This window comes from Dermacentor silvarum, chromosome 1 (assembly GCF_013339745.2).
Source record: "Dermacentor silvarum isolate Dsil-2018 chromosome 1, BIME_Dsil_1.4, whole genome shotgun sequence".
NCBI classification, from domain to species: Eukaryota; Metazoa; Arthropoda; class Arachnida; order Ixodida; family Ixodidae; genus Dermacentor; species Dermacentor silvarum.
Genome location: NC_051154.1, coordinates 248683766 through 248746965, shown reverse-complemented (window position 1 = coordinate 248746965; position 63200 = coordinate 248683766). Strand labels below are relative to the sequence as shown.

The 63200-nt window shown below is 47.2% G+C and overlaps 1 protein-coding gene across 2 annotated transcripts; it reads right to left on the bottom strand.

The window, feature by feature from the left end:
* Nucleotides 1–4662: 4662 nt before the first annotated feature.
* LOC119437025 (protein spaetzle 4-like) lies at nt 4663–56097 on the bottom strand. 2 transcript variants are annotated; one of them, XM_037704084.2, is made up of 8 exons: nt 55372–56097; nt 33282–33430; nt 26333–26788; nt 16152–16208; nt 12458–12614; nt 10947–11272; nt 8069–8191; nt 4663–4976 (listed from the first exon to the last, which is right to left on the bottom strand). In XM_037704084.2, the coding sequence occupies exons 1-8, from the start codon at nt 55465–55467 to the stop codon at nt 4772–4774; spliced, it is 1569 nt and encodes a 522-aa protein (XP_037560012.1). In that variant the 5' UTR covers nt 55468–56097; the 3' UTR covers nt 4663–4771. The 2 variants fall into 2 exon arrangements, with proteins under 2 accessions (XP_037560012.1, XP_037560013.1); XM_037704085.2 differs by lacking the exon at nt 16152–16208 and having other exon boundaries at nt 55372–56096.
* Nucleotides 56098–63200: the final 7103 nt, after the last annotated feature.

Below are 63200 nucleotides of genomic sequence, written 5' to 3'. Positions count from 1 at the left end.
CTGGTATATGGTATTATGTACGTGCGTCCAGCACTTGGCAAGAGAGGAGTTCTGTGCTGATAAATAGACGAAGGACGAGAAGCGGGCGCGCCACTTGTCCAGCACTGACAAAATAGTTGGAACTTTCGCTGCCTTGTGAGGCTTAATTGCTACGCTCCTAACCATGTTATATCCAAGTGCAATTTCACGTCCAGGAAAATTGGAACAAATTACTGACATTTATGTCTGGCCATGGAGAGTTCACTTGTTGAAAAAAAAAATTTTTTTTCAGGTATAACTATTTTCTGTAGTCATTAATTAGTAATTGTTTTACTGAACTATACACCGCTGAAACTTTACTCCAGATATGAATAACGCAACCATGGCCTTTGCATTAAATTTCCCGCGCTTCAATCAGCATTTTGACGCATCAAACTCAGCAAGCATATATGATACATTAGGCATTACAGGGTTAAGATATCGAAAGGAGATGTTGATTTTTGCAATAGAGTAGGTCTACTGAAAAAAAAAAAAAACATCAAGTGTAGGAACTCTTATAGAAAGGGTTCCTACACTTGAGCCTTTCGGTTCCTGCGCTTTTGCAGCAGGAGTTCCTTCAAGCTCATGTGCGCTTTGTTGCCAGAGGGTCATCCGCTTGCTCCAAGCAGCGGTCCTGTGGTGCGGAGCTTTCTCCCGACCAGTGGCGCACCGACGGCGGGGGGGTTCGGGGGTTGTAACCCCCCCCCCCCCTGAGGCCGACTTAACCCCCCCCCCCTGAGGCCGACTAACCCCCCCCCCCTTTGTTTAACCCCTTTTCTTTCCTTGCGCATTTGAGTACTGCAACTAAGATGTAAGACGCGCAATCGTCTGCACACTCTGCACAATCGTCTGCACAAAAGTGCATTTTTTGACAATGTCCCGTGAAGAAATTGAAATTAGTGCTGTTTAGATGGTATTGGCAAACTGTGACCCCCCCCCCCCCCCCCCCCCCTCCGGCAGAGATCCTGGGTGCGCTACTGCTCCCGACGAATTATCAAAGCCCTCTATGCCTACGGAGCCACCGTGGAAACTTCTTTCGTGGTGAATTTTCACTTCAGTTCCTTGGTTCAAGAGCAAGTGAAATACTCGCGGGCCAGCGCTGACATATTTTGCTCTTGAGCATATTAACACCAGCTACACGCTCACCGCCATATTTACATTCACGGCTCCGTTACACTATCACCTGCCATTTGTGTGTGCATTCCGTTCGCAATTGCTACCATCTCTGCCACTTTCAGTCACCACACTTCAGCTACAGCCACTGAACTAGCTGCACTGCGGGCAGCTTTTGTTTACATCATAGACCCGAGAGCTGACACTTGGGACATGTTCTCTGACTCACGAGCTGCCCTGCAGTCGCCACGCACGCAGGAACAACTCGCCATGAACATCAGGCGCCTCTATATCAAAGCCTGCGAACTGCATCACAACACTGTGTTGCAGTGGTTACCCGCCCACTGCGGTATACAAGTCAACGTCCAGGCTGACTGTGCTGGCGGAGCTGTACATGACACTTCGACAGAAATGATCCAGATTATCAGCATACGCTTGGCGTTTGCACTGGTCCCTCTGGAGTGATGCAAGCCATCAGTACGGACCCCTCTATAAAATCGATCCGTCTTGTGACTTTTATATTCCTCCGAGACCTCGATAGAGCAGACCAAACATGCCTTCTCCGCATTAGACTTAACGTGCCCTACATACTTTAAGTGTAAAATTCAACTGACGGACTCGCCAACGTGCTCTGTGTGTGCTGTGTGACTGCTGCCGCTACTTGTCAGAGAGACTTTCTTTGAAGGCAGCACTACACTTGCAGCGTGACTCAGCACATTCTCGACTCGTGTAACTATGTGAGGTTTGTGTGTTTATGTGACCCACTGTGTATATCAGAATTATCACCTAGCACCTGGAGTAGCATGCTAGGCGATCAGCCAGGATAACATCTCCGGCATATCATTAAAGCTCGTATCTCTTTCTGTATAAAAACTGTCAGCCCTTCCACTGGGGTGGAGATGGAAGACCATCGAAGCTGTACTATGGTGGGAATTATGTATTTCCAATTATGACGATTAAGATGTGATTGTGTAATTGGTTATTTGAACTATTAAAGAATGAGAAATATATATGATCCGGTGGTTTTCGTTTATTTAGTGACCACAGGGACCATGGCCTTATGGTGGCTACGGTACTCCGCCATAGGGTGTACGGCAAAGGTTGGAACGTTCTTCATAATCACGTCACCAACGCCGCGCGCGTTCGGTGCGAACGCGGGCAAAACGCCGCCGCCGTCGACAACAGTTCTGCGCGTTGCGAAGCATCAATTGCGATAGCAAATTAGTAGCGAGCTATACGGGGTAAGGATAGTAGTTTTATCGGCTGTATAAACTTGGACACATTCGCTTACTAACTGAATTAACAAGGTTGGTGTCAGCGCACGCACGCAAACATGGATAGATCACACTCGATGACCGCGCACAACCGCTGTCAAAACGCTGGCGTGAGCAAGCACGCCAGCAGCAGCGAGCGAAGGTTCATGCGGTCTATCGCTTGAACGGAAACTGAGCGGCGAAAGCACAGCGCATACAAAGGTAGGAGCCGTGTTGCAGACCGCTTTCAAGATACGGTGCGCGCGACCGCGCATCGCGGCGCAAAGTACAAGTACGCAGTTAACTGCTCGCAGAGCAAAAGCCGCACTCCCTCCCTCCCGCGCTGCCTTCCCGGTTTCCTCCTTTCGCGTGGGTGATGGAGTCGCCAGTTCCCCTTGCGCCCGGTCGCAAGATATGCATTTGGTGCCGCAGCTAAACGTCGCCTCCCCTCCCTCCCTCCCGTTCCCCCACGGGTTTTTTGCGCGACGGAAGAAGTCGCGTTTGCTCTCCGCCGTGCGTTCGCTCCCCGTGAATGCGCGCGTCCCTCGCGCGCTTTCACTCGCACATACAGCATAAGGCCAATGAGAGTTTTTTTCTACACGCGGTCACGACCATCGAAGACTGAGCCTTTGACAGCTTCGCTGGGTTCTTTAAAGTAACTATGGTGTCACATTTCTGATGGCAAAAAACAACGGTAGCGAGGCCGCAAATGAAGACAATAATTGTTGCCCCAAGTAAGTCGGCTATGTCGGCTTGAGAAGAAAAGAAAAGCTAGGAGACAAGAAACTTCAGTAGCATATACAATAACTGTAGTTGCACGTAGAGTTACTGTACGGGGTGATCATCTTTACGTTTTATGGAGTTTTTAAAAATGGCCTGTTACAGATACCATAACTCTAGTCCTTGAGCTGGATTGTTCAGAGGTAGACATTACTTGCACGAGAAATCGAAGCACATATTCAACTGATTAAGGAAAATTCTGTAATTAACTTCCAAGGCACATATTGCGACAACTCACCGGCTGCAGCCGGTGAGTTGTCAGGCGTATCCACCTTGAAGGAATTTCCAGAATAACACCAGTTTGGAGATATGCGCCATCAAACTCGTCGTAAATATGCACTGTTGGCCCACTTACTTTTTTTTAACGAAATGCACTTTTATCTATTGAAGCTCAAAAGTAACTGGGACGCCAATGTATTTTGTCGCCAACTTCGAGAATTAATATTAAGACAGAAGCCTTGCTGCAGAAGCTCAAACGTTGCAATAATGCCAAGGTGGGCGAGGGAGGTGAGCAGGATTCCCGAAGAAAACCACAGGTGGTCTTATTTCTACAAGGTGAGCCACAACCTCAAGAAGGTGGCGAACAGATACGGGGTACCTGTTGTGTCTTCCACCCCAAACAAACTGGCTCGGCTATGCCCCCGAATCACGTGATGTGCTGTGCAAACGTGCAAAGTCAAGCACGCGAGACGCTAATTATACCTGGTGTTCCGCTGCAGTGGTCTACCAGGTACTGCTAAGTTGCGGCAAAACCTACGTCGGGCAGACCGGCCGTTTGTGAACAACCGAATAAAGGAAACGCCAGCAATTTAAAAAAAAGAATACGAGAACGCATATTTCTGAGCATTGCTGATCGTGCTGCCGTGAGCCACGTTTATCTGAGTTGAGAATCATGGGTAGGAGTAGAGATTAAACCGCGCGGGAACTGCTAGATGCATTTCATATTCGTATCAGTGGTTAAGCTTGTTTTAGTCAAACATCTGTTTCGTTATATGATGCGGAAATAAAATTGCTAGGTTTGTCGCAAACAAGATGAATTGTTTTCTCTTTGTCGCCCCTTGGTGTTGAGAGTGTGTGCGCGATTAACAGGTTGTCCCAACTATCATGCACCCAGATTTAAAAATATGCAGATGCCACGTACCGGGACCAGCACCAAGGTAATGTTGTTTGCCGTTGCTTGGTGATACTCAGGTTCTTTTTTGCATTCCGCCTAATTACATAATTAGTCTTAATTAATTAATCAACTTCTCAAATATTAGATTAAAAGTGTGAATGAGAAAATTCTAGAGCAACATGAAAAATCCCGATACAGCTTTTTGTTGCTCAATACGTGCTACATAAAAGTGTTTTTAGAGCGTGAAAGAAGCCCGCGAATACACGCAAAGTGCCTCTAGCGGTCAGTCGCGCGGCAATCTCGTGCGCATGCCTAATCAGGCATGCGCACCGCGAAATTATGTGCTTGCCAATGCGTGGTAATTTGGTCTTATAACAACCATTGTTTTTTTAATGTCTTTATTAAATCTTTTTATTTTTTTACATGGGCCTGTGGGAGGGACGCACGCATAAGTTAGCTTTGGCACTGAAGTCGACGTAGGGGTCACAGTATGTCAGGTATCTCGGCCGGAAGACATCCACCGGGAAGCCGGAGAACCGAGATCGTAGCAGATGCAGACGCAGCAAGAGGGAAAGCGAAACCAGTCGGCGAAAATGCCCCGACACTCGTTGCGAGGGTCGAAGGCCAGTAGCCGGTGCAGCCGGAACTGCTGCTCGCACCGGCAGCCGTCCCGGCAGAACATCTGCTGGTTCTCGAACCTGCGTCGCAGCATGATGTGCATTCGGTACACGTGCAAATCGGTCACTGCACAAAGGTTAACGAAAGCAGAATGGCGCGAATGACATGAGGGAGAGAAACTGCGCTGCGTTTTAGAGCGCAGCTCTTGGGCGCCCGTTCCTGCGGCGAGCGTCGGAGTAACCGAGCGAACGATGAAAGAGTGCAGCGGGAGATGAAAGACGATGATAGCGAAGACAGCGCGAGGAGGAGGAGGGTATGGCGAAAGCGTGAAAAGAAAAGCGTAGTGCCGCGCAGGACGGGCTGTGCGGCGACGGTGGCTACGAGATGGCGCCAGAGTGGCTTGCGTCGTCTGTTCACCGATGACGCCACCGATACCATATATGGAAACAAAGGGCTGCATGAGCGGAGGTCTGTCTGTGGGGGCTGCTGTGAATCGCGCCCACGCGTCACCCACGCGCTGCCTCTCGCGATCTCCCGATTAGCGAGGCAGTTATGCCACACTTCGATCCGTTTGCAACTGGCCACACGAGTCAGATTGTCCGCACCAGTCAATTTATCGCGAAATGAAAACACGTATAGAGCTGCGCTCAAATTTCGCATTAGGGGGTATCGTAATCGTCGGTGAATTTTTCTCGCGCTTAGCTTCCGTTTCATCGTTTGCGCAGTCGTTTCACCTTTACGTAATGTGCCAATCGCAGGCAGTTCAGCAGTGTTGCCGATTTGCTCTCTCTTTGAAATGCATAACATTCATTACATTATGTGGCTCTGAGACGAGGCACACGTCGACGCGCGAAAAATCGTCCTAGTGCCTGTTTCATGAGAACGATTTGAGCATACGTTGCGTCATCGAAGATACCACACCACTTTTATCTGAAGTCCAACAACTACTTTAAGTTCCACAGACTGCTGAGAATTAAATTGTTAAGAGAGAGAGAGAAATGATGTATAGAAAGGCAAGGAGGTTAGCCAGAGGCAGTTCCGGTTGGCTACCCTGGACGGGAGGAAGGAGTAAGGCGATGAAAAGAGAAAGAGAGCGCAAGGGGAGAGAGAGATAGAGACGATCGAGCACAAAGTAACCCCGCGTACACTATATAGATCTGCAGTGAGATAGATATAATAGAGCGGTGGCACTCTTAAAATATATCATGAAGGCGCGTAGCTAGACCTCAGGAACCTGAGCTATCTTCGTCTTCTTCTTGCTGGGGTTTTACGTGCCAAAACCAGTTCTGATTATGAGGCACGCCGTGGTGCAGAGCTCCGGATTAATTTTGACCACCTGGGGTTCTTTAACGTGCATTACAACGCAAGCACACGGGCGTTTTTGCATTTCGCCTCCATCGAAATGCGGCCGCCGCGGCCGGGATTCGACCCCGCGATCTCGTGCTCAGCAGCGCAACGCCTTAGCTGACTGAGCCACCCCGGCGGGTAACCTGAGCTATACAGGGTGTTTCAGCGAACTCTTTCAAATTTTCTTAAAGGTTGCCCGTGGCAGACAGCACAATTCTAGTTCATGAGTTGATCTGCTCGAAGAGGCGGACATTACTTGCACAAGAAATTGAAATGCATAATCGACTAATTACAGAAATCACTAATTATGTTTGAACTAATTACCTTATGACCCATAATGCAATTTACAAATTCTAGCCGTGGAGTTCGCCAGGCGGATCCACTTGGAACGAATTCTCAGGATGACACCAATTTCGAGATATTAATTCCCGAACTTCGCGGAGAAATTCATTGGCATTCCAGTTACTTTCTTAATGAAACGTCGTTTTATGCATTGAAGCACAGAAGTAACTGGAACGCCAATGCAAAATATAATAAAACAGTGGGGCATCTTTATGCATAGAAAGGAAGTGACTCAATCTATGCGAATATTGTTTTCTGCGATCAATATCACTGCAGCACATTTTTTTCTTTTTTGTGCATTCAAACAAATGTTTTTAGAAAAAATGATAGCTGGCCTGTTATGCGCGGTGCGGTTTGCACAACTTTCTTGTTTCTATATATACGCTGTCTGTTTCGAATAAACTTTTATTGCAAGTTGTGTCCTGCGTCTGTGGTGAGTACTTTTGTCAAACTTGCAAGGCTATTCAACACGCTTTACTTTTGCTACTACTGTACGGTCTACCATAGAAACTACGGCTATGGGACGTGAGTGCGAAAGCTAGCGCTTACAGAGATATTTACTCATAGGTTGTTCTGCGGGGCACTGCCTCGCTTGACCTACATCATAGAGTAAAGCCGAATGATAAGCGGAAACACTCGCCGGCTTGACCGCAGCTCGAGTAGTCTCACTTGACCTACAATGTAGCTCAAGTTAAAGCATGTTTGTTTTATGTACTATTTAAAAATATTACAGGAAAACAACGACACACATTCAGTTTTGCCTTTATAAACGCACAAAACACATGCCTTTTAATATAAAGTTGCAAGAAAGTAAACATTATTATTCTAAACAGCTGAGTTGTACAGCATCTTGTTCCACCGTGTGCACTCCCGTGCGTTTCCAATTTTTTGCTCCAGGCGCCGGCATCGGGCCACTGTGTGTAGGGAGCCTTCATGCTATACAGTGTACTAGTACACTGTAGCTAAATTTACTTGTTTTATGTTCAGTAGTCCTGCTTAGGTTTTTTTCCTGAACAGTTTTGCACGGTGCTGTTGCCGTAGGTCATAAACTTGTAAGCGCGTGCGCTCTGTGCTTTACATGGTCGGAACAGTGCACAAGTGCAAGCGTTCAAACGTGACCGTCTGCTTTTTTATGAAGATTGAGGGGAAGCTTGTGCCGCGAAGCTGAGCAACGGACGAATGCGGACGAGAAATGCAGCGACGCCTTCTCGCGTAGAAAGTTTAGAGTTTTAGATTAGGGGACGCTAAGCGGCTTGCGTACTCAAGAACTCAAAGTCTGCTTGCGTCGTCGAGTAATTTAGATCAAGGGTTAGAATTGTGCTATCTGCCACAGGCGTAATTTTAAAGATTTGGTGCAGCTAAAATTAAAAAAAAACCCTCTAGGTGAAATAAATTATTCGCAAGTATGAACGAGTGGCTATAAAAGAACATTTGTAGCTCTCGATGGCCGTCTTGCAGGGCGTGATGCAGGGTATGTACTCACGCGCACTTCTCGGCGTGCACATACTGCTCGAAGGGGTAGACGTTGAGGAGCGCCAGCACCTTGCCACGCGTGTTGTTGGCCCAATAAGGAGCGAGCACTTCCTGCTTCACCGGGCATGCGTTCCTGCAGCGGAGAAGAACATGCGGCGCATGTAACCCGTCAGAAGAATAATCGTGGCTGGGGCAAGCAGTCCCCACTTTCAGTGCAATGAGGCGTGGAAATGAGGGACACGAGTCTTGCGACAACCTAAGCACATATATACACCATGCGCAGCATAAGGGGTCGTGGGGTGTGCGAACATGCCGTATATAGAGCGAGAAGCATGATGAGCGACGGCTAGCCCATCTGGAAACGGATGTGTAAATAGGTTGTCTCGAAACAGTGACACAAAGTACAGAACATCAAAGTACGATATCCGTCTAGTTGGTGCACAGCTGTCAAGGTGTGTGTGGCGCAGAACTAGTTCATATTTGACAAGACTGTTCGTGCACACGCCTTTATTAGTCCTCGTCTAATTTAGCGCTCTTTTGTTCACCAAGCATAGTCACCAACGTTCACCAACTAGCCCAAGTTTCCCTGATAGGGCAGAAGGAGTCCGTATGTCCTAAGTTCGTACATTCGTTGTTCTTTCTTCTTACCTTTTACGCCGCACATCTTGACAGCACTTTTAGAAGAGCACATTACCGCTGCTAGGCAAGTCCGCTGAGGGTTGTATATGACCATTCACCTTATTTGAACGAAGGTTAGTCTTTCATGAATACATATGTGCGCTATGGGCGCAAGATAGACCATCTATTTCTCAGAAAGTAAAGGAAATGTTAAAGTTATTTCGTACTGAACACGAGTGAGGTGCTTCCCTTAAATAGTTGACGGGGGCCCATTGGGCAAATGCGACAGAATTTCGTTTGAGAAAGTAAAATGTAGATCCTGCGGGAATCGATGTTCTGCGAAGAATCTTGCGCTTAGCTATACTATCCAATATTGTTTCGGGTTTTGCAAAGGGCGTTCCAAAATGGACCACCATGTCTTTGTAAGGCGAACAATTGTGTATGTGATGACAGCGTGTGTGCGATGACAGTAACAAGACGACGACGATGGCGATCGCAGGACGACTGATTTATTGCACTCTGGCGAAGGAACGTTACAACCTGTTCCGTCACGACCTCGTGTCGATCCCGAAGGTGGCACAATGCCACATGGCGTCTCAAAACGCTAGCTTCCGTGTGGAAAGCAACTCGTTCCAATGCAACGTCACGCACAGAAAGGACAGATGCAAGACTGACGCGTTCAATTCCCAAGTATGTGGCCTAACGGCATAGAGTTTCCTACAAACGTTGCTAGAAGGAACTTTGACTCTGCAGTCGTTCAGCTGTGCGAATGGTGGTGGGTAGCACACGGATTTGTCAAAATGGCCGCGCAGGCCGAAATAACGGGCGTTAAATTATTCGTTCAACTTCCCTGATATAACGCGCGCGGCTCTCCGTCCAACCTCTCTGCGACGTAAAAGTGTGGCGTAAAATAAAAATGGCGTCGCACTTCCCTCTTCTCAGAAACAGATTCCGATCGACGGTTTGCGTAACTCGCGACTGTACGCATACATAGGCACTTCAGCAGCACGGGTGAGACAGACCGCTTCATCCTGTGGTATTGCGAAGCTTCATTATACGCCACCCTAGCACGTCACAGGGGCACCGCGACCCGCGCTTCTCGGTGCCGGGTGCGTAATCAAGTAAATCGAACAAATAATTTAACGTCCGTTATTTTGGGCCGAATGGTCATTTTGAAGCGTAGAAACAGGGAACTAGACTGTTATGGTAGTTCCTCGGAACTTTTCAATGTAAAGATGCGCCGTAAGGTTTGTAACTAAGAAGTTAAATAATGCATTTAGTTTAATAAGGTAATGAACGACTTTGCTTTTTCTTGCAAATGTTTTTCTTTTGCCTGGGCTGATAATTAAGCTGTAGTGATGTGACGTAAGTTGTGTAGGCTTTAAAAAAATGTGTTGGAAGTAAAGAAAGGAAATAAAAAAAAAGACACTGCATCTCTTCCGGTAACGTAACGCCCCTGACAGCTGTAAGCACGGTCATGTGGGCAGCTTTCAGAACAGTGAAATGTTGTTATGTGCGTTGTGGGGAGCGAGGGGGGGGGGGGGGCGAGTGTGCAAATGACCGTGAAAGCTTATAGAAGGAGTTTAAGTAGAGGAGGAGGAAGGACAGGCAAGGTCGGATGGATCAGGTTTGCTGCCATCCACGTAAAGCCTAGGCAAGCTTAAAGAGTTATTTTCTTAAAAAAAAAAAATAAAAGCCATGTTAGTTGAAATTATCCGGACACTAGACAAACCTATCTTGAAATCGGAGATATGGTGGGCTGATGCGAAATGGTAGGGCTGAGTTGCCTAGGGGCTCTTTCTTTCCAATATTTAATGTAAATGCAGCTAGCGCGCAGTACCTATTGACTCTTTGTATTGTTTTTATACTTGATTACTGCTGCTACCTCTTCGCTTTGCACGGCCGGTGGAGCGATTCTGCTGCAGGACGGCGTAGTGTTCCTCTCTATATAACTTTGCAGTCTATAGTATTACACTAACTCTAGGATGAGCCTGCCGGCTCCACCGTGCCGTCCTTTGGCCCGAAAGCGGCAGAGGCAGACATGCCACTTCGTTATCATCGCACTTGCGTGCGAACGAATTTGAGGACGAAAAGCTCAATAAGCCTCCATGAGCTATTTCTACCGCTACGAACTCGACACTTCGAGCTGAGAGGATTGCGAGAAAGAAGGGTGATTTACAAGTTTAACCTTAGTGAATGCCTTGGATCTCCCTTCAATGTAAAGGAAAGCACGACGCCCTCCTGCTAAGGCACTGCGCATGCGTACTCACACGCCCCTCCTGAGAGGCTCGGCCGGCGGAGGCGGCGGCTGCTCGGTCGAGGCATCCTCCTCGGCGTCTTCGTCCGGGTGGTTCACCGAGGCGGCTGCCGTCGCCGGCCGGCCATGGTTGTGCGGTGCGTCGTCCCTGTCGGGCGCCTCGATGCTGTTGCTGTCGAGCAGGCTGAACAGAGGCTGGGACGCCGCCGTGCTCGCCTGGCTGGTGGCGTACGCGTGCAGCGGCTCCGGTTCGTGCGTGAACGGCTCGCCGGCCGCGTACGACGGCTCGAAGTCGGCAGCCTCTGTCGTTGTCGTCGCCAACGTGTCGGTAGACAGGTGCTGCGCCGCGGGAGAAGAGGCACGCCGCCGTCGGGGGAAACGGGACGGAGTGAGGCATCACGTTAGCGCGAGTGATACTGATACTTTCATCAGTTCGCGGGCCGCATTCGCGTAGCTTTCGAGCCTTAACACTGTACTACTTATTAGTCAGCACCACCTTCGGCGTTATCCCGTTCGTTATCGCGATGGGCCGGCGCTCATCCTTACGACCTGAACATGAGTACGAACGGCTGCGTGAAACTGGGAGCTGACTGGGACGCGGAAAGACGGCTGGGGAGGCAGAGCAGGAGGCCGAATGTAGCCTTTCACTGCGCCTATATAAGCTGAATGAGCCTTGTATTGTCATAAAGGCTTTTCACAACTGTAAATCTAAAAGAATTCATTTTTACTGTATCGCGATTTCCACTGTTTGCGAACGCCTTAATGATAAAACGGTCCCATTAGTCACAAAATCTATCCATCGTACGTGCCGTTCGTGATTGGCCACCGCCTTAGCGGTCGTCGCGTTAGCAGCGAGATTGCTATCACGATGAGTAGCGGGTGCCCAAAGTACCGCCGTTGAAGAAACTCTTCTACTTAAAGACAAGCTTTATGTGAAGGGGCCTAGTACAGCTAGGCCCCTTTTTATTTGAAGGCGGATTCAGCTTATCAGCCTTTAAAAAAAAAAAAAAAAAAAGAGGGGTCTAGCCGCTTATCGCCATGGTGCAGGCTGGGATATATTTACCACGGTTGTTAGTTTTCGGTATGCATGCGACATTCCAAGGGGCTTGTGCTTTGACTCTGCATGTAGCTCCAATTTCCACTGCGGAACATCGCATAGTTGAGAGCCGGGGCCGAATTCACAAAGCTTTTCCTCCGTAAGCAATGTTAGCAATTGGCGGGCCACCTTCGGTAATAATCCAGCGCGTCGATTGGTTGACATTCGTTCCTACGAAAACTTCTACGTAAATGTATTTTTTTACTTTTTTATTTTATTTTAGGAATAAGGGCTTTCGAAGAGCGCAAGCTTATAATATGTTTACTAGGAACATGAACAAGTTTGGACGGACCGCGCGCTTTTGATCGCGCTCGCTTGGGACCGGTTTACTTTCGTTCCTCCTGATAGCCGCTAGCTCGTGAGCATATTCCTATCTTATTTCCGGTCATTTTTAAGTGCATTGATTTCACGAGCACAGGCTTGCCCACCTCCCTGGTGGTCGCGGCGGCCGCCGGTGTGTGAGTGGGCGCTGTCGGCGTTGTCAGGATTGCGCCAGGTTCCTGGTTGTGCGGCGTCTCCGTGGCAAGCCGCGAAGGCGCGTCGACGTCGACGGGCTCACCATGAAACACGACTTGCGTGGGGCTCCTGTTAACAAAAGTATGGTGCACGTTACATCTCGTGGAAAGTCGTGCATAGTTTCCCTCTCCTTTTTTTTTCTCCTTCAGTTTTTGAAAACAGACGAAAAACGACTGTTTTCACGAGGTGTAGAACATTTGCAGAACGTCACTCGACGATCCGCTTTCTGATTTCGTTTCACTTTTATTTAGAGCACTGTACAAATTTGCTGAAAAAAAAAACGAAAAAAAAAACATAGAGCGGAAACGTCGGGGTCTAAACCTAAGGTGAACTGCATACAGAGGCTTGAGTGATCACCTGTAGACTATTTGCTCAAAAAAAAAAAAAAAAAAAAGAGATCTGCACGGTATGTTGAAGTGGTTTCATTCCTCATATGCGGCAAAATTTAGTGGCAAAAAGCTATGTTCTATGTCAGGTGTGAGGCACGTTTAGCATAGGAACCGCGTGCAGTATAGTGTACCGAAACAACCTTGGATTTTGTACCCTTGCATATTAATGCGACTTCCACTGACACCGGAGTTGTATACTGTCGTTACCCTCGTGAACTTCGATTTAGGTGCACCTTAAAGAACACCAGGTGGCCAAAATTATTCCGGAGGCACCAACTATACGGCGTGCCTCATATTCAGACGTGGTTTTGGCACGTACAACCCCAGAATTTTCTATACTGTTGTTCTAGAACCGTGCAACAGGTGCTGTGCTGACAGGGACCTCGTCAGTTTCAAATTACTATCGCGCAGAATTATCTGCAGGTGACTTTATCTGTTTATTGTATCTAGTGTTTATTTCCTAATTTATTGTTATTTATGTGTAAATATACATAGCTGCTTAATTATTGGTTTCTTACTCTTGCTTATATTGTTTGACAGGAGGACGTCTCTCTAATAGCCTTACTCCTTCTGAACTTACAACATATGTGCATATGCGCGTAATGCGAAGGTTGTGGGCTCGGTCCCCACCGGCAACAAGTGATCTTTTCATCCGCTTTCATTTTTATTTTATTTACCATTATCTACATTTCAATTTTAACCAAAGCTATAATTACCCCTATGCTTTCCCCGGATTCGTTGCCTGTCGACTTTATATGGTGGTGATTAAAAAAAAAAAATCGACCCCCTCCGTCTCCCTTCATCTCGCTTGTGCATACAACCTGTATTTCAATATGCTTTCGCAAACCAGACCTTCAAACCTGTGCACGGGAGTCGGTCGCGAATCGACCGCCTCGCCGTGCAGTACGCAGCTAAAGTTCCACATTGTCAACCTGATCCAATTGGGGCCTGGCATTCGATCGTCAGGTTGTGGAATTAACGTGGCCTATTTTGCCGCCTATCCTCAGTGTCTGTCCCCGTCGCATAGGGAGAAACTCGAGAAATGGTGGCCTAACGATATGGCAGCATCATGCTCAGTCTTGAACCAACAGCCTCAGAAACGCACTCCGGAGCGCACCATTGCTAGGGGGATATAGCTGTAGCACAGCGGGTCTGAAAGTTGTATACACTACGCAGTGACCACGAAATAAAGAATGAAAAAAAAAAAGAAAAGAGAAGTAAAGGAAAGAGAGAGAGAGAGAGAGAGGTCTAACTCTCTGAACTTAGACTGGGCCTTACAATTCTACAACATTGTGAAATAACCTATAATTATTAACTTCACTTCGCTTTTTTCTTTTTCGTTTTGTTGCGCTCATGTCCAAGATAATTTCTAAGCGTGTGTAGCTACGGCTCACGAATACATGAAATGCCAATCTCGTGCTGTACCTTACGTGCATTCATCCTTAAAAAAAAAAAAGCAAAAGGAAATGAAACGCCGTATTTAAAGTTAACTGTGATAAAAGTTGGGTGTTTCTCTCTCCTCCCGAGTATTATATTTTATGGCGGAATACCTCTTTTATCATCTCTTGGAATTTAATTTAGAATCATCCGTCGCATGCAGTGGCTCACTGGCAGTGTCAACGTGCCTCAGAGCACGAGGTTGCTTGTTCGATTCCCGTTCGCGACCGCGGCCGCGTTTCGATGGTGGTGCAATGCGAAAATTGCGCAGAAATCATCACCGGTCATTGTGAATATAAGCGAATAGTCGAATATTCATAGAAAGCAATACGTTTAATTAAAGAAATGACGCGCTTGAAGGCGTTGTTGCAACGAGTACTGCAGGGGTTGTATAACTGTCAAACTATTCCATTCAGATTTTATTCCAGTCTCCTGACGGCAACTTCAGGCACCACCGACGCAAGCATCAAGCTGTGACTCGCAGCGTTGTTTGAACAGCCCAATCAAACGCTTATATAGGAGGCCAGTTTTGTTTGCTCTCACAGCGAATATTATTGCCCACCTTGACAGGCTTTTCTTATCTAATTGGCTGATAAGAGGAGAAGAGCGCGCAGAAGTGGAAATGGCTTCGGTGTGGCCAAGCTAGCGCAGTAAAAGTAGATAACCGAGTGAAGACAGGGGTGCCGGCGTCTGCGTTGGTATGTTTGCCCGTGCTTATCTTGCGGTAGCTGGGGCGCCATAACGTCAAGCTATTACAAACTGTTTCTGTTTCATTTCTGCAATCAGCCCTCCACGACTGGTCAAAAGCTCTTTGCCTGCCCCCCACCCACCTCTCTTGTCTGTCACGCGACGTCACGAAAACCGCGAAAACTGCGCGTCGGATTTGACGTGTACACACTGATTATGCAGGATTAGAATGAACAAAAGAATATATATATATATATATATATATATATATATATATATATATATATTTCCGATTTTAGGCCCTTTTTTGCCATTTGCCCTCTGCTATTGGTCAAAAGATTTGGGGCTGCGCCCACTTCGCCTGTATGTCACGAGACGTCACAAAACCACGGGAACTCTCTACGTCAAAGTGACGTGCACGCATTAAAGACGCATTAATATGCCGAACAAAACTGATTTTTTTTCCTGAATAGGCGGAGACTGCCCGTTCAGACAGGAATACAAGATGACTGCCCGTCAATTGCGGTGGCCCTGTCTACATGGAGCTGCCAGGGAGTATGGATTTATTTGCGTATTATAAAACACATTGCGTGACAATATAACGTTGTCGAGCTCCTTCGGCACATATAAGACATCATTCTGCCAATTTTTCTTCGCTGAGAATTCGTTTTAGCAGCATTTTTAACCTTTCATCGCACGCCACCGCGATTTAGGCGGCCAAAGCTATTCTAAAATTTCTACTATAACGTCCCTCTCAGCCCTTTGGGCAGCTTCGGATTGCTATACAACAACATGTCCACAAATTATTCAAAACTACACACAACTGTGCATTGAAAGGGCACTGCTTGTCGTCGGCCACGTTTGTTTAACTGTAATTCGACGTGGAAGTGTACGCCCATGGATGATACATGCCCTGGTTTCTCTTTGTCGTCATTATTTTTACTTTAAATACAGCTGTTTGAAGCTAGCTGTTTGGAACGCGAATCACAGACCTTTCCACGGTGAAACAAATACGTAAGTAAAGGACTATGGACATGCGCATTTAAGCATTGCGCAGCATGTACACACATACAGCTTGCACGAGCAAACGCACCAATTGGGAAGCTTGCGCAACAGCCTGGCAGCGTTGAAAATAGCAGCACCCAGCCAGCTGAAATGGAAACGGTGCGCACAGGCATCCACACAGTGCCAAAGAAAAAAAAATCGATTCCAAGGTCATACGCGCACCACACACATAAATAGACAGGAGGAGTTCTACGGAGTTCTCCGCGGAGTTCTTCGTGAGTTCAGATTTCTCAAAAGTTATCTGAGCTTTTGCATATATGACTTGCCCTAACCAAGTAGCTCACAAACGTTTTAGCCTTATCGAGCCCTATGTACTGAGGAACTTCAGTCAGTAAACCTTGTACGCAAAAGTATGCACACGAAAACAAGCGTGCAGAGCCATAGCTTCAAATAACAGGTGTATGCGGTCGCCGTGATCTAGGTCAGTTATAAGCACTCAATATGTGATCAATTAGAAACGTGATAATGCATGCATGTCACAAACGAGGTACTTTCACGGAGCTTGACTCAGCATGAAGCCGCCAGCCCGCTTCAAATTTAACTCCGCTTTTTTTTTTTATTAGATTTGGATTAGTGTGAGGACGGCGACTTCACACGGACTATTGTCAGATTTTTTTTTTTTTTTGCGCAGAATGCCCGTTAGCTGTTTCCACAGGTCCTCTTGGGCTTTCTCGTGGACACTCACGGGTCCACTGCAACATATTGAGAAACGATTCCCTGTGGGCCGCTCCGGGTGATAGAAAGTCACCGGGGTATGGAGCCAAAAAAACAAGAGAAAGAAAGAAAAGAGCTATGCCTCATGTATGTAAGACGCGTTACGTTGTTTTCATTTCTTTGTTTTTTTCTTAATTAAGCATGCTGCTTGACCGGCATGCAAGATGGCTGGCTGTACGGCACGTCGCCGCCCTTTAGAGCAACAGTCTTTTACACACGATAAGAAAGAAAGAAAAAAAGAAGGCTATCGCACCTTTCTTTGTGTATCAGCATGTAAAAGTTTGCCCTGAAAAAACAAACGTTCTAAAAAATAAAGCATACATACCTAGTGAAGTATTAGTTTCCGAAGCTTATCGCTTGAACAGAAAGGTTGCAGGAAACCACGTTGGTCAGTCCATCACTTACAACAGGAAATGGTCAGTCGCGCGTGACTGCGGTCAAGTGGTGATAAAATTTGAAGTGGAAAGTAACGGGACGTAACGTGTCTTCTACGGTAAAAAGCAATGTTGCAACTCCCTGGTGGCCTATCGGCATCTGGTCGCTAACATGCAGAGAGCGAGGACAAAGCTCACACGCTGTATGAAAGGTGATGTCCACTCAGTGTGCTTTAAAGGATGGATATAACGATGGTATCACGAGACTGCGAAAGCTAACGAAATGTTCCGAGAGCACCATTGCCAGAGCAGCGGTACAGTTCGCGCGGGTGAACAGCGGTACACGATGGCTGGATAGGCTCATTCGTCTTTTTCAAACAAAGCTTGTATACGCTAGGCTGCGCCGGCGATGTAACGCTAAAAAAAGCAGCTGCTCTCAGAGGTGCACAGGTGGCTCGTGCTCGGCCCGCGCTCGTGCAACTGCTCCCGTGTTCGTCACCGTCGTCTGTACCTTTGTTCTTCCCAATAAAAGGCCAGTTGTTAGTGAGCTCTTTCTTGCATTGTGTCCTATTCTGCATGTGTTCACGTTTTCATGAATTTTAACCAACTAGCGCAGCTGTGGACCTTGCCGCAAATTTCTATGCACCTTGCGCAAAGAGAACCAATGGCTAAGAAACTACTGTGTCTATTGGAATGTTCTAGGGGTTCCGCAAAGTTCAAAGGCTCCACTTTCAACTCGCTGCAATGACGCGTCTCGAAAGTACGAAAGAAATAATGTTTAAAAAATCGCTCTTACCGTTATACAGACGCCAAAGCAAGCACAAATATATAACTGCGTTTGCTTTCGCACACATGTGGAGACCCATTTACAGCATTTCTTTCTTTTCTTGCCACCGATATTCGCCGCTTTTTTTTAGATATTCACAGGTCACATACTGACTTTTGGAAAACTCGTAAACACTGAAAAACCTCCACCGAATTCTGAGAGATAAAACAGAAAAAATCTTAAGCCAGCTAAGGAGCCGACGCGTTTATTTGGGCCGTGGCTCAGATATTTCGACGACCGGGGATCATACTTATTTATGACATAAAATGGGTTCACCGGTTCGATGCCGGCACGCAGCATATTGTTTTCCCCACGACTCGCTTAGTTAACTCGCTGGTCGCACACGGTCATTCACATCACTGCCTGCGTCATTTCACGTGCACCGCGAGGTGGTGTAGAGACCAAGCTCTATTGTAATGTCCCTGATTCCCGACTACGACTAGTTAGGAGACCCCGATGCTATTCCTTGCTATTCGATTCGTATTCGATTCGTGAATACACTATTCTAAGTGGTAGAATATTTCTCTCTTTCCAACATCTAAGGGACAACAACATCTATTCGAAGCGCAAGTCTCGACGGAGACAGAAGGATGATTGCAAGGACTGTTCTGAATTATTCTGCTGCAAGGTAGCTGCGTTTTCTGCGCAGCGGCTTCAGACGCGCGGGCACAGGCCCACCAGGAAGCAGCGGCACACCTTGGGGTCCGAGTAGTGGAGCGAGTTCTTGACAGCGTCCCAGCCGGTGCCCATGAGCTCGTCGAGTTTCTGGCGCATATGGTCTTTGGCGGGCATGGCAATTCCTTGGGCCCGCGATGACCTGTACTCTCGCGGGCGGCGATGTGGCATGGTCCACGGGAGCCAACAGAATCGCCGAGCAGACCGGCTATGGGGCACAAACTGGTAGCAGAGGAGCATTGTCGGTACAGGGTTCCAAGAGCCTACTGCTTGCCGGCTGAGAGACAGCGGACGTCCGTGTGCGGGCTGCACGGCAGCCGGTGGGCCACGCGCCCTGCCGCGATCCTTGTCGCCATGGCGATTGCTGCGCGCGGTCGACTGGCACCGCGTCAGGCGGCCCTTCTTGGCCTGGTCCAGGATCTTGCACGAGCGGATCACCTTTTGCAGGTAGGTGAGTACCGTGAGCTCGTAGAAGCGGTGCTGTCCCGGCCGGTACATCCTCGAGCTGTTCTCGAAGTCGGCCTTGAGCGCGTAGTTGTGTATCTTGGAGCAGGCGCCCATGGCCACCTTGGTGCCGGCGAGCGCGTCGTGCAGGCACAGGCCCAGCAGGAAGCAGCGGCACACCTTGGGGTCCGAGTAGTGGAGCGAGTTCTTGACGCCGTCCCAGCCGGTGCCCATGAGCTCGTCGAGCCTCTGGCGCATATGGTCTTTGGCGGGCATGGCAATTCCTTGGGCCCGCGATGACGTGTACTCTCGCGGGCGGCGATGCGGCACGGTCCACGGGAGCCAACAGAATCGCCGAGCAGACCGGCTATGGGGCACAAACTGGTAGCAGAGGAGCATGGTAGGTACAGGGTTCCCAGAGCCTACTGCTTGCCGGCTGAGAGACAGCGGATGTCCGTGTGCGGGCTGCACGGCAGCCGGTGGGCCACGCGCCCTGCCGCGATCCTTGTCACCATGGCGATTGCTGCGCGCGGTCGACTGGCACCGCGTCAGGCGGCCCTTCTTGGCCTGGTCTAGGATCTTGCACGAGCGGATCACCTTTTGCAGGTAGGTGAGTACCGTGAGCTCGTAGAAGCGGTGCTGTCCCGGCCGGTACATCCTGGAGCTGTTCTTGAAGTCGGCCTTGAGCGCGTAGTTGTGTATCTTGGAGCAGGCGCCCATGGCCATCCTTGGTGCCGGCGAGCGCGTCGTGCAGGCACAGGCCCAGCAGGAAGCAGCGGCACACCTTGGGGTCCGAGTAGTGGAGCGAGTTCTTGACGCCGTCCCAGCCGGTGCCCATGAGCTCGTCGAGCCTCTGGCGCATATGGTCTTTGGCGGGCATGGCAATTCCTTGGGCCAGCGATGACGTGTACTCTCGCGGGCGGCGATGCGGCACGGTCCACGGGAGCCAACAGAATCGCCGAGCAGACCGGCTATGGGGCACAAACTGGTAGCAGAGGAGCATGGTAGGTACAGGGTTCCCAGAGCCTACTGCTTGCCGGCTGAGAGACAGCGGATGTCCGTGTGCGGGCTGCACGGCAGCCGGTGGGCCACGCGCCCTGCCGCGATCCTTGTCACCATGGCGATTGCTGCGCGCGGTCGACTGGCACCGCGTCAGGCGGCCCTTCTTGGCCTGGTCTAGGATCTTGCACGAGCGGATCACCTTTTGCAGGTAGGTGAGTACCGTGAGCTCGTAGAAGCGGTGCTGTCCCGGCCGGTACATCCTGGAGCTGTTCTTGAAGTCGGCCTTGAGCGCGTAGTTGTGTATCTTGGAGCAGGCGCCCATGGCCATCTTGGTGCCAGCGAGCGCGTCGTGCAGGCACAGGCCCAGCAGGAAGCAGCGGCACACCTTGGGGTCCGAGTAGTGGAGCGAGTTCTTGACGCCGTCCCAGCCGGTGCCCATGAGCTCGTCGAGCCTCTGGCGCATATGGTCTTTGGCGGGCATGGCAATTCCTTGGGCCAGCGATGACGTGTACTCTCGCGGGCGGCGATGCGGCACGGTCCACGGGAGCCAACAGAATCGCCGAGCAGAGCGGCTATGGGGCGCAGACTGCTAGCAGAGGAGGATGGTCGGCACAGTGTTCCGAGAGCCTACTGCTCACCGGCTGAGAGACAGCGGACGTCTGAGTGCGTGCTACACGGCAGCCGGGGGGCCACGCGCCCTGCCGCAAGCTACTCTCTCTTCTTCCACTCATGCGGCTATATTTACTGTAATATTACAGTAAATTAGCAGCGTGAGAGGAAGATGAAGAAGTGTGAGCGGGGGGAACGAGAAAGAGAAAAATCTTACTTTCTAAGCTCCACCGTTCAAAACGTTAATTCCCTTGTTTTTATACACCGAATATAACCACCCCATTCATGGCTGATCCCCACTGTGGGTGTGCGCCATAACCACTCAGGTCAACCACAACAGCAAGAGAAAAAAGAAGTTTTAGGCTCCGTCTGTGGCTCGCCTTGAACAAAGGCTTCTATTACAGTCCCTGTGTGTTCCCTTCTTCCAACGACAGGTTTCATAACGTCTGCCAGGTTTAGAAGATACACCCTTATGGCATCAAAATCAGATCTAACATCATCCACCGAAGTGCACCACTTACAATTCCCTTGGAGCAGGAACTTTTGCAAATCCAGACAAACAGAAGTGGCATTAACAAGACTGCGATGTCGAGTCCCCCGCCTAAATTTCTACATGCACCGATCTGGTCTGGCGATCTTCCCGCTGTACCATTTCTGTAACGAATTCGAAACGATCGACCATTACTTACTGGACTGCCGGCGTTTCTCCTCCCTAAGAAAAAGAACATTGCAAATTGCAATGCGACAGCTCGGCCTGCCATTGAACTCTCCGGAACTGCTGTCTTTCGGAGCTTCTGTGCTTGGACACTCACACAGGAATGTATGCATCGCCATAGAGAAATTCATTGTTGAATCAAACCGGTTCCATTGTTAATCATATTAATCCATTTATCATTACCTTATTCCCTCTTGTACTAGTATGCCTACTTTTTATATATTTATTGTCCACTGAATTGTATTAGAATTTATTCGCTTTATTATATTTACCAAAATTAGACATTTGCTAAATTTATTCACTTAGCACGTATATAAAATCTGCCTGACTCTTGGCCGATCCCCGTGAGTGGGTATGCGCCAAAGAAAAGGCCATCATCATCATCATCATCATCATCATCATCATCATCATCATCATCATCATCAAGCCTATCAAACAAACCCCGTTTCTTCTGCGTCGTAATGTTTTGGTGGAGGCTGCTTGAAGTAAGAAAGGACCCGGAGCCATTTATTTTTCGCCGGAGTCATCGCCTCGCCGTATTACCACATTTGCCTGTTAACATACCCAACGACGGAGACGCCCAGGGACCGATGTCTGCCGCTCCGGGATCAATGCCTGCTGGTACGTGGCGCTACTACAGAGAACTTCGGGCTTTCCCCGGGAAAGCAGGCGAAGATGTGGACGAGTGGCTCAGGCTTTACCAACGAGTAAGCAAGTCCAACGACTGGGACGCTACCGACCAACCAACCAACGTTATCTTTGCACTCACTGACACTGCCCTGATTTGGTTTGGGAATCATGAATTATTAACGACGTTGGAACGTTTCGTCTTTGACCTAAAGGAATGCTTCGGTGACTCGGACGCAAGAAAGAAACGCGCAGTGCACACGCTGGCACAGAGAGCACAGCTGCCAGGTAAGACTGGCACTACCTACATCGAGGAGATTTTGAAATTGTGCAATCAAGTCAACGCAAGAATGTCCGAGGAAGACAAAGTAGGGCACCTGCTCAAGGGCATAGCAGAGGATGTGTACAATTTCCTGATCGTCAAGGACAGTCGCGCTTCAGTGTCTGATGTCATGAAGCAGTGCCGTACGTTCGAGGCACTGAAGATGCGCCGAATAACGCCAAAGTTCGGCTGATTGGCCAATGTTACCACTGTGGGAAGTATTGATATGAGCTCTTCATTAGACCTGGCGCCGACCATAAGACAGATCGCCCGCGAAGATCTGTACAGGCACAACAAGACGGCACGTCGCCTGCCTGATGTCTTTGGCGACCCCTTTTTTCAAGCCCCGGCTACTGCTCCACCTTTGAATGTGTGGCAACCGTCGGTCAACGCCGCGGATTTATCAGAGTACCGACACGCATCGGCATCGAGAGGCAACTACTTTTCGGATACCCGATCCGACCCTCGCTCTCGTTACACCCGTTCCTCTGGACGCCCCACGAGTGGCAATGCTCCGCGTTACGAACCACCGACGCGTGCTGAAGTGTCTGAGTGTTCTGAAGACTACCACAGAAGCCGTACGCTTCCTACATGCTGCATCTGCTGCGTTCTTGGTCACATATCGCGTATTTGTCCTCATCGCCAAAGGCCTCGGTACGATCAACTTGCTGCTCCAGCGCCCAACATCCAATGGCCTTCCATGGCGCAATCGCCTTCTAACAGCAACGTTTGGCAAGGAAACTTCCGGAACCGCTCACCTGCCTCCCATCGTAGCGTGACGCCGCCTCCTGTTCCTCGATTGCACGGGTCTCCTTCGCCACGGCGTCGTTCAAGGTCACCACCGCCGAAAAACTAGAGAGCGCGGGCAATGGAGTGACATCGCTGGAGATTCACTGCTGAAAGATATGCCTCCGCCTTGAAGAACAAAGTGGAAGTCCTTGTTGATGGTGTGTCTACATTGGCGTTAGTCGACACTGATGCTTTTGTTTCCGTGATGAGCCTTGCTTTTAAAAGGTTATTAGTACGCAAGGTGGTATTTCATTGGAACCAAGTAGCAACATTTTGTGGCGTGGGCGGGGATTTGTTGCGGCCTGTTGGTTTTTGCACTGCGTCACTGGGTGGTCAAGTTTTCACGGCTGAACTTAAAATTCTCCGCCTGTCCTCACGTGATGTTATATTAAGTATTGATTTCCTACAGATATGTGGTGCCACAGTTGATTGCCGAACAGGGGAGATGTTTGTGAGCGGCGACATTTCTTACGAGTTCATGCAGGATTCTCCAAGTGAGGACGGTGCATTTCATGCCTGTGAGGACGCTGTCGTGCCTGCTTTGTCAGCTGTGTGTTCCGGTGGGCTGCGCTTGTGTCAATCGTCAGGCCTTCGACGCCACAACAGAGCCAGCATATTTACCGTGCATGAAGATGATTTTTCTACCACATTGTCTTGTGTCTGTGGCTCAGCGGCGCTCTAAATTATGGATTATCAACCCTTCAGGCGAAAATGCAGTGGTACCTGCTGGCATGAAGCTTGCTGCCTTCAAAGAGGACAAGTCGACGCCAGTCGCCGTGCTCGCAGATACTCCGCATAAACGAGTTGATGTCTGTTCTGAAGACTCAGATTCTGCTAATGATCAGGAAGTCAATCAGCACGGACGAGCGCCGTACATTGGTGAACGTTCTGACTAAGCACTTAAGCATGTTCGACTTTGCTCAGGGAAATAAAGCGCCGTCTATTCCTGCGTCTCGAACCAAGCACAGAATTAACACGGGGTCGGCGCAGCCTGTTCGACAGAAATTCTACCGAGTATCACCGTCAGACCGCAAGATTATCGACGAGCGAGCTCACGAAATGCTACAGAAAGGACTAATCCAGGAATCATCCAGTCGGTGGGCTGCTGCAGTTATATTTATGAAAAAAAAAAAGACAGTACTTGGAGATTTTGTGTGGACGACCACCGTCTCAATTCCATTACTAAGAAAGACGTTTACCATCTTCCAAGGATAGATGATGCATTGGACTGCCTTCATTCAGCATCCTACTTTTCTTCTGTTGATTTGCGATCGAGGTACTGGCAAATCCCAATGCACCCGGCGAAAGAAAAAAGGCATTATTGACCCCTGACGGCCTTTTTGAGTTCAACGTCATGCCGTTTGGGCTCTGCAATATGCACCCGCGACTTTCGAAATATATATGGACACCATTCTTCGAGGCCTCTAATGGGATATTTGCAGGTGTTATACACGACGTTGTCATCTGTGGAAGCACTTTTGAAGAGCGCAACAGGCGCCTGGAAGTCGTCTTAGACTGCATCGAAGTTCGGTGTAAGCCTCGTCTTTGTAAGCTGGCTTTCCCACGTTCAGTGTTGCAGTGAATGAAGCCTACTTGCCATATGCGAACGATGCGATGCGAACGGGTCCCGATAACGCTATCGCATTCTACTCTTAAAAGCGAAGCTTAAGCGTCCTCCAATGTTTTTCATTCTCCACCCACAACGATCTCTCTATCTCCGAGACTCTGTGTCTTGCTGAAGAAGCTCGACACTTGGTCCGCATGCGTACGTTGGCTTCGCAAGACCGGTCAAAAGCACGGTACGACATTCACCATCGGGATGTCACCTATTCTTGAGGGGATCTAGTCTGGCTATGGTGTCCGGTGCGCAAACGTGGCCTGTGTCAGAAACTTCTCGCCAACTACACTGGCCCGTACGTTATTGCTGACCAGTTACCTTTGTGCTTCAATGCATAAAGCGACGTTTTGTTAAGAAAGTAACTGGAACGCCAGCGCATTTCTCTGCAAAGTTCGGGAATTAATATTTAGAAACTGGTATCACTATGCATTCCAATTTTTCGTGCAAGTAACGTCCGCCTCTTCGAGTAGACCAGCTCATCAACTAGAGTTGTGCTATCATGCCACAGGCAACCTTTAAAATATTTTGAAAGCGTTCGCTGAAACACCCTGTATAAGCCTGTTCTTTTTTTTTACAAAACGGACTCCGCGAAAACTGTACATGTCATGTTGCTTTAGAAATAAAGTATTCGATATTCGATTCAATATTCCGTGGTTGTTTTTGTCTAATATTCGTATTCGATTCAATTCGGAAATTTCACTTTTCAGACACCAATGAGAATGCATGCGCCCTAATGTTGTCTTTCACATCCTGACGACCAGTTACCGACTGTATCGTGATCAAGAGTCTGAACGTTATCGCCGCTAATTCACTAGATCGAGTACACCATAGGGCGGTATTTGTGAGGATTGATTTCCCCCGTTTGTATTTGATTCTTATCATCCGTTGCGTCAAGTGACCGATTCCAGCGAGAGCGGTGGCGCGGTTTTGCACGAGCTAATGGCAAAGGGCAAAAAGAATAGAAAGTGAAATGCATCGATAGGGAATACTGCTATGGAACACCCTTCAGGCTGCAAATGTTTTACTGAAGTTGAACGCTATACTAGACACCGTTACATTCAAATCAGACCTTAACTGCAACGTTCTTTTATGAACGGCTTTTTTGTTTAAGTTAAGAATCGTTATAAAAGTTTGACCAGTGGCTAATGAGGTTCGTATTACCAAGACATGACTCTATTATTCTTCTGGGGTGACAGCTTTCGAACCTAACAACTACGACCTTATAAAGACGCAGACAAGCGCCAACAAAACAGCATTTCAGAAAGTTTAAGCACGATGACGCTAAGTTGGTACTTGTTCTGTTGAGTCGGCTGATCTATTGCGAACAAGCAGCGCTAATACACTATGGCCTCAAAACTACGGTACTCACCATTAAACCGGTTCAATCGCCTACCACCAATGCTTTTTAAGTGAGCAAACAGGTTAAACCACCGCAGAACGGACTCGGCGGCCGTTCGCTCACTGTATGTTCTCTTACAACGCTCACGTACTCACCCGGGCTTGTAGGCGCCTGCGTCGTCGCCGAGCACGGCCGGTGCTGTCGTCACCGGACTGTCACCCGTCGCGTCCGTGGCCGGCACTGGGCTCGTGCCAGTTGTCGTGGTCGCCATACCCACGGTCACATCGGCGTGTGCGGGCGGCCGCAGAGACGGTGGCGGTGGAGGCGGCGGCGGCGGCGGTGGACGCGCCTTCTCGCCGTCGGCCAAGGGTGACGTCTTGAGTAGGTTTGCGTAGCGGCTGTTGGGCCGCACCCGGTACGCCGCCCGACCCCGGGTCCGATGCACCGACGAGACCGGCGGGACGGGGCTCTCCGGCTCGTGGAAGCGCAGGTCGTCGTAGCGCATCCTGCGCGCCTCTATCTCGGTGCCTACAATCACGCTGTGTCGCTGGTCGCCGTACATGCGCCGCACCAGGCCTTGATTCTCAAAGATGTAGCGCCGCACCGCGTGCCTGCGCGCGACGATGGTTGTCAGTGCCGAGTGAGCTATGTGCAGGCTTAATGGGGGCGTTGAGCTGCAGGGCTGGCTCTGAACCCTCCTCTGCATTACTGTGTGAAATTTGGCTTCCATGCGTTACACGAGAGCTCATGGAGCAGTCAAAAACGTCGGTCTAGTTGCGAATCCGCAGTTAATGAACGCGATGCTAAAAGTAAAAATTTTCTCAGACCGCTGGGACTGACATGCGCATAATATCACGTAGCGGTGCTGTACTGCAAATTAGCAGCAGCGGCTTATGCATTACAGGTATTACTGCGATTACATCGAGTGATTTCAGCATTAGAAACTCGATAAACAAATGTTTTCTGAATATAAGAAATGCTGGAGGAAGAGCAGGGCGTGGGGTTGCGTCGCTTGCTGAATGCGGACCTAGCCTTGTAAAAGCTGTTGGCAACTGCTCCACCCGAGTGCCACTTATGTCAAGTGCGGTAAGGTCTGAAGCCCGCCACAATACTTCTCTTAAAACTAGGGAAGACTAGCGACGAGGCTGGATTTGAACCGGGACACAAAAGGTGCCACGCCATCCGTTCCACGTTCTCTTGCTACCCAAGCCACTCCGCTCACCATTCACACTCCAGGTATGTGTCACGGAGGAATTTGAGGAAGAACTGAAAGTCATCTCTCCTAAATATCGCAGCGCTTGCTGGGAACAAAATGTCACTTGCGCTTGTCTGTGGGGGGTAATATTTCGATTCAGTTCATCTATTAACACTTTACGTTTTGCATGAAATTCAGGACACTCTAACAAATAATGGTCGACGTCACCAAGAGTCTGACAGTGCACACACAACGATGACACGCTCAGTCCTGTCTTGCACCTCCACGCTGGAGTTTGCGCTAACCTTTGGCGGATGCGACATAGGAGGGCGGCTTCAGTTCTGTGAAGCCCTTTGGTCGCACACGGTTGGTGTGGTGGAAAGCACAAAGAACGGAAGTGATTTAGGATGTCCTGCTTAATCATTATTTTTGCATCCTGAGGAACCTTCTTCGTTCGCCTGAACTGCAACGCTGCGCGCGGAAAACATGTTAGTGGCCTTCAAGTGCAATTCGTATGCATGAAAAGCAGTGCCAGTGCGCATCAACACTGGAATTTCTGAGCAGTCGCTGTTCACAGAGACTTGTATACGCGATTTTGATCCTTCGCTTGCATGAAACTGCCCGTTTGCTGTCCTCCGGAGGGTTGCTTGCATCTGAAGATTACGAGAACAGCGCGAAGAACAGGAAGTACATGAGAACAAAAAAACACAGCTGTCGTTTGTCGTTTTCCGTATACGTCCCGTCCTTTGTTTTCGTCAATAGCAAGGATGAAAACCGCAATAAGCGCTTTTCAGCTTTGCTCTAGTGCGTGATCCCATCGACCGACTCACCACCATCCACAAACCTGCAGCAAACCACAATACGATTCCAGGGCTTCAGAAAAAGTCTCACCTATACTGTCGGCTGTACTTAGACAACCTAGTTGGCTCAATTCGTATATTAGGATCACAGCGAAAGCATGCCTACAGGCGACCGCAAAAGTTTTGGGAGCTTTGAGTTCGCGAAAAACTTACCTAACAGGTATTGACGGGCGAGTTGGTGATCCATGATTTTGGTGAAGCAGTTCACTTGGAAAAAAGACGTTCACACGAACATGTACTGTGTATGCATGCTCATCATTCATGTTTGCGTGAACGTCTTTTTTCCAAGTGCGCCGTTCCACCAAAATTGTGAAAAAGTTAAATTTCCTGGCTACTTTTCCACTAATCCTGGTAATTTGGGGTGGGCAATGTGAAACTTCTGCAGTCGGGTTTACGGTTGTACTGAAGGATCGGTTATACCAACCAGTTCCGCCGGCAAAGTGATTTTTCCTTGTGCAGCCCCTTCAGGCAATGTCTGCTCAGTTGTGCACGCCACGGTGGTGTATCAAAACCTGATAAAAATAAAGATATTTAAAACGTGTCGTATACATCTTGAAACACTTTTTTATTAGAACTGTGTTGCAAGTTTGAATAATATATGCAAAGTGTCTTAGTAAAACGAGTTGAAAGATAGGCGGCGGGATGTTTGCTCTCAATGTAAGTATGTCGTCACGTGGCGAGTTAATTTTTTTGTTCTTTTCAAAATGTTTAAATCGGGCATATTCTTCAAGAATAGCTATGCTAGACATTAAATAGTTGATTTTCTCATATCTGACGTTCATTTCTTGCACAGAGTCTACATTCTGTAAACTGGACAAAAGTTAAGGAAGAATTGAAAATTCCTAACCTTTTGTGCAACTCCACGCTTTCAATGATTATGAAGATGCAAGAAACGTCATCAAACTAAATTTTCAATGGACAAACTTAATTGGCACCGGAAGGGGGTAGGATAGCCAACCGGATTCTTTCCGGTTAACCTCTTTGCATTCTTTCTTCATATTAGCTCCCTTTCCCGAGCTGCACAAATGCAGTACCGTCGACGTGCTGTGCGGTAAGCATCCTGATTTGGGGCAATAAGAGTAATACGCGGTAAAACTTTACTAATGTAACACATTAGTAAAGTTGGTTTGGAGTGCATACGCCAGCTATTACCAAATCCTGACTGGGAGCTTACCACTGTCATTGAAAAGAAAAGTGTACAATCATTGAATCCTACCGGTGCTAACATATGGGGCAGAAACTTAGAGGTTAACAAAGAAGCTCGAGAACAAGTTAAGAACCGCACAAAGAGCAATGGAAGGAAAAATGTTAGGCCGAACGTTAAGAGACAGGAAGAGAGCTGTATGGATCAGAGAGCAAACGGGGATAGCCGATATTCTAGTTGACATCAAGCGGAAAAAATGGAGCTGGGCAGGACGGATAACCGGTGGACCATTAGAGTTACAGAATGAATTCCAAGAGAAGGGAAGCGCAGTCGAGGACGGCAGAAAACTAGGTGGGGTGATGAAGTTAGGAAATTTGCAGGCGCAAGTTGGAATCAGCTAGCGCAAGAAAGGGGTGTAACGTGTACACATTGATTCTCCATGATTAAACCGCACAAAAGAAAAATAATCATTCCTGATTCGACGCCTTTCCACCATTAGCCCTCTGCTATTGGTCCAATGTTTTCGGGCTACGCCCACTTCGCCTGTCTGTCACGCGACCTCACATAACCGCGAAAACTCACCACGTCAAAGTGACGTGTACGCGAAAAAAAATGCATTAATATGCCAAACAAAACTGAAAATTTTTCTGAATAGCTATACAGACTGCCCCGTTCCGAAAAGAATAGAAGATGGCTGCCCGTCGATCGCTCAGGCCCTCGCTACTCGCACCTGCCGGTGAGCATGTACGTATTTGCACATGATAAACCCTTTTGCGTGGCAGTAAGAGGTTATCGAGCCCTTTCGGCATGCATACGACATCGCTCTGCCAACCCTTCCTTGCTGAGAATCCGTTTTAGCGGCATTCTTATCCTTGCGTTGCAGGCCGCCGCGATTTTCGGCCAGCCACCGCAAGCTAAGTAAGGCAAAGCGGACCAATCAGAGAAGCTGGCACTACCCTCTTCATGCCGTTATCTATTTTCACTGTGCTGGCTCGGCCCCATCTAAACCCTCTCCACTACAGCGTGATCCTCGCCTCTTGTCAGCCAATAAAATAAGAAAAACCGCTGAGTGTAGACAATGTTATTCGTTTTTGAAAGCGAACAAAGGTGACCTCCTATAAACGAGGAGAGTGTTTGATTGGGTTGTTCAGACAACGCTGCGGGTCACCGCCCGAGGCTTGCGTCGGTGGTTACGTAACTTTGACGTCAGGAGTTTGGACTCAAAACAGTTTGGAATCATTTTACGTTATAGCGCCCCAGGACACAGCGCCAGACTACAACTGATACTTTATTGGAAGGAGCAACACTTATAAAGGCTGAACCAGCCAATAGAAATGCTAACAAAGGCAAACGCAAAAAATGGGATAAAAAATAAAAGAAAAAGACACTTATCATGTTGCCCTCTTCCCTTTTTCGACATGTCGACATGTCTTTTTCTTTTCTTTTTTATCACATTTTTTTGGGGTTTGACTTTGTTAGCCTGGTTCAGCCTTTATATGCTTTGCTCCTTGCAATAAAGTATCAGTTGTAGTCTAGCGCTGTGTCCTGTTGTTTCTTCACTCTGTCCCCGTCTGTGTGCGCTGTTACCCGCCTTAGGAAAAATGATGGGCCTTACACTGAAAGACATGAACACGGCGGTGCAGATTAAAGAGGAAATGGGGGCAGTCGATATCCTCCTAGTTGACATTAAGAGGGAGAAATGAAGGGCAGATATCCGGTGGACCATTAGAGTTACATAATGTGTTACGGTACAAACAAAAATCTAGAAAAAAAAACCCTTTAAAGATATGAATGCAATCCTGCATCATGCGGGAAGTCCAGCAAGGCTCTGTAACTAGAATCGTCTTGACTCTACTTGCTGAAGTCTGCAGGTCGGTCACTTACGACACCCATATTGCCTTGCTCAGGACAGCATTCACGATGTTCAGCACAGCGGCGTTGGGAAGCACGAGTAAAGCCCGCATCGCCTTGCATGGGGCATGGTATGCGAGTAAATTACTTTATACAGCCGGTACAACTGCAAGATAAGCCGTTAAAATACAAGGAGGCGGAGAGAGGACCACATCAGTCCGACTCATGCAGGGAGAGCTCGTCTACAAAGACTTCGGAGGGGGACTGAATCTCACGTCTTTGGGGCACTGAACATACTTTGTGTACTTGGCTTGCAATTTACTAAAAAAATTATGATGTCAGGAGCCACCGTGGTTTTACGACAGTGTAAAATGTCAACTAAACATTCCGCATATTCGCACCAAGCGCCCTTACACCAGTGGTGGAAGCAAGATTGCTGGTGTTCGAATACCTCGACAGAATGTATACGACTGCCATCTCCACTTACACTGACGACTCTGTTGACAAAGAGAATGGAGCTAGTGCAGTGGCTTACGTGATCCCGGTTCTCGGTGTTTAAGGGGCTGTGAGACTTGAACGTGTCGTGCCTTCTACGGAATGGGAAAGTGTAATTGAAGCAGCCTTGCGGAAACTGAAGTCCTATCAACCTCAGCCTGCTGTTCTTTTTACAGACAGCAAGGCATCGCTGCAACTATTACAGCGCGGGTTCCCCTTAAAAAATGCATCTACCGTACATTACATGCAGTTAGAGAATTGCAGAACGTCGGGTTCACCATGATTTTACAGTGGCTACCTTCACACATTGGCGTAGCAGGCAACAAGGCTGCTGATAGCCGTGCGCTAAAAGCGTTGTAGTTCATGCCAACGAAGAAGACTCCTCAAGGCGCAAAAAGAGACTTGATGCAGGTGATCTTAAGCCCCTTCCGTTCGTTGTGGTCTGTATGGCAGCAACCTCGCGAGATTAAGGGACCTAACTGAAGTGAAGCCGGTTTCCTTTATCGCGTCCGGACAGGGTCAGCGCAAACTCCAGCAATGCACGCAAAGTGCCTCGAGCGGCCAGTCACGCGGCAATTTTGCGTGTTTTCGCGGGCTTCTTTCATGCTTGGAAAAACACTTTTATGTAGCACGTATTGAGCAACAGAAAGCGGTATCGGGAGTTTTTCATGTTGCTCTAGAATTTTCTCATTGATACTTTTTATCTAATTATAATATTTGAGACGTTGATTAAATAATTAAGACTAATTATGTAATTAGGCGGAATAGAAGAAAAATAATCTAAGTATCTCCAAGCGACGGCAAACACCATTACCTTGGTTCTATCCAGCAACGTGGTCATTTGCATTTCCTTAAAGTTTGGCTCAAGTTACGTGGGAAACCGGTAGAGCCCAGCTGCTTCCACTTCGGACGCTCGCGCAGTCCGGAGCCGGTCGCTTGACTACTCGACAAGTGTGATTCACACTGTACGGTATGCTGTTATTATCAACAAAAACTATTTTATTCTTATGCGGAAACCTCGTCCAACAAACAAGGTAGTCGCGCAAAGGGTCTACAGATAACAATCAGAACGCTTGTCAAAGTAAACAGCACAACTTATCGCAGCAGAATGGTAGCCATGCTGTTACGATCGTTTCGCAACTATACTCATTGCTGCTAAACTACAGCTTCGAATTAGTGAGAATGCTGTAGTAAGGTCACATTCGTGAAACAAATTTTCAGAAATACACAACTTATCTCCGAGGCTTATTGTAGGCTCAAACGCGCGCGCACACATGGCGCTGGGTGCTCCGCCCGCCACAACTCCAGCAGAAACGCCGGCCATGCTGACTTAAATCACTTCTGTACGTCTCACAGAACCGTTTCACACGTTGAAGACGCCGCGTCTTACTAAATAGAACGCGCGAGCGCGAAAATAACCGCCAGAAACTGCCGAAGAGTGTAACTTGGCATACAACACGGAGCACTCGCCCAAGCCAGCATGCCAACTGCCCATAGATGGCGCCACTGCCTACGCAATATGGCGGCGCCCGTGAAAAAAATAAAAGGTCTATACGCACCACGGGTAGGAGCTGCCGGCGACGTTGCAGAAGGCGGAGCGCGTCATGTCGCACGGGATGTCGAGCAGGAAGCGCGCCGAGATGCGTGGGCCGCAGCTCTGTGCGTCGGCCGCTCCGCCGGTCCTTCCACCGCGCTGCTCCTGCTGCCACTACGTCCAGGACACAAAGTGATGGAGGAGGGCTATAGAGCACGCAGTGGTGGTCACTTTCTACCGCGAAGATTATCGGGCTCGACGAACCGCTGTGCAGACCGCAGCACACACTTCTCATTGGAGCGGTGCGCTCCGTATAATGCACCTGCTGGTTTGGGAGTTGCTTGTGATCATGCGCCGTCGCTGTGGACAGACCGAGTTTACTCGTTCTTCTAGCAGAGCAGTGAAGCCAGTGGTTAGGTGAGTGGGAGGGCTTATATATATATATATATATATATATATATATATATATATATAACAACAGACAATGATGCCAAGGAAAGCATCGGGGAAATTAGCTATGCTTGAAATTGAAATGCAGAAAATAATAAAGAAAATGGAATGAAAGTGGACGAAGAAACGTGTCGCCGGTGGGAGACGAACCCACAACCACCGCATTAGGTGTGCGTTGCACTACCAATTGAGCTACAGCGACGGCTATCAATCCGTCCGCCTACTTAGGTATTTGTGTTTCCTAGATCTAGCCCTGGGAGTGTTAACCAGCGCCACTTAGAGTCAAGTTGGGCGGATGTGGAACATCCTTTTTTCTCCGGAAGACGTGAACTTAGGGGCGCAGTCACGTGGCAAAGAAACCCTCGTAGGCTACCTAATGAATCAAAGCTGCTAGATTCGAGACCCTCGCTATATATACAGGGTGTTCATTTTTAAGTTTTACGGAATTTTTAGAAATCGCCCGTGGCAGGTAGCATAATTCTTATCATTGAGCTCGGTTGTTCAATGAGGCGGGCATTAGTAGCACGAGAAATCGAAACACATAGTAAACTAGTTAAAAAATCACTAATTAACTTTAGTTAATTACTTTACGACACATTGCAATTTACTAATTGTAGCCGGTGAGCTTGTCAGGCGTATCATACCGCTTGTAATGAATTTCCAGAATGACACCAGTTTGGAGATAGGCGCCATCAAACTCACTGTAAAAATTCACTCTTGTTCCACTTTTTTTTTTTTACCAAAATGCTGTTTTATACATTGAAGAACAAAAGTAACTAGAACGACCATGTATTTCGTCCCACACTTGTGGAAATAATATCTCGAAAGTGGTGTCATCCTGGATATTCATTTCAAATGGATGCGTCTTGTAATCTCACCGGCTACAATTCGTAAATTGCCCTATGTGTCGTAAAGTAATTAACGAAGAAATTAATTCGTCAATTTTGGTTAATTAGTTGAATATGTGTTTTGCTTTCTTGTGTTACTAATGTCCGCCTCTTCGAATAACCCAGCTCAACGATGAGAATTATGCTACCTGCCACAGGCGATTTGTTAAAGGTCCGTGAGGCATAATTCTGAACGCCCGGTATATATATATATATATATATATATATAACCCCACAAAGCCCGAATGCTATTCCACATCAAAGAAAATTAAAACAGCGTATTCACATTTATTTACGGCTATAGGGGGGTATATTGGTACAAAGAAAACAATGAAACAATAATTGTCTGCACATTAATTAGTACGGTAATTAATTACTTAGTAATTGATTTGATGAACTATCCACAACTGAGAACTCCCTCCGGTATATCAAAAACACTTCTATGGGCCATGCATATTGTTTCCAGTGCTGAAATCAGAGTTTTAGGTGCCAAAATCAGCGTATCAAAAATGATACATTGGGCTTTGTGGGGATATACATTATTAATGTTAGAATCACTGATGACGCCATCACTACAGCGGCAAACCTTGATCACCACCAACTACTGCACGAACAAAAAATCGCCGATCAGCAGGGCAGGAGAAACCTGGTGTTAACATTCACAAGCAACACTCCAAACGTCAACAAAATATTAATACGGCATTTTAACATAATTGAACAAAGCGAGCGATTGTCGAAAAGTTTCACTTCTTCTCCACGTGTGGTGCACAGGCGACTAAAAAGCATCAGAGATTACATCATACACTCAAAAACACAAAGAACGCCTTGCATCGGATGTCGTCCTTGCGGGAAAAGCAGATGCAAGGTATGCAAACACACGCAGATGACTTCAGTTGCAGAGAGCATGCACGCAGTCCAAGTTCAAACACCTAATTAAAGGCTGTGATTCACCGAATTATATGTTGGAATGCGGAGCATATATAGCTTCCAATACGTAGGACGGACGGACACACCCTTTAGAATTCGGTTCGTCAATAGTCGTTATCATGTGCAGTGACTCCTCGGCCTTCCCCTTTCTAATAATAATAATAATAATAATAATAATAATAATAATAATAATAATAATAATAATAATAATAATAATAATAATAATAATAATAATAATCATCATAATAATCATCATCATCATCATCATCATCCTATATTTATGTCCACTGCAGGACGAAGGCCTCTCCCTGTGATCTACAATTACCCCAGTCTTGCGCTAGCTGATTCCAGCTTGCGCTTGCAAATTTCCTAACTTCATCACCCCATCTAGTTTTCTGCCGTCCTCGACTGCGCTTCCCCTCTCTTGGTATCCATTCTGTAACTCTAATGGTCCACCGGTTATCCATCCTAAGCATTAAATGGCCTACCCAGCTCCATTTTTTTCCGTTTAATGTCAACTAGAATATCGGTTAACCCCATTTGTTCTCTGATCCACACCGCTATCTTCCTGTCTCTCAACGTTAGGCCTAACATTTTTCGTTCCATCGCTCTTTGTGCGGTCCTTAACTTGTTCTCGAGCTTCTTTGTTAACCTCCAAGTTTCTGCCCCATATGTTAGTAGCGGTATAATGGAATGATTGTGCACTTTTCTTTTCATTGACAGTGGTAAGCTCGATTTGGCAATGCCTGCCGCACGCATTCCAACCCAATTTTGTTCTTCTGTAAATTTCTTTCTCATGATCAGGGTCCCCTGTGAGTAACTGACCTAGATAAACGTACTCCTTTACAGACTCTATAGAGGCTGACTGGCGATCCTGAATTCTTGTTCTCTTGCCAGGCGATTTAACATTATCTTTGTCTTCTGTATGCTATTCTTCAACCCCACTCTTACACTTTCTCGGTTAAGGTCCTCAATCATTAGCTGTAATTCGTCCCCGTTGTTGCTGAATAGGACAATGTCATCTGCAAACCGAAGGTTGTTGAGATATTCGCCGTTGATCGTCACTCCTAAGCCTTCCCAGTCTAAGAGCTTGAATACTTAGAGCATTCAGTGATATACGGGGCTGTGCTCGAGACTGTGAAAGTACACCTGAAAGACCATTTATTCAACCCTTTCCGGCCACATCGTCACCACTCAAAATCCTCTTCTCTCCCCCTCCGCTTATCTTGACACAGAGTAGCAGGCTAGAGGAGTCAACCTGAAGTAGACCTCTCTCTTAAATAGACTTGTTTCTCTATTACGATGAAGCAAGCCGTCGATCACTTCTTTTTATAGCTTATTGGTGGACTTAGACGAGAACATTGTTATATGTGAGTTCGGCGTCCGCTCACAGTTCCTACTATAGAAAAGCAGGTGCCTTTCAGTGTTATTTTGTGCAGCCGAAACATGCTCACGCGACGTTTGATTACGCCCCCGCCCCCCGTATGTACACCATATAAAAACACGTCGACATGAAAGCAAACTTTGATAATGAACCAAATTTCAAAAACAGCATATATATTTCCCGTAACTTATTTTATTGAACATATGTTTATTAAAGGTCTCCTGTTTTAGATGTCGCAATTTATCATCTAGATTAGACGGAGAGGTCGACACTACTTGCAAGACAAATTGCAGAGAGGTTGTAGCAAATAACAAAATATCACTACTTAACTTTCTAATAATTTTCTAGAGCGCACATATCCCAAATGTCGAATGGAAGCCGAGCATTTGTGACGTAATATAGACCTAGGAGAAATGTACTGTGCTTAGCAACAACTTCCTCAGAGTTACACTCGTTACACAATACAGTGATGTTCGAAACTTCGAGTTAACCCTTAAAATCACTGTTAATACATATATAGCACAGAAAAAATGTACCTTATTGCTTACGTGAGATTTCCACAATGTTTCCGTAACAATCTGTCCACAAACAAATTCAGAGCGGTGCGCTTTAGACGTCCGAAGAGATGGAGTTTACAGAATGGACCTTTTTCACGGGAGTCTTGTGCGCATGCGCACCGGAAATGATTTGACGGCGCCTCTCGCGGGCAAGCGACCAAAGCATTTTTGGTGGCTTCCGGTCTCTCTCTCTCTCTCCGTTCGACGCAGCCGAGGCGACTTTCCGTGGTGGCGCGTCCGGAGAGGCTTTCACGTCGCGTGCCTGGCAATCTTCACCTGCGTTTTTACGCTGCTAACGACGGGATTGCAATCACATTATTGTGACGCCTCAACGATGTGCGGCCGTAGGCTGCACAAATTCCAGCGGCAGGCCTCCGAACGTGAGATTTTTCACATTTACAGCCGCATCCCTTCAGGAAGGGAGACGAAGAAAATGGATTCACGCCATACGTCGCGTGAACCCTGACGGATCGCCGTGGAAAACTCCCGCTTGTGTGGCACTCAATAGACACTATGATTTGTTTTCACTTGCTGTTTATTGAATACCATGTCTGCCATGCGGCTGCGGCGACGCCGAGGTGGCTCCGTCGACTACAGCGTTTTGCTGCTGAGCGCGAGATCGCGGGATCGAATCCCGCCCGCGGCGACCGCATTTCGATAGAAATGAAGCGTAAAAACACATCTACATGCGTTGTAGTGCGCGTTAAAGAACCCGATGTGATCAATATTAATCAGGAGCAATCCACTACGGTGTGCCTAATAAACAGAAAGTGGATTTGGAGCGTTTTCTAACGCTACCGCAGCAGGGGGCAATCGAAGTGCTTACAGCTAGCGCACTGTTACATCTACGTCGCTTGTGTCGCAAGCGTAACAGTAGCAGTGAAACCTTCAAGCAATGCATCACGGGTTTGAATAGTTGGTTTTATTCTCGCAGGAGAGCCATCACGATTCATCACCCACCCGGACTACGTACCGTCGATCTTCGCGCACGCATACACTCGATGCGGCGAATGTACCGCTCTTCTTTAAAAATCCAGCCTTTTAGTAGCTGGCGGTGTGACTCGCCGAAATGGCTGTCGATCACGTCGCTCGTCACCTGTGGCACGGACGACAAATCGGTGCTCCACTGGCCGCTGGAAGCGCGAAGCTTCTTCATGCCTTCCGCCGAAAACATGCTGCAAATGCTCCGCGAGAGCAGGCGAGCTGCTTTACAAGAAGTCGAGGAGCTCTACCGCGTTCTTACAAAAACGGTCGAAGAGGCAGAAACGTGAGATACTCTGCACAAAGCGTACGCGAACCACAGCCGTCGCGTTGGTCAGAGAGAAAGAGCCACCACGTGAGAGGGTGAGGGGCTCCGTAAGCCCCCATTCGCGCTTTCGCCTCTCGCCGCTAGAGGCGCTCCTCCATCGTGAAAAAGGTCCATTATGATATCATTTTTATTGCTTAGTAAGAGTTGTAAACTTTATGCTTAATTAAAGAAGAATTTTCTATTTCCGGCCATTCTTGTAAAAAATGATGACCTAAATTAAAAATCTGCCCAACAGTCGTTACATTTGAAGAGTTCATTTTACATCCAATAGACCTAATCAAAATTGGTTCAGTGGATGCCACACAGAACGATATCTTTTACCAGTGTATTTAGATAGGAACTCCCGAGGGAAGTTTTCCTCTAAATAATTTGCTCCGCAAAACTCTTGCATAGGTACAATTGTTCTCGCACGTTTTATGCAAGCGCAAGGTAAGGCAGGAATACACATTAAATGGGTGAGACATACTGCAATTTATTCTTGAATACACGAGAAAAAACGATATATTGTCAGTGCAATATTGTTGCGGGCGGAGAAAAGAGTGAAAAATGCTATTATGCAGTCTGTTTACAAGAGATCTGCAAGAGGCTAAGGCGAAAACCAGCTCGAGCTAAGGGCCCACAGTGGCCCCTCGTCGTTTAAACCGACAGTGGATCCTAACAATCGGAACGAACAGGTTGTTCGTTCCGATTGTCTGCGACGGCGGCGGGCGTGATGACGACGATGGCACAATGGCGGTGGGACGACGACAACAACAGCAACACTATGACAATGACGATAAATACGACGACATTTTGCGGATGACGACAACACCAAGTGTTCATAGCGAACTAGCTGTCTTTGTGAGAGGAATGCTTAGCATGACTCCTGCGCTGAATGCCTCGATACGAAGGCCACGCTTCACATAGCCTTTTGGCTTAGGACTTAATTGACCAATGTTCGCATTGCCACTTCTTTAACTCTTTGCTAGATGTTATATTCGCGTCTCGCTTAGGCTGCTTAGCCTGTCTACAAGAATGATTTTAAGCGTGCACTTTTAACGTTGCGCTGCAGATTGTTGCTACGGACGCTTAAACTCGGTTTCTTGGGCACTGTTGACACTGCTACTACACTCCTAAGAAGATGCTGGGGCTAACATTGCATAGAAAAAAAAAAAAAAAAACTCAGGTGGCCCGCAGTGCTCTTTTTGTTTCTTTCTTTTTAGTGGACACAGCTATATAATCTCTCTCTATGGGATTGCTAATTTTCTTGCAATGGCGTCATGCGACTGGTTCCTCAGTAAGTCTGCAGTTTGTATAATTCACTTCGGCAAGCGGGGTCGATCATTACGCATTGCGTTTGCAGTTCCGCTCGCCCATTTAAACGGAAACGGGCGCCAATCGCAACCCGGCAATGATAGCTGCACGTCTAGTGCAGCTATCAATAAAACAAACGACCGTCGTCACGCGAACTCTGGCGAGCCGCAGCGTGTGGGGACGGCGCGTCGACCGGCCGTTGACCTCTCGTCGTCGCGTAGCACGAAAGAGTTGAGGGAGCGTGTACGTTGTAACGGTGCGCGCAGGAAACCGGCCTCGCCGGCGTCGGTTCCTTTCTGGCCGAGCTGTCCCACTCGCGCACCGGCCCGACCTCCCCAGTTTGGCGCGTCACTGTGTCAAGGACAGCTCTCCTCGCTCGGAATTCTCCGAACGAGCCGCCCTCCCCGCTCGCTTTCCGGGGCAGCGGCTCTTCTCCCCTGGCCGCGCAGCGTGTCTCGCGCGTTTCAGCAGGCTGCCGTCATCGTTCGACTTGAGCGTGTCCACTCCATATGCAACCGTTTCTCGATGGTAATGCGTCAGCCGCTACATCTAAATTGGTTTTCCGGCATCTTGCTGCGTAAACTGGGGTTTGTCATGCGCTTCGATGTTGCTAATAATCAGCGGAAAGAGCAGAACACGTCTATTATTGATTCCTTCATGTTACACACATTCGTGCTCCCAGAACTCAAGCACGAGCTGTGTGGACCGTTTCACAACTCATGCTTTTAGACAACGTGGTAGTCCTGCAGTTGAAGCTTATGGATATCCACTCACTCTTCTGTCAAACAGTGTTGGCAATTTAAGATATCCCTAAATGACGTTTGAAGTACAAAACCTTATCGTGCGAGACGGTGCCTTACATCAGCCAGTCGAGAACAAAGTTCTATACTTTAAACGTCATTTAGGAATTTCTTAAATTGCCATCAACTGACATGTGCTTCAGTAAGCTTTTTAAAATTATTTGAAAGACAGAAAACAGTAAATCCTTGTTCCGAGGTCTCTACTAACACAAAGGCAAGGCGATGAAGAAAACACTCTAACCGTACGTTAGTAATTGTATCAGCAGGCGCCTACCCTCTGACTGCCTTCGGGAACATGCAAACCAACGTCGAATCCAATCACACTTGCAGATATTATGAGCTCTATGCACATGTACTCGCCGTAATCGTTAGCTCCCGCAGTTTTGTCTGACTGATGGCCTGACTTCCTCTGTAAATTTCACGGCGTTCTTAGAGACATCGCCCAGTGATGACGTGAGTGTCGGCCCTGGCGCAGGAGGGAAACTGCTCCAGCCTTTTGCTCTACGCATCAGGCAACGTGAACGCTGTACACTTCGGACTATGAACGTTCACACATCCTTGGTGGGGATGCTTATGATTAGGTACTCAAGAGTGTGCTTGTTTGCTGAAATAGTTTAACCTGCTAAAGGCTTTCAGCACAGGTGAATGTTGCAACGTAAAGGTACCTAATTGAAATTACAACACTCCAATGATGGTTTTTTCTAAGGCGAAACATATGATAGTCCTCAGCGACAAGAGTCATCCAAAGCGATGAAACAGAAGTCAGCTTTTTGAATCAATAACTGAAGTTAAACAGTCGGCGCCGAAACATCTGTGCGTGCGTTTTCTCGGATCTTCTCTTGTGCTGTACGTAGTACTAATGTAACCTTTGACTGAACTGCGCAGACTATATCCCTTAATGTCGTTATATTTACATGATATATGCAGGCAGTGGACATTGTGAATATGTAACTTGTACGGCGTGCGAATATTTCGATGGTATAATGAGGCACCTTTATACTATACTTGCATTTAAGTATCCGTATTGCCTTCCATAGCCGTTTTAGAAAGACAAGAAAAATGTGCTTGCAAAAGTGGGGCAGTAGTGTGGACATCCAATGTCTATTATTTCCGCTTTAAGCGCGAATAATTACGAAACATGATTACTGACACAAGAAAACTGTGTTCCGAAGCTTCGTGTATAGCTGTGCAGCTGCAACATGGCACGCCACAACGGACCCGTGCTCTGAGACGCCATAAAGGGATGAAGCTCACCAGATTACTTTGCTGACGTAAATGCAACACCAGTATTAGTAGCTGAGAGAAGTTGTTAATTGATCTGCGCCTTCTTAACATTGAGATGATGACGCAGATGAACCTCATGTCACACGAACCACTGCCAACGCAAGGAGCGATCACAAAATACGAATAGTGATGAAATAACTCTTGCTTAGAACTGATAGCCTGTATAACAAGATGGCCTGCTGGGCCGTTAGTTGGCGCATGGCCGTACGAAATCATGAAATGAAATTGTAGAATAAGGAGGTAACCGAAAATGGCAAGAAAATGAAAGAAGTAAAGTAGGGGGGTGAGGGAGATGCTTTCAGCAACAGTCGGACCTGTAGCCTTGGAAAGGCAAGGCAGCAACTACTCTGATCGAGCGCCACCTCCCCGACGGCGCCAGTTTGTACCATGACAGTAGAAACGACTTGGCAACGTGGCACTAAACAGCGTTGAGAGAGAAAACGAGCGAGTCGAGAGTAGCGGACAAGACTAGACAAATACTGGGCTTCTTCGATTTTCCACTTCTGGCTACCCGCGGGCTGCTGCAGAGCCGTATTGGGATGGCCACGCTTAGTCAGGGGCCGAGTCACCGACTACGCAGGAGTGTTACTACGTCGGAGCACATGTGAACGACGTGCGGATACGGTGCAGCTCACGATCTGTTTCAGTCCTTGGATCGCGAACCACAAAACGAGCCAGAAGTGCTCGTAGTATCTTTTCTTAACTGGTACGCGTCTCGAGGAACTGCTGCTGCTCGACGGTGATGAGGAGGCGGTTGGTAACATAACCTTCAAAGCCAGCATTAACGCGAATGCAAACTGCACGAATCGCGGAATTGATAAAGGCAATTGTTGTCCCGTAAGTTCGAAGGCAATGGTCAAGCGGACCACGTAGCTTTCGTCTCCGTATCTCTTACTTCGGCCATAAGCAGAACAGGATGTAAGTTTTGGAGCACGGCCACGTGGACGACTCGGGAGCACAAGAATGGTCGAACTCGTTCGCATTCATCGCGCGTACATCATGCACATTTAATGAGCTAGGCACACGTAAAAAAAAAAAAAAAAAAAAAAAAAAAACCTGCGAGTATAAATGTGAGCGCTCCATAGGTGTCTGGCAAAAACGACATAAAGAGTACATTTTTTTTGCACATGTTCGCGAAAGAAATTCTGCGGTAGTTTTTCTGCGCGCTCGCGCTCGCACGTAGCTCGCATAAGCAAGTTACGCGCATCCCGGTGATAACGCACGCAGCCTTTCTAGCAAACCACGCACGTGCTGCTTTTTACACTTGTTTGTTGCACTGTTTCGTTGCTAAAGTGCTATTGTGATTTCATTCACTCGCGCCTGTGCATCGTTATTTTAGGCGGCACGGATTTTTTCCCGAAGAAAACGTTAGAAACCAGTGTGTACTTTGCCACTGTATATCTCTAATGTATACCACCGACGCTTCCGCGAGCGTTGTTTTGTATCATTGGATCACCAGTCGTCGTAAGTGATCCGACCAGTCGAATTATAAACGCGAGCGTTTAGCTTCTCCGTTTGACTGACTGTCGTTGACAAACAAACAAACAAACAAACAAACAAACAAACAAACAAACAAACAAACAAACAAACAAACAAACAAACAAACAAACAAACAAACAAACAAACAAACAAACAAACAAACAAACAAACAAACAAACAAACAAACAAACAAACAAACAAACAAACAAACAAACAGACAGACAGACAGACAGACAGACAGACAGACAGACAGACAGACAGACAGACAGACAGACAAACAAACAAACAAACAAACAAACAAACAAACAAAGGAGCTGTATAGAAAGCCACCATTAGTCACGGAGAGTTCATGACCGAATATTTGTTACATGCATAAACAGGCGTATTGCGAGACAAAAACTCAAGAGAAAACGAGTTTTGCTGACCAAAGTGCGGCAAAGAGCGTTAATTCCTGCCAGTGTATCACGAAGTCATCATCATCACCATTATGTTGAAATGGAAACGATAACGCAACGATTGACATAGTAATAAATAAATAAATAAATAAATAAATAAATAAATAAATAAATAAATAAATAAATAAATAAATAAATAAGCTGAAGTGATTATAAAGAATACAAATTGCTCATCCGGTTGTTACCTGATGATTGCAACGTTACACAGAGCGAACGTACCTTCAAAAAATAGGTTAAACGTGTAATTAGAAGGTTAATTGCTGCATGGCCTGTATGATCAAACTGCAATGGAGGCGCGCACTGCTGTTGTCGTTTCCAGAGAGTCCTCGAGTCGTAGTATATATATACAGACTACCCATCTATGATTGCAAGTACTTTCTAACATGGACCTCGTCGCGTGCAAGAAAGTGTTTTGCAGTAGTAGACGAGCTTTGGTGGTACAATCTGTGACTTTCGCTCATGTAATCTTGCTCAGGAGAAGTTGGCGGGCTAGTTGGTTGGACATTCTTGACTGAGCGGCATCGCACTGAATGAGACACAGAGGAACACCGTGTGTGTGTGTGTGTGTGTGTGTGCGTGTGTGTGTGCGTGCGTGCGTGCGTGCGTGTGTGTGTGTGTGTGTGTGTGTGTGTGTGTGTGTGTGTGTGTGTGTGTGTGTGTGTGTGTGTGTGTGTGTGTGTGTGTGTGCCGTAATTTTCGTCTATTTCTCATTAAGTGCGTTGTCATTCAATGAAAAAGGCTCATATGATGCCTAGCTGCGTCAAATGCCGCCGTCGAACCTTCGTCTGTTGTTGAACCGTCTGCGAAAACAAATGTATCAATAAATTTTGCTGACGGCACATTTGAATAAGTAATATTTTGCATTTCAATCGATGAATATATGATTTCTTGTCAATGTCCAGATTGAATAGTTAACCTGCTTGATCTGTGTAGAAAATTACCTGTTTTGTTTAATAGTTGTGTATGATCTTATGAAAAGTAAAAAAAAATGATGGCTCTCCCGTAATAGTCAGCATGAAGTGGCTACCATATGGCGTCTTTTGCTGCCTGTGGTGCCGCCAGCTTCAACCGCTTTTCTTCTTCAAACAGTGCAGCGCGCTCAGCGTCTGTCGTTACGTTTTTAGGAGCGAAGCTCCTTATAGCGGCACCCGTTCGTCCCCGTCGTAGTAGGTAGCCACGTCTAGTTTTATGAATTGCTCAATAGATGGCGTTGTGTGTCCGTATATGTATGTATACCCATATATACATATATATGTATACGTATAGTATAACCGGAAGCCGACTTCCGCTTCCGGTTCCACTTCCGGTTTTGCTTCCGTTTCCACTTGCGGTTCCGCTTCCGCTTCCGGTTCCGGAAGCCAGCTTCCGGCTTCCGGAGAACGCTTCCGGCGTTTTATGAAAAAAAAAAATTGCGAAAGTTGTGTCCGTAGCGCGGAATCGAACCAGGGACCCCTCGCTTCCGAACGCGCGGCGCTAACCACTACGCCACGAAGCGCACATAGACACACGCACCACGATGGCAATAAATACCCAACATTAACGAAAGGCCGCGTTTCTAGCGCGTTTCTAACGCGTTTGTGCTAGCGCGTTACGGCCCGTGTAAGAAGCTGGTGTAAGACGCTGTGGCCTCTCCGCCTTACCTTCAACGCGTTTCGAACGCGCTGCCCAAGGCGGTGGCAAGTCAAGTTCAAGTCGAGGAGCGTTTATGAATACGGGGGGTATACTCTCTCAGCAGTCATGTGATGGCGTCGGCAAACGCGGTGCACGTTCCGGCATGTGTAAATGGCTGCATAAGACGCTATGGACGCTCCCCCTTACTAGAGAGTACTGCACGTTTCTAACGCGTTTGTGCTAGCGTCCCCTTAAGCGGGAGATCCGATGATTCCCTCCGGAGCTTCGCCCACTCATCATCATTCACCCCGTGGATATGCTGTGATTTTTCTTCTTGTCACGGATCGCTCACGACTCACGGACCGCTGGCGTTCAAAAGAGCACAGGCAACCCTGTCTCAGCGCCAAAAGATGACAATCAAGTGTATGGTGCCCTCTATCTGCCTTTTGAACGTCGCTATCGGAAATGACAAATAAAAATTCAGCGTACTAGAAGTTACAGCTTGAGTGATATTGTGAGCAAACATTATGATGAAATCGGAAGCAATATTTTTAAAACTTGTTTGGGCAGTAACTAGCGTATGTAATGCGGTACTGTACAAAGGGTTGGGGGCCAGAGACCTCATTCTCTTAAGTTTTCACTGGCTGCCCGGATGATCTCGTTTTGTTCTCGCAACGATGTCCGGATGTTCTTGTTTAGTGCCCGAATAACGGCTCTGGCTTTTGGCTTAAGGTCATTTGAAGGTCGCTGACAACGGGAGCTAAAAGCATTTCATGCTTAAAAAACACACTACAGATTGCATCTTTTGCTGGCCATCAAGTCTGTATTCCGTGGACTATGGGTCATGTCGGTATTGAAGGAAATGAGGCTGCTGACGGATAGGCTACTCCGGCACATAGGTTAGATACATTGAACCCTCATAAATATTCAATATCAAGTGCCAATACATTTTTTAATAATCTACAGACTACAAGGAAAACTTAGTGAGGCCACGTGATTTGATAACCAGAAAAAAAAAAACATCTCTACTATTCAGGAGAGAGTGACGCTTTTTTTGCACTACACAACGCACCAACGCTTCGATCGCGCCTTTGATAGACTCATACATCGACTACGCCTAGAGGTGTCCTACACACCTTACTTCCTACATGAATGCAAAAGAGGTCGTCCGCTGCTGGTATCCGCTGTAACCTTCGATGCGTCTGTAGAACACCTGCTCATCGAGTGCCCGCAATACGAGCAGCAGTGAGAGACCCTGCGCAGCCGCTTGAACCGGCTTGATAGGCGTCATTTTTCCGTGGACAAGGTTCTTGGCCCCTGCTCGTGTACGGACAAAGACACGCTGTCATAGCATATTGCGACTTTCTATTAGATAGTGACTTATTGCAGTCTCTTTGAGAGACGAGCGATCGTGAATGTGTTAATATTATGACTTCATGCACACTCATGTGAACTTGCAACGATCTTTCTTTCTTTGGTGAAATGCAATGTCAGTGACGGACGTGTAGTGTTTGTAGTGATGTGATGTTTTCGTCCTTGTGTGAATTCTTCATTTCGCGTAGTGACTGTTCTGGTAACGCGCAGTGTGAATGGACGTTCGCGTGTTGCCGATGTAGGTATAGTGCTCTGGCAATGCAAATATGGTGTAAAGCAGGCTATGCCGGATTTATTCGATGTTTTATTCCTCCGCAATTGTTTTTCTTTCTGCCTTTGTTTCGCATTCTTTTGTTTTCTTTTTTTGCATTTATTAGTGGCTGGAGTGCCTTTTTGACGATAGTGACAGCTCGCATAATCATAGAAGCAGCGCAAGTGGCGTGGGAACAAGGCACACGCGTCAGCGAGCGCGTTGCTCCATTCGTAGCCATCCATATAGCCACTCAAGCCATCACAGCCCTGTCACGTGAAGAGCTGGCTTTTTTTTTAGAAGAAGGCAGCATGCGCGGGAGGCCACTGTGATGATGAATGACTTTTTTAAGGTGCATTTTCTTATACCTCAATGTTTTAGTTATTTGTCAATTGATATGTATCCCCGATTGCTGTTTCAAGTTGTATTCTGCGCACCTAATAATAAAACCAGCGCTCTCTTTCGTCCTGTTTGTGTCTTTGTCCGCCTTTTTGCGCTGGTAACTTACTCTACGCCGATAGAGCGACGAACCATCTATACCGAATGAGGACCGTTTAGACATATTTGATCGAGTGACGCGGGCTGTGACGAAAGTTATCGCCTGATTGAGGTATGTGTGACAATCGTGGGCTTGCCTGGAGCACGAGTTGTTCGTCCGGAATATTGGCTCTGTATGTATGTAAATAGTCTACAAATACGTCATTGATATATATCAGAAGAGAGGTCCACTCCTCGCTCTTGCTAAAGTTGTTCACGTCGTTATTCGCTATCATGCCAGTAGATATCATGAGTGGCGGGCACCAGAATCTGTAGCGATGGCTAGTCGTGGAAGGGACTCAAGTGACTCGAGTTTACAGAATACAGACTCTTAGCAATGGCTAATCGGGGAAGGATGATGCGGAAACTGTGCCATGAACGCATTTAAAGACACTCTATTTGGGACGCTTCCTTTTGAATAGACCTACCCACCTACATGTTTAGAAGTAATTCCACTGTTAGTATCGACAAAGATTTATTCGCTTACAGTTAAATCAGATATGAAATGCGGAGCCATCCCTCGAATGCCTAGAATAATTGATTTCCTGAGGTGTAGGCTAAACTAGCCACATCGTACGTTTGTCATTTAGAAAATGATAGCTCCAATACTTCCTCTAATGTTTCATTCTCAGCAAAGTAAGGAGATTTGCAGTATTATCCAGCATATCGAACGAAATCCTAACACTTTCAGCGCGGTACTCGTTAATGACTTATTGTTACTTTGCTTTCAGAAGTGCAGTTGAAAGGCCAAGTGGCCAAATTACTGGAGCCATTCAACTCTTTCTTAGCTTGAGCAGGCGAATGATTCTACACAACGTGAACGAAGGTAACTATGATCCCCCAGATGTCTATACAAAGTCTAGTACGGCTTTTGTATTCCGAAATGTATATAGGTGATCTAAAAGAAGCTTGTGCTGTTGATTCCATTCATAGAATTTGTTCTGGGGTTCTGGGTAAATCAAATCATTCGGTTTTATGTGCCAAAGCCACGGTCTGATTATGAGGCACGCGGCAGTGGAGGACTCCGGATTAATTTTGACTACACGGGGTTCTTTACGTGCCCCTAAACTTATGTACACGAGCGTTTTTTGCATTTCGCTCCCATCGAAATGCGGCCACCGCGGCCGGGATCGTACCCGCGACCTCGAGCTCAGCAGCGCAACACCATAGCCCCTGGGCTATCGCGGCGGGTCTCGGCATAGCTCGACATGGCTACGCATGCGCTACCTGGAACCTGCTTGCCCAGCCCCATTAATCATTCCTCGAAATGACCGACGATGGCGACGAAGTGGAAGGAAGTGTCAAAGAACGCAGAAACTCCGTGCCCAGGCCAGTCATGTAACTCTGAAAGAATCTATTAGAGCAGCGCGGCCCACATTTGCCGTAAGGACGTATCAGATTTTTTTTTTATAGTTCTACCTTTCTTTTTCTCCCCCTTACGCACGTGTGGAACGACAACATCGGAAGTAAGGGGGGGCAGGTGACGGTTGCCCGGCAGACGACGGCGACGACCTTGGCATTGGGGCACACATCGTCGAGAAACTAGGACAACCGGTTTCCTCCTCGGCGGTGCCGCAGTCGGCAAAGGCGTAGAAGCGTGCAAAGACGAAGGAGACACGTAACAAGCACGCGTGCGCGGCAAGAGACCTCCCCGACGTCGCAAGCCGGCAGGTCGCTGGCGGAACAAAAACAAGACACATCCGTGGGCCGTTCGGGGTCAGAGGGCTGCATAGTAGCGGCCGTACGCGACGGCGTCCGGCCGGCCAGAGAGGGGATGTTGCCTTTGGCCCTGATCGGCATAAGGTCTTGGCCTCCGGCCACTGGCGACATGCCACTGGGCTCCCCACGCAGAGATATTGACCAAGGGGTGCATGCAAGCAGCACGTGACACGCTGTTTACTTGCGTTGCGATTAAACCAAAGAAGCAGAGCGCGCCTTATAGTAGGGTTTTATGTCTGTCGACATATCTATGCCCGAGTAAAGCGGTTCCGTTTTCTTGGTGCACAGGAAGGTCTGCACAACCACTCACAGAAGTTTCCGAAACACGGAAGTGACCAGGAGAGAATATAAGAACAAACTACGAGTTATGGCCGAAGTGTCGCTCTGTTACGTCATAGTAATCGTACACTTTGCCGGTGACTTGTGACACTGATATCGGCATTGGTATCGTTTATTTTCTCCAGCGGCGCCCACAATTTCGCTTATGTTACCAAATACGATACGATTGACTTCGACTTTCTTTTCAGGGTCAGCCTTACGGTATTTAACTATGATCGTCACCCTGCTACTTGACAATAGCCTACAGTATACACAACCCTGCTTGTGGTTCAAAAATAAATTGCCATTTTTTGTGATCCTGTTGAGAGCGCCGACTTTTCCGAAGAGCCTACTTCCGGCTCAATAAAAATGCGCGTTCTCCTTTCAGTGGATACTGCATGCGCGGTTGGACTAGAGGTCATACGCGTACTGTCTTCTGCGGTCGCAAGAATACTCAAGAAGTGCCTACACTTGTCTTCTGTCACACTCGCACTTATCTTTTCTTCTAGTTCCTGACCATTGAAGACTGGACACTCTCGAGGATTGTACCGTGGATAAAATGCTACAGCATTTAACAAAGTAAGTATTTGCAGACGCGTATAGAAATTTGAGAACAACGATCACGCATCCGCCAGACATAAGCATAATGTGTTGGATAATCCGGGGCAAAATACATCACCTAGTAAAAAGTGATTAGTTGCCCTTTCCACTGTCCTGTTCGAACCAGCCTCTGTAGGACATGCTTCCTCAAACCGGATGCCTTCTCACAAGCCGTCACGTATATTCCAGCAAAGTGCGAGTTCGCGCAACAAATTGCTCGTCCAGTAGTTCGAAAATCGTTACCGCTCTGAAACCCGAATTTCCTAATAGCCTTTGCGCGCATGAAGTTGAGAAGTGAGAGTACACTCGTTTGTGCGGCAGGCACAGGGTGCACCATTCAACCCTATAAGCTTTGCTCTGTGCGCGAGTAAATTCTGCTTTCTCTTGAAATCAACATTAACTTTCCGAAAAGTGTTGAGGAGCTGTATACCTGTTGAACGCCAATGTAGTAGGCAATATCAATTTTTTGAAACCCTTTCCTGTTCTGATCGGCTTGTATTGGTCTTGATCTAGCTGTAATAAAGAAAAAGTGATTTTCACCATTTCACTCCGCTGACATATGATACAAATGACTCAGTATTGTTGGAACTCTCGGTTTTTAGAAGTCGCGGTCAGTGCGAGTCTTTCCACTTCTACCGCTTTCTTCATTGGTCGAGATTCAGTTTGACTTTTGCCAAAGCCAACTGATGAGCGCCGACTTACTACGCTAAGCTCGAGCGTATACCGTGTTTTCTGCTCGTAGAATGCCACCGAAAGCGTGCATGATTTTACGGCGTTTCATGCGACACCTTGCGAACCTCTTTGCGGATCTGTATAGTAAGAGCGATGCGCAGAAAACTAATGTTAAATAACCTGCAGGGAAAGAAAAATTATGAATTGGTGGTCAGCCTTTCGAAAGAGCGGAGTAGTAAGTAACCTCAGCCAACGTGTCACACGGATGAGATGATGATTTTACAAGGAACGTGACGTAGAGGCGTGACGTAGAGGCTGGAAGACGTCAGTATGGATTATATAGTGAGAACGCGGGTAGCCGATATTCTAGTTGAGATGAAGAGGAAGGTGCGGAAGTGGTCAGATCGTGTGAGGCGTAGAGGAGATAAGCGATGGCCTGTGAGGGTAACAAAATTTGTGCCAAAGGAAAGGAAACGTAATCCAGGCGTTAGGTGGTGCGATGAGATTTGTCGGCATAAGATCAAGCCGGCTTCTACAGCGCAAGAGGGGCGTAGTTGGACATCTTTTGGAGATGTTTTCGTCTTGCAGTGGGCATTTGTGATGATAACGATGATGGTAAGAGTTGAAGTCAAATGAAAACGGTGGCCGAAAAATGGTTGAGAACGTTATGAACTCATGGTCTCTGGCCTGTACATTTTCTAGCACGGAACAACTGTATTCGTTCGTTCCAATACGCTGCTCCGTTTTTCCGACTCTATGTCCTACTAGCGGCCCCTGCTCGCCCTACCTTGGTCTATCCGGACGAGCTGCATATAGGCAGGACACGATCAATGGGCATCAGGTGAGATGTGGAAATATTATACGCTATTCTCGGGTGTCGAGAAATTCGTCGCCAGTTTAACTGGATGACGAACTGGCACTCTGCTTCAGACGACACCTTAGGCATGGGAAGTTTTACTGTCTTTTGTCTATGGTATTGCGATGGTTTCAAACTTTGCTGGACGCATGAAAAAGTGCTGTGCAGTGTAGCTATATGCACCGGATCATGCACGCATTGTTAATGTTAATTATTCAGGTTCATTATACGAATGTGTGGTGACACCCTTGGTGGGCAGACCAGGTGAATCTTGCGAGCGTTGAACTGCAGATACTTATGTGACCGGATATGTGGCACGACAGGACAGGAGGTGTTTTGGCATGGATGAATAATGACTACAATAATTGAAGAGAATGAAGCTCAGATAAAGGGCAACGTTGAAGTTGCAAACTTGATCCTTTAGGCAAAGTAAGAAGGATCACGTTTCAATTTTATTTGTTCTTGTATAGCTGGACGAGTCATCTCCTTGTTTTTTTCTATGAATGAGTGTATCAAAGAGCTACAAATGCAAGTTGCGTTGTCTAATATATTATGCACGACATAAGGAACCGCTACAGTTTACTTTCAATGTCTGTATGCACTCAGCTGTTGCGCTGTACAGAGCGGTGGGCTTGCGCATGACGTGAGTATTAAAATGCAGGGAAACCACTGGCAGCTCTTGAGTTCACTGGGAAGTATTCATGACGTGGTACATTAGCTCACTGAGTATAACAAATTAATTCTGCGATAATCTACAAAGTGAATTGGAAGTGGCTGATTGATTGGTTTTGCCACATTCATTGCCCCCCCGCCCCCCTCCCCCACCACCACGTCGAGTTTTTGATTGACTCGGCTTCGCTCTGCGATCTGCTAACCTCCTGGTTAGCTCAGAAGGTAGAGCTAACCGGCAGTCGGTTAGCTAAGATGCCGGTTAGCTAAGACGGTAGATCCCCGGACCAGGGCGAATATTTCTTCAACTGCGAAGCTTTCTGAATGAGAAACCCAGATTGCTTTTCTTTGTGGCTTCGGGCTACTCTCGGGTAGATTACAGTTATTACCCTTCATTAACTGATTTATTGATGGTTCGATGGTGTTTGTTGTTTGACGCCCCGAAGCGATACAACTGTATGCGACGTCGTAGCGGAGACTGCGGGCTGATTTTGACTGCGTATGCTTGCACTTTCTTAACGTGCGCCGAAGCACGGCACATCAGTGTTTCTGCATTCCTTCCCCATTGGAATGTGGTCATCGCAGCTGGGAATCGAAGGCGCGACCTCTTTTTTAGCAGCCGAACATCGTAACGCAGAGCCGTCATGGCTGGCGGAACATTAAACAACGTAGCGGTTCTCCGAATAGCAATGCTTTTGCTTACAGTTTCGCACCAGCAGTCGTTGTTTCCTCAAGTCTGACATAAACGATACAACGGTGACATACATTTTGCTTAACGTTACTACTGTATATATTATAGCAAAGCTGGCCAAGCCGTTGTTGACTTGCGGACGCTCACGCAGTGAAATGGAAATAATTAAACATATATATTTTCGCTTGAGCATACGTACCGCTGCAGATCATGCATCCTAAAAACCTCTAGGTATGCAGTAATACATCCACTGACATCGCATGACGTCGCGGTACGTTATACCAAACGGCTACATAATTGTTTTCTTCCTAAGAAAGTAATCCAGCGTTACTTTTTATGACGAGGTCACATAAAGACATGACAGGACGGGTGCTGACTCCAACTTCGCAGGTTGCGAGGTTCGGTATTGCGAGGTGACTCCAACCTTTCTGTGTCCTTGTGATAAAAGGAGCGCTGGATTATACTTTCTTAAGAAAGAAAGAATAATACATCACCAACTAGCACGGCAACGTGTTTTGTTAAGCACTACATTTATGTTTTTGTGCTATGCCTACAGTGTTGCATTCTGGCCGAGCTGCAGCAGCACGTGACAAGAACTTTGTTGCTTTCAACAACAAGGTTCTACACAACACTGCTTCTAGCCGTCGCACTTGTTGTTTGAATATCTGCTGCGCGAGCTGAAATTTGCATAATATCGCATACAGACTGCTGGAACGTATCCAACGGGATGTGCACGTAACACGATGCGGCGAAAATGTTACAAAACCACAAGTTCAAAGAGCAGCGTCAGAACTCATTGGTGAAAGCCGAGATGCACGCTCTTCTAGCGTCGTTTGAACGTCAAGGTGCCATGAATGGTCAGACAAATGCCGACAATAGAAGAACGTGAATGTAGGCGCTCGCAGCATGGCTCTAATTATGTAACGAACACTCAGCTGAAAGGAGTATATGAAGATTGTAATATCTGGACATCTCCATGAACAATTATTTTAAGCAAAGGAAGCCGACAGATAATGAAGCCAACGAAATCATAGGGGAAATCATTTGTAGTTTTTAACTAGAGTGCAGAAATGGTAAGCTAAAGGGAAATGAAACTCCAGGAAAAAACAACTTCCCACCGCCGAATACACAACCTCCGCATTACGCGTGCAGTGCACTACCAATTGTGCTATACGGCGCCGGCTCTTCCCACGTCCCGATTCGTGGGTATTTAGGAATGAGTACAAGACCAAACCTGGGGAATGTTTGCCAGCGTCACTCGTGACCATGACGTTGGATGTGGAACGTCCTTTTGACCGATGGCGTAGTACGTGACCTTTAGCGGCAGGCAGCTAGTTGGAGCTGGTTAGATCTTGCACACATACCTAAATACCAAAGAATGAGGACGTGGGAAGAGCCGTCGCTGTAGCACAATCAGTAGGGCAACGCACGCGTAATGCGGAGGTTGCGGGCTCGGCTCGCACCAGCGGCAAGTTGTTTTTCGTCCACTTTCATTTCCCTTTAGCTTATCATTTGTACACTATAAACTATAAATGATTTTCCTATGCTTTCCTTGACTTCATTATCAGGTTGGCTTCATATGGTTGTGACTAACAAATATCGGACACCTAGGCTCCCCCTTATTCTCGTTTATATTAATCAAACGAAGGGAAAACAACTGTATTGTAAGTCCGTTGTGTTTAAAGTACACACCCTTGGCCAGTTGTGAAAGTTTGAATGAAAGGGTAACACGTGGGATCTGTATAACACAGAAAAAAAAATAGTGCACAATATCAACACGTGAACGACACGTTGCGAAACTTACTGAAAACATTTGATGTTTTAGCTGGCACAGCGTCTAATGAGCTCTCATGGTTACCAGGCCGTTTCGTGACGGAGTTGGTGAGTACCCCACGAACTCCATCACGAAGGGCTCGCTCTTATGGTTAATGGACCTATAGACGTTATCGTCCTTTCTTAGGAAAACATTTGCAGTGACGTCAACACGACTTACCAGGACGGATACGCCGAGTGCGAGGAGGAGCACGTGCCAGTGGAAGCGGCGTAGCACCGCTGACGTACTCCAGGGGAAGCTGCAGTAATTCTCCATTGGGTGCGTAGCGGGAGTAGCCCTCGCGCTATGATGCAACCGTCAACGGGACTGCGATACGTCGCAGATGAAGTACACACGCAGCGGAAAGCTGAACGTGTCTTCAGTCCCGCTTAAGCTCGGGTTCACAGCAAGGACGAGCAGGTCCAAAAGTCATGACGGCGGCGAGTAGAAGTGGCGCGCGAATCGGAGTTCCTCGCGAGAGGTACCTTCTCCGCTAAGGTCCTGTTACGACCTTCGCATTGACATGAAGTCAGCGGCGAGCGGCCAGAGAATGAAGATGCGCACCCGTACTTTTGCTGCGCCGCCGGTGTCGCAAGTCCCGCAGGTGACCCTAAGCGCTGCTCGAAACAGTTCAAGGCCACGGATTCACGAAAGGCAAGGAAGCGCGGCCCAGCGGCACCGGCGAACGGGAGACTCGGTCGGTCGGGCAGCGGTGGCGGCAGCGACAGTTCTAGGCCGCCGGCGGACAGGCGGGCAACCCAGTAACCGCACCGGGCGGCTCTTGCCCTCTCAACGCGTGCTAGCGGCGACTGGCGCCTCGCGACGGGACCAACGATTCCGGTGCGCGTGTTTGCTGTGCGGGTCCTTCCTTCAGCTCTTGGCCTCCTCCACAGCTGACTGCCGAGCGTGTCGCCTGTTCGGCCTTCTCTCAGAGTGGTCGAGTGGCTGTAGAGAGAGAGAGAGAGAGGCCGGGAGGAGACGTTGTGGTGGTGGCGGTCGCTCGACCCGCGTCGCGTCACCCAGCGTGGAAAGGGTCGTCGGCTCGTGTGCACGGCCATCGCTTTGCGTATACGCCCCGAGGAATGAATACTACAGCGAGGCACGCACGGTGCTTCTGGTCAGAGATCCTGGCGAAGGGGACCGTGCGCAGACAAGCCACGCGGGACGTTGAATGATAGCTGACCCGGTTTCCGCCGCGTGGTGTCCATCCTTTCATCCCGAACCGCTAGGCGTGCTGCGTGGCTTGACGGTCTTTGTGTAGCCCCGTTTTGTTGTCTTTGAGTCACTCTTGATGGAACCAATGTGAGACGCTTATGTTCCCTTCCATTTGATTGTCTGGTAAGTAAAACAGAGACGCACGCACAAAGCAGTCCGGTGACCTTGCCGTTCACACTCAGGAGCGCCTAAGGCACGCGTCGTTTGTGGACAGCGAGCGGATGTACACAGACAAGAAGTCCTGTTCTGCTTTGTTGCGTGCGCACGGCGCATGTCCCAAGAGCATGCTGACAAGCGAGGGCGCATCGTCGACAGCGACAGGAGAGGAAGAACAGTTGTCGGTACAGCTGCGAGCCCGGTCCGGCCTGTCTTCTAACATCCATGCACGGACTCGCGATAATCGAGACAGCGCGCAGTAGTATACTACACGTCTGATGAAGCTAAGCAAGTATACTCCGCCATTTCCGTGAAGAATATTTAAGCATTAAAATGTATTGAAGTGTTGAGACTATGATAGCGATCGGTTACTATGCATCTTCTTTCTAGGGTTTTACGTGCCAAAACCAGTTCTGATTATGAGGCACGCTGTAGTGGAGGGCTCCAGAATAATTTTGACCACATGGGGTTCTTTAGCGTGCACTACAACGCAAGCACACGGGTGTTTTCGCATTTCGCCTCTATCGAAATGCAGCCGCCGCGGCCGGGATTCGATCCCGTGATCTCGTGCTCAGCAGCGCAACGCCTTAGCTGACTGAGCAACCGCGGCGGGTTGATTACTATGCATTCTCCGGCATCTAATCAAGGAGAACAAATGTCTGCCAAGGAAATAGTTCAAGTTAAACTCGTCGATACAACTCTGGAATATTAATGTGCCAAAACCACGATCTGATAATGTAGCACGCCGTATAACGGGCGACTCCGCTTGGCGGGCACCTAAAGCTAAGTGCAGGAGCTTTACGTATCGGAAAATAATGAAAAATGAAGTGGTATGAATAACTGTTTCATGTTTTGAACTCTAACATGATAATACAAGCCTTCTAATGCTGCGTAACGCAATTTATTTTTTAGATAGCATTTGATAAAAAAAAACTCGAATTTGTAGAGCTGTTGTAAAAGAAGTACTTGAAATGAATGAAATAGTTTTCTGTATGGATGAAGTCTTCATATGGTGCACTTGAAATTTGACGGCTCCAATTTGTCGGCAAGTAGTTACCTTGCTCTTTTGAGTAAAATGTTTCTAACTAATAGGGTTGTTTTAACTATTATAACATCTCTATTTGTGTTAAACCAGTTGTCATATTTTGGAACGTACGCCCTTTGCTATTGCAATGCTTTTGCACCAACTAGCCCAGCAGCATGTTCCTCTTAAGTAGGTTATTTTACACCATCTACACTGGCAACAGAATGGAGCGAGAACTTAAATGCAAACAATAGGGCAGTTATCCGTGTAAGCTTGGTTGACGGTTGCACTTGATACCTGTAATGATTTGTAACTTATTCACCACAACAAAAGTGAAGAATTTTTCTAAGACTGAACATAGAAAAACCCTCAACATACAAAAACCCTCATAGCCTGAGCAAAATAAGTTTACAATAAACATGCGTGTATGTGGTGATTGTGGATTTCAAGCCTATCAGTTCTCAACAAATTTTCACCTGCAAGCAACTATGTTACTAACACTAGTTTTACGATATTAATTCTTATAATGTGCGGTGAAATACGCGGGGGTTATACGAATTATTGCACCGAGGTGCAGCAGGCAGGAACATACTATAATTGTATTTTGGCACAGTTTGGGATCGGCTAATCTCGGAACTACTGGTAGTACTAGGAGTCCTAGTAAATAAACATGTCGTGAGCATAGACTATTCAAAGACTCAATTTTTACACGTACCCTTGTTAGTTAGAGCTAATTAGCAAAAGGGTGGTAAATAATGATCATGTTTGCCTTCGTCACACATTTCGTTATGCCACTGCACCGAATATACCTTCTACTAGCGAAGAGATATTAACAGCGAAGCTGTTTAAGCCAGCCGTAATTTGTCGGTGCACGTATCACGAAACTACCAAGAAAGAAAATAAAATAAACTTTTATGCCGAGGCGGGATTCGAAGCCGCGTACCCCCGGTCCCAAAGCGAGCGTCGTAACCACTAGGCTATACAGCCACTTTTTTTTTTGAACATGGTATTTATTACAATGAATGCCACGCTTACAGAACATGCATTTATGCGAACCATCTGATTGCGTTCGAGCGTCGTCGTCTTCGTCCACAGCTGGCGCGTTCGTACGCTCTTGCTCTGCGAGGTGAAGAGGTTTTGCGCGCTATGAGAGCGAGAGAGAGACGCATTCGCGGAGCGGGTCTCCTGGAACGTGGTGTCCGCATTGGAACGCGGTGTCGGTGTTGCAAGCTGCGCTATGCAACGCGCAGTGACGGCCGTAAGTCCGAGACGCGTGAAAAGAAATGATCATCAGTAATAAGATGAAAAGTTCGCGCGCAGTTCCGGAAAGTGCTGGGCTATGATCGCCCAGCTTCGCTGTTTCAATCGTTGCGCGGCCGAGTGCAAGGTTAAGCATTTTTTTTTTTTGATGCTGCCGGAAAGCGTGAATGTAAAGGTGATGATGCTGCTTCAGCCTGCTCCTTAAAAAACAACACGCATGTTCAATATACGGAAAACTTTAGGCCCGGGACTTGGTTCATGGGGGACATCGCGATAAACGTTGTTTAAGCAGCGTTGTGTTGGTCTGCCTGTTTTAATGCGAAGCATTCTTAGCGAACTTCAGGCGCTTTGAATCAATCAACAATCTATCTATCTATCTATCTATCTATCTATCTATCTATCTATCTATCTATCTATCTATCTATCTATCTATCTATCTATCTATCTATCTATCTATCTATCTATCTATCTATCTATCTATCTTTTTTATATGATATAAGGAGATGAAATAAGGCGCCGGCTACTCCATAGCTCTTGAATGGGTCTAACCTACAACATACAGGGTTCAACATACAAGAGTACATGTCAACTAACGTTTGCACAGCAACACGACAACGTAAAAAAAAAAAAACGAAAAAAAAAACGTGGTACATACAATGAAGATGTTCAATCACTCCACCGCACTGCAGAAGAAAGTCTCAAGAATACAAATAATAATGACACCTTACAATGCAGTCTCTACTCAGCGGGTGGTGCACACATCGTGTAAATGCATTATCACATATAGTCAGAACAGAATACTAACATAACATAATCCACAAACACATATACATATACAGCGACATTGAAATAAAAGGAACATTATAAGCGTTAATAACGGCCAACAATGCCGCTCTCTTCGAGAAATGTTGTTAACGCTTTTAGAGCGCTCTTTTGCAAGGCCGTTGTTGACCAAGGGTCCAAAAGTTTCCTTAAACTGAAAGGTCTGCGGTCTAATGCCATTAAAGTTGATTTAGGTCGGCGTCTTGGTGTGTCGTGATGTGGGCAATCTAAAAGTAGGTGATATATATCTTCATCTACAAATCCACAATCACATTCGGGGGTTTCCGCCCGGCCATTTCTATGTAAGAAATGTTTTGTGTAGGCAGTGCCTAGCCTTAATCGATGAATAAGGGTTTCCATATTTCTGTCTAATAACAATGAAAAGTTGAACTCAATAAGCGGATCGATATGGTATAAATCAGAGCTCTTCGAATTCTGGTCAAACCACGTATTTCTACACATTTTGAAAGATGTTGCCCTTCTAATGCAGCGTGACGTTATACATGTAATACTTGATGTTATACATGTAATACATGATGTTATACAATTGGGGTTGGACTTCTTTGTAAGACATATTGATAATGCATTAAGTTATACAATCGGGGCTAGACTTCTTGCAAGACATATCGAGCCGCAATGGGAAGTACACGTGTGGCACTAAGGCGACCTCCTCACTATAAGGCGCAGCAGCGGCACGCGCTTCTTATGCAGTGGCGTACTTGCGCGGCCGTCCGCAAGAGCGTGCACGCTCCTCCATCGATCGCCGCCGCCGCTCCGACTGTGACGTCAATGCGCAGAGCACGCGCGACAGCTTTCTGCCCAACAACACCTGGCCCAACAGCAATTACTAGACTTAAAATTCGGCAGACACTAAAGACTACTTACGTGCGGGAACGCGAAAGCATTATACCGTTTGTAGACCTCTGAAACTCATCAAAGCGCTCATTTTATACACTAATTTTATACACTAATGACGCTGCGCCACCTCCTCCGCACCGTCACGTGTGCCGTCCAATGACGCAGGCACTAGTCAGCGAGATGGCTGTGACGTGTCGTCTAGTGCCTAGACTACGCACTAGGCACACCTTTATTAAGCCAGAACCGTGGAGCAACCGGGGCTTTAGGGAAGCGTGCTCGTCTCGCACCCCGGAGGCCCGGGTTAGATTCACACACCCAGACCGAATTGTACCAAATTTTCTTTTCAGAGCCACTAATTTACTTTGTTTACAGGAACGTCCCTGAGAAATGTGACGTCAATCCGAGCATTTTTTTGACGTGTTTTTACTCATTGCGGCGTCGGCCATTTTTCGTCACGGCACAGTTTCGCCAAAGTCACCGCCAAGAGCACCGCCAACATAGACGCCAAAGGCTTTAGCCTTAATAAACTATAGCGCATGGCCTGCTTCGTCAGCCGCCATGTTTGTTTTGGCGTCCCGCAGGTGCTTGCCATTCCGCAATGAACGACTGCTTGTAATTATTGTTACGACATGCTTCTGTTCAGGTGCGCCACCTGAAATGCATAGTTTTCTTTCCAAACTATCCATGTCCGTCGCATATTTGACGCGATGCACATCTTATTCCATTTGCATAAAATGCGATTATAAGATACCTAAGATACGACATGGTGGTAGGTTTGTCGCATTCATGTGAACGCTGCCTAAATCAAAACACATTGTGCCGCACCAGTCCTTAGGCCATTGGGCCTGTTATTGAGCATATGTTGCATACACATTACTTGAGACCTATGGAGGCTAATTGGAACACTGCTATTGTCCACAGTTTTCAAGCGGCAGTCTCCACCAAATGGCCCTGCAGAAGCTCACGCGCAGTAGGCTGTAAGCCATGGGAAATGGATTCGCGTAAACCTGGCCTTTTGAAATAGTGTTATTGAGGTCAGTCTCATGGCACATAGAGAGGTCGGTGAATACGTGATCTACTAAGAACTGCCTTGTGTACTTGTGGCCTCCGGTTTACATAAACTGCATTCCTGCTGATGGGCCCGAAATAGAGCCCGTAATTCGCAATGTTTCATACGGTTGACTCATAAGGGAGACTAAAGAGGAATATTAAGTTAAGCATCTGCAATAGCAAAATGACTAATCTTTCCAAGAAGGCTTCATGAAAGTCGTGGAGACGCCACCCTGAAGTTCCCGCTCCAGCTCGACGTGGCCTCATGGATTTTGACAGTGTCTAGTCGGGTCTCGTTTATAATCATCATCGGAAAGGATGACTACATCGCATTTCCAAAAGAATCAAGCATTCAAACTAACAAGTTTTTAAAAACTTTTTCTGCCAAAACTGCAGAAGTAATACGAGAAAATGCTTTCAAGTACATGACGTCATACTGAGGTATTGGCGCAGTGGTTCCAGCGCGAAATTCACCGAAGCGGCATTGAATTTTTATTTTTTACAGTGACAATCGACCTTATTTCGCCAAATAAATGAAGATGGAGTGGTGCCAAAACACTTTACCAATCTAAATTTTTTTGTTTAGTGTTGCCTCTTTAATGTACTGTTTAAAATCAGCCGCCGAAACTTGCTACAGTTGCAAAGCTTGGCAAGTCGCTCTGGTTTGAAGTCCTTAGGAGGCGGCTGGTCGCGGTGCCTCAGGTGCACGCGATCGCTGGAATCGAACGCATTAATGGAGCAGTGATGCCATCACGCTGCACCAGCGCACTTTAAAAGGTTGAGTGTTCACACGCCCATCGCTACCATGTCAAATAATCGTTTACTTTTTGTTCCACTCAACGTATTACGCCTGCGCTCATGCCAATTCAGCTTACCCCTTCATCCGACGCTGTGTATCGTCTCACAATTGCTAAATTATTCTTCTAGAGACACCAGCCTGCTTTAAAAGCAATGAGGGGTTTCAAAATAATGTGTTTTGATAATGTTTCTCGAGACGCTGTAAATGAATTGAAATAAAAGAATATTTTTATGGCACGTTTTATGATCTCGCTATTTGCGAGTGCGCTTTGAACAATTATGCCTTCTTATATTTACCTGGAACACAATCTAATCTGTGGTAATAACTGGATAGACATTAAGGCATATTTTCTGCAGACGCAGTTTCTGTTTATGTGTGGCGAACGGAATAAAGGATGCGGGAATACAAAGAAAGGAAAAACATAGCAAAAATTATTTTTAAAAATCTCTGGGACACAAGTTGCTGAGCCTTTGAACTAACGACGCCATACGAGTGGGTTTTCGTCATTTGTAAGAGCGAAATCTCTCGGTGAGACAAATGATTTCAGCTGTTCTGTTGTTGGTGGCAGACGAGTCAGGAAGACGAGTGTCTTTTTTTAAAACAAAATTCACGCTGCCAACGCTCGCCGGTCGCTTGCGCTTACGTCGACTGCCGAAGGCGTAATTATTCCTGAGATGGACGACCCGCTGGAAAAAGTGGTGTAGGAATGTCTTAAACTCCGGTATTTATTTTCTTAATCTTCTCATGACTTATAAAATCGGAGGTGTCCGAATCGTATACGACTCGTATACCCAATCCCAATCGTATACGTATATATACCCAATC

What these genes read in the sequence shown, in the direction of transcription:
- LOC119437025 (XM_037704084.2), bottom strand. Translation starts at nt 55,467, where the DNA reads ATGGAGAATTACTGCAGCTTCCCCTGGAGTACGTCAGCGGTGCTACGC. An exon ending in GAGCCTCTCAGGAGGGGCGT is followed by an intron (nt 8,192 to 10,946) that starts GTGAGTACGCAT and finishes TCTCCGCTGCAG; the next exon opens with GAACGCATGCCCGGTGAAGC. An exon ending in GTGCACGCCGAGAAGTGCGC is followed by an intron (nt 4,977 to 8,068) that starts GTGAGTACATAC and finishes GCTGCGACGCAG; the next exon opens with GTTCGAGAACCAGCAGATGT.